Source organism: Rhineura floridana, chromosome 3 (assembly GCF_030035675.1).
Source record: "Rhineura floridana isolate rRhiFlo1 chromosome 3, rRhiFlo1.hap2, whole genome shotgun sequence".
Classification (NCBI taxonomy): Eukaryota; Metazoa; Chordata; class Lepidosauria; order Squamata; family Rhineuridae; genus Rhineura; species Rhineura floridana.
Genome location: NC_084482.1, coordinates 131,071,758 through 131,143,846, shown reverse-complemented (window position 1 = coordinate 131,143,846; position 72,089 = coordinate 131,071,758). Strand labels below are relative to the sequence as shown.

Sequence of the window (72,089 nt, the reverse complement as noted above, 5' to 3'; positions counted from 1 at the left end):
CCGAGCCTTTTGCTTTGGCGATTGCACGCTAGGTGCAGAGATAGTTAGGCTTTCCCTTCGAGTCTCTAAGACTGATCAAAAGGGCCGTGGCAGTATTATTTCATTGAGAGTTTGCCAGGTCCCTGAATTGTGCACAGTGGCTGCAGTGCGTTCATTTCTGTCAATGAGGCCAGTGGGCCAGCGTTACCTCTTTATACATGCAGATGGTTCTGCCCTGACTCAATTTCAATTTTGGGCCGTTGTTCGGCGGGCCTTGTTGGCCAGTGGTCGCGATGCTGGAGTCTATGGGCTGCATTCCTTTCGGATTGGGGCGGCTACGGCTGCCGCCCTCGTGGGCATGAGTGTTCAGGATATTCAGGCGATTGGAAGGTGGCGTTCTTCCACTTTCAAGTCTTATATCAGGTATTGATTCTGATGTTCTTTCTTTCTTAGGTGTGCTGGTCGTCCTGTGTGGCCACTCAATTTTATTTTGGGCCCATCGGAGAGCCTTCTCTACGCTTGCCGGGACACAGCTGCACTTTCCGCTAGAGCAACGGTTGGCTGGGAGGCTCAGAGGGGCATGCTTTGGGATGCGCTCATGCCTTTGGTGTGTCGCCTTATGGCATCGCTTAACCGGCCACATGTGTTGGTGGTTCATTTAGGGGAAAACGACATGGTGCAGCGACCAGGTATGGATCTGCTGCTTAGGATCACCTGGGATTTTAATGCTCTTATCCAGTCATTCCCGGACCTTGTTATAGTGTGGTCCGACATGCTGGTGCGATGTGTTTGGACGGGTGCACTGCACCCCAACAGGATCGACAGATCCGGAAAGTGGGTGAATAAGAAAGTTAGGAGTTTAGTTTTGTCATTGGGTGGGGCATATATTCCTCATGACAGAATCCGTTTTCATGCACCGCATCTGTTTCGAGATGATGGTGTCCATCTTTCGGATATTGGGTGTGATTTGCTATTGGAGGATTTTAGGTTGGGTTTGGGGGCTTTGTTTTCTTTGGGTTGAGGGGACCAAGCTTAAGCTGATCCCCTCTTGTGGCGTTGGATTCGGGCAGGTGAGGTAATTGGGGTTAAAAATGGAGGTGGATGAGGCATTTGGGTAAAGGGCACTCCCTGGTGAAACATCAAGGCGTAATGCCTGGTGTGGATCCGGGGGGTGTCCACGTGGGACCGGCTTGCGCATCATGGTGAACGCCTGTACTGTGGGGCCAGGATGCGGAGGTTGGAACCACAAACCTGACTCCGATTGCAAGGAGGGAGAAGTTTTCCCACATCCTTGTCTGGGGAGTTGCAGTACGATGTGACTGACTTGCCTCCTGGTTTGGAGGGTCTAGACCCTCATAGATAGGTTGAGCCTCACCTGCCCGAAGGATTTGAGATTATTGATTGGCGAATTGGAATTTGATTGATTATGTGTTATATTTTAATAAATATAACATTTCAACCATACATGTGTCACGAGTCTTCCTTGGTGTGTTGGCAATGGCTGTGTTTCAGTTTTCATATTGTTTTGGAAAGGGCAAATTTGATAGATTCAGCTTTAAATTAGAACTGAATAGAATTTCTCCCCCATTCCTACTCCGAAGTAAATGTCCGTAGGGTTGAAGCCTAAATGTTGCACAGGACTAAATTCATCCCATATGATGACCCTTAGTGGAATGTTAGGTTGAGATGCAGGAAGCATGAAAAAGAAGACATTACTTCTCATAATGAGATATTTTCTGATGATTTTCTGATAAGAGGGAGACCTCCACCTTCAGAAAACTAATATTTTGATGACGATTAATAGATCTGGAAGCAATTGAACTTGTTGGTAACCTAAGAGAAAACATGTGTTCTGGTTGATGGGGGAAGAGCATGGGGGAAACAGACAAGAGGCTAGGAATAAGGATTCCTCATTGGTTGCCTGACTATAGTTTGCAATACAACAAAAATCACCTCCTTAGCAACACAAAATCTGGGGTATCTCCTAATTCAAGTTAAGGAGTGCAAACCTGTTGAAGCCAGCCCCTCTGTAACATTGTGAAAGATGATGACAGCCCATCTACCTTCTTTTACAGAGGCAGTCCTCTTGTTATCCTAGTTGTCTAGCATCCTCTGCAGGATATTGTTTTCTTGCCTATTTTATAGGAGGAAAGGGGTCCAAGGATTATTGCAGGAGTAGGGCTGGGGTGCTACCCAGAAACTCAGGTAGCGCATCCTCTGGTTAGTATCCTAAGAGTTCATTTAAAAATTCTATGTTTCTAGCCCCCATAATTCTAAACGAAAAAAATATTTTTAAAAACTTGTTTGGTACTCACTACAAAGTAATGTTATGCTGCCACCTTTTATCTGTTGGGCCAATGACAGAAAAACTTCTAGATATGTTTGGCAACAAGGGAAGTGTTGAAGGGACTGTTCAAATGTACGTGGACCATGATCAAACTGGCAATCTTGGGCCAGGTTCATTTCTATATATCACATAAAGTATGAAAAAACTGTCTTTTGACAAAGTTAGTGATAAGAATGTGTGGATGGTTTCATTTGATTCATAATCTCCTGTAAGTGAAGAATATCCATCGTGCCCCTCACTCCTATGTGGCACATAGTTGTGATGACATCATCAAAATGGCCATAATCTTAAAAAAAAAACTCATAAAAAAGGAAAGAAAACCCTCATCTCAATATCTAATGGACTGATTTTATTGTGTACTGTAAACTCCTTGAAAGGTATTTACATAAGGTACAAAACATATTTTTATAACTTGTAATCAATTTTTTTGTTTTTAGGCAAAGATTTGAAAAATTTGGGTCACCAACACCATTTTGGGAGGTAAAGTAAATAGGAGTGTGCTCGATTGCTTACCACTAGCAAGTCACTAAAGGGAAAAGGCTCCAGAGATCATATCACAAACATACGTTGGATAATTGAACAGAGCAAGGAATTTCAGAAGAAAATCATGGTGTGCTTTATAGATTACAGCAAAGCCTTCGACTGTTTAGATCATGAAAAACTATGGAATGCTTTGAAAGAAACGAGGGTGCCACAGCATCTGATTGTCCTGATGCGCAACCTATACTCTGGACAAGAGGCTACTGTAAGGACAGAATATGGAGAAACCGATTGGTTCCCCATTGGAAAGGGTGTGAGACAGGGGTGTATTTTATCATCCACTTGTTTAATCTATACACAGAACATATCATACAGAAAGGGGGATTGGACCAAGATGAAGGAGGTGTGAAAATTGGAGGGAGAAATATCAATAATTTAAGATATGCAGTCGATACCATACTACTAGCAGAAACCAGTAATGATTTGAAACGAATGCTGAGGAAAGTTAGAGGAAAGCACAAAAGCAGGACTACAGCTGAACGTCAAAAAGACTAAAGTAATGACAACAGAAGGTTTATGTAACTTTAAAGTTGACAATGAGGACATTAAATTTGTCAAGGATTATCAATACATCAGCACAGTCATTAACCAAAATGGAGACAATAGTCAAGAAATCAGAAGAAGGCTATGACTGGGGAGGGCAGCTATGAGAGAACTAGAAAAGGTCCTCAAATGCAAAGATGTATCACTGAACACCAGAGTCAAGATAATTCAGACCATGGTATTCCCGCTCTCTATGTATGGATGTGAAAGTTGGACAGTGAAAAAAGCGAATAAGAGAAAAATCAACTCATTTGAAATGTGGTGTTGGAGGAGATCTTTGCACATACCATGGACTGCGAAAAAGACAAATAATTGAGTGTTAGAACAAATTAAACCAGAACTATCACTAGAAGCTAAAATGATGAAACTGAGGTTATCATACTTTGGACACATAATGAGAAGACATAATTCACTAGAAAGACAATAATGCTGGAAAAAACGGAAGGGAGTAAAAAAGAGGAAGGCCAAACAAGAGATGAATTGATTCCATAAAGGAAGCCACAGACCTCAACTTACAAGATCTGAACAGGGTGGTTCATGACAGATGCTCTTGGAGGTCACTGATTCATAGGATCGCCATAAGTCGTAATTGATTTGAAGGCACATAACAACAAAGCAAGTCACTGTCTATCACAGCCTAACCTACCACATAGGGTTGAGATAAACCCATACAAGCTATTCCTGATATGCTTGAAGATGAGTGTGATGCAAATGTGAGAAATAAAATAGTTCATTAAATGATTTACACATTCCCGCAACAAGTCTTTGAAATAAACAAAGTTGAGAGAGTGTGACTTGCCCCAGTTTACCTTATGAACTTTGTGACTGAAGAGAGTTTGAACCAGGGCCCTCCATCTACATACAACAGTTTATCAACCATAGCACACTGGCCTTCAGATGCAGCATTCAGGCTTCCAGCAGAATACAGCAGGGAATGTCGATGTGCCTTATATTCAAGAGGATGATGGAAGAAAGATGCTAGTTGCTGACTATTAGTCTACTTCAGATGACAGACTTGAAGAAATTAGGCTCTGAGGTGCTTTACTGGAAACAGGAGACAGGACAGGACCTGCCAAACAATTTGTTTGTGCTATTTCATACATGTTGTTTCAACAGTACTGTTGCTGGTTTCCAAGCTGGAATCATGTTAGATAGTTCCCAGTCCCACTTCACCACTTGCCAGTTCTGCTGCTGGTTCATTGGGTTGAGACTGGAAACTTAGACCCACTTCCTACATTACATTTTTCCTGCATGGAGATAATCTTAACCTGTGTGCATCCATGAAAACTGTGTACATCCACATAAATGGATGTGGAATTCCCTCCCTTTGAATATTAGGCAGGCTATCTTTTCGGCGTATTTTTAAAGACCTGGGCCCTGGGCTCCTGCTGGGAGGAAGGGCGGGATACGAATTAAATAAATAAATAAATAAATAAAAATACTTCACCTCATGTTGGAAGCCATTTAACAGCAAAATACACATTCAGCATTTTTATATGCAAGAATGTACAAGTTCTTGTGCATACATTTCCCTTTATGAATGAACCCAAATCTTCCAGATCTTTCATCATAATTATCAGCTGCAGAGATGCCTGATTTGCTTATATATGCAGACAGTGTTAGGCAAGAAGCTGGTATAGCACAGTGGGGAGGAGAGCCTGGCTGGGAGTCCAGAGTCTGTCAGTTCAAATCCCTGCTCGTGTCTCCTGGGTGTCAAGGGCCAGCTAAAGATCACCTGCACAGTGAGTGTCTCAGGGGTTACGTGCCCTGCCACCTGTGCAGCCATGACCAATCTGCATAGTCCCAAGGAGCCCAGTTGCCCCCCAGCTGGCAGTTGTGGACAAGGAAGGGGCTGGCTTGTGCAGCTGTGGCAAGGTGAGCAGGCCCTTGTCAGCTGGGGAGGAAAATGAGATGCCCCTTGACTGGTGCACTAGAAGGTCACACAGGCCAACTGCTTTGCGAGGTTAGTACTTAGGATTTGGCACTTATTGGGACTTTGGGTATGGGGAACGAGTAAAAGAGCCAGATGTGTCCAATGCATCAAGAACAACTACAGTTTATCATCTCCCTGCAACAAAACCAATGAAGCTTTGAAGTGGGGTTCTCAGAAAGGCCCTTGCTAATTTTCCTGGGTCTGTATCCCTTTGAGCTGGGATCACAGGAGCCTGCCAGAAGATAAGTGCACAGAAGGAAACTGGCAGGCACAGAAAGTCTTGCTTTTGGAGATACGGTTCCCACGGAGGTATTTATGAAGAGTGTGATAAGGCCCTGTAAGTGCAGTGGGGGCATAAGACTGCACTGGGGTGTAAACTGCCTGGACATGACCCAGAGCCAGGCTTTGTGAGTGCTGCTGCAGATAAGCAAAGCCTGACTATCTAAACCTGTCCCTGTCCCTGACACTATTCTTTTTTTTTTTACTTCGAGGCTTGAGATTGAGCAACAGTGTGCATTACAACAGATCAATCCCAAGGTACAAGCGGATTAGCCCTAAAGGAAGAATAATCACTAGGCCTACATATCACCCCATACCAGCAAGAAGTTAAAGGCTTTAGCTTTTTCCTACTTCTTAGTCCAGGGGTAGCCAACATGGTACCCTCCAGATGTTTGGACTACAGCTCCCACCATACCTAACCACTGGCCATGCTAGTTGGGGCTGATGGGAACTGTAGTCCAAAAAATCTGGAGGGAACCACTTTGCCTGCTGTTAATCAGCTTCAGGCCTACCCACTCATAGGTAACTATGGCTTTCTTTAATATTCTAGGAAACAGCACGAAAATACACATGTAGTTGATTTGTCAGTTCCAATGCAATTAGTCCATATTTTTATAATTTTACTGTTAATGCATCTCATCATTTATCATTAATTAGTTTATATATCTCACATAGGAGGAGCGCCTCCAGCATTATCACCGATGCCGCCCAACAAGATCAGCCTCAAAAGACCTTCTCTCCATCCCACCAGTTAAAACACCCAGACTGGTGAGGACTAGGGAGAGGGCTTTTTCAATTGTGGCCCCCACCCTGTGGAACTCCCTCCCAAATGATCTCCACCATGCCCCTTCTATAATGAGTTTCCACCGAGCTGGCTCTTTAGACAGGCTTTTGGGGTGGGCTAGGTTTTATTATTATTGCTTCAGATTTTTAATGTTTAATGTATTTGTACCTTTAATTTTGTACGTCGCCCAGAGTGGCTGGATAACCAGCCAGATGGGCGACTAATATATTTAATGATAATAAAAATTGCTTTAAGATATTTTCTAAGTTACTTTAAGTTGCTGTAATACCGATATTATCTTTGTTTTATTATCAGTCCATTATCTCATAATACCATTAAGTTCTGTGCATCAAAAAACTGGTGTATTTGTTTCAGTTACAAGTTTTGAATTTGTGGTTTAGAGGCATGGATTGTCTTTTCCTCCCTATTCCACTCGGTTGCTGCTGAGAAAAATGAAGCAGGACAGAGGGATCCAGGGAAGACTGATATCTAGGCCAGAAATTGAAATGTTATGCATACATTAGATCCACTGATAACAATTAGTAGCTGATTAACAGCTACCTGTCTTAGAAAGGCAATGGCTGTGGCAGACTGGTACTGCAGTGCAAACCATTCTAGCCAAAAATTAGCACCGGACATTACATGAAGGCAGGGCTGGCTCTACCATTAGGCAGAGTGAGGCAGCTGGCTCAGGCAGCTGATATGGGATGTCATGACAGGGCAGAAAAAGACTATTTAATTAATTATGATTGTACATTTACTGCCAAAGATTGGGAGAGATGCTTGTGATATTTTTTGCCTATGGTGCCAAAATAGCTTGATTGGCCTTGGGTCCAATACACCTTGATGTGGGGAGGGACACCATTTGATGTTGCCTCAGGCAGCAAAATGTCTTGAACCAGCCCTGCGTGAATGGCAGAAAGAAGATGAGCAGGTACTTCATACATCTTCTTTATGTTTCTAATGTAACACTTCATAACTCTCTGTAGCTCATATTTTGAGGAGTTACTGCATATTGTTAGGAGAAGGAGAGGCACCAATTGAAGACAGGACAGCCTTGGCTTTTGTGCGCACAGAAAACTAAGTGATCATGAGAATGTTAACTGGCATGCAGGTAAGTAACTATGTATGTTGCAAGATATTAAATCAAATCAGAGTTTCACATTTTAGAACCTGAACTTCAAATTCATATGCCTTATCCTTTCCCTGTGCAAACTCCACACACCAGCTACCAGAACCTTTCCAAAAATCTTGCTCCCAGCTCCTAACAATAGGCACCCCATACACTGGGACTCCTAGAGATTCCTAGAGATCCTATAGAGTGGCAATGCATCTTGGGAGATGACTTCATTAAGTCCTTCTGGGAATAACTGTAGCCAACTCATTGCAAGCTAATTAAACACACATTAGTCAGATAAAAGACAGTTGGAGCTTGCAAGGAGCCATGCCAGCTTCACTCTCACTTCCTCAGTTAAGCAGAAATGCAAATCCAAGAGAGCAGTAATTGGAGTCAGATGCTTTCATTAAGCAGCACACACTGACTCTATTGTCTGAGTGTATCTCCTCTGCAGGAGCACCACAATCCCTACTGTTAGATTTAATGGGATGCACTCTACAGGGGCAAGGAGTCAGTCAAACAGCAGATATGCTATTTCCCATATTCCATAGCAAGGATGTTATCATCCAAGATCCTGAAGATTGATGCCACTGGGCCATGGGCACACTGTGCAAAACAATGGCAGCAAATCCCAACCCCCTGAGAAATACATGAAAATGAACAGTTGTCATCGCTCCTTAATGATGCTCGACTTTTGTATGAATGAGAACCATTCATACTTGCTGCTTTTAGGGGTAAAGAAAACTTTGCATTCTCAAGATTTCTTATAAATGAAATGTCATAGAATTCTAACCTCAGATCAGCCTGTGTGTAAAATAATCCAGCCAATGGAAGCCATGACCCTTACTGTGGAGAAACCATGCACACCTCCATCTTCTTAAGCTACCCCGTAAGCTTAGCTACCTCTTCTCAAGCAGATTCTCTTCAACAATGTCTGCATGATTCTTTTTCTGGTAGGTCTTTGAGGGGCAGTTTATTCCAAAGAGCACCATGTTCAGATATTCACTAGGTGTTGTGAACAATGCTCTACTTAATGTGTGGTCATAAAGTACAACTGCTGTTTCTCAATGTAGAAAAGGAGATTTTAAACTGTTTCACTCTCTGTCCTGCCCAGAGCCGAAGGATTCAGACTGAGGCGAGGTGATGTCCGTCTTTCTTTGTATTAAAGTTATGGTTACATCCAAAGTGGTGCATTTCATTCACCTGTCTACTCTGACTCACTACTTTTCCAAACTAACCTAACTAAGCAGTCTCTGCAGCTTTTGGGGAAAGTTGACTCAGCATTTGTGCCTCGGAAGGCACCGACTTAAGTAGGGAAGGGTTTTGCGTGCAAGTGGAGGCTCTGCCTGAGTTCCACCTTTTGGAAGTCTCTCTTCTCATGCCTCCTCACACAGGGAGAGGGAGGGCGAGTCTCTGATGGCACATCGGGTGGGGGGCTTTGCTAGGTGACAGCGTGGGCTCTGGAAGCTGAAAGCTGTTTGGCTGGGAAGCATCTGAAGTTTCCGGCAGGGATTCCTGCGCAGCTGTGGATTGCGCGATCAGGGAGTCGCTTCCCAACTGCTCTGGCGTTGGACTCAAAAGAGGGACAGGAACTGCATCTATGGAAGTGCTGGGCAAGGGAGTTTGGGGTCTGCCAGAACCCTCCCTGCTAGTCTCCCTTCCTCCTGCTTCCCAAGGAACCTCATCCTCATCCGACTCCACTCCCTGATCTAGTTCCCCCTCTCTGGGGCACAACATCCTCTCTCACTTCAGAAATGTCCTAACATCCATAAGGAACCTGAGCCACCAGTTGTTGTTGTTCTTTGCTTTTATTGACACCAGTTGTTTACTTTTATTGAAACAAAGGCAACAAAATCATACAACAAGGGCCAACATTTACAAATTAAGATCTTCCAATATCATACACTGGAGGAAGAACAAAACAGAATACACATATCAAAGCATTCCAATTTGCAAGAGAAGCCACTGGAAAATATTGCTGGAGCTCATTGTCAGCATACATCCAGGAGTGTAGTGGCAAATTCAGAAGTGCAGGGTCCCTTCATGTTAATCACAGCCATGCCCCCTCCCCGCTTTTTTTGCTGTGAGGTCCCTGCTAATGCCTAGGAACCAATAAACATGAAAGAGAGCACTGACAAGGGTCTTCTCAGTGCTTGACTCACCACCTTTCACTCTGATTGACTCCAATCAGCAGGAAAGGGCAAGGAAGCATGTTAGAAGATTCTTCTCAGTGGCTGATGCACTCCTCTTTCCTGCTGATTGGCTTGCAGAATGCTGGAGACATAGGGACCTTGCTGGGACCCTGCTCCCAAAAAGAGTAAAGGGTCTAAGACCTTCCGAGATCCTGCACTACTACACCGCTGCATACACCGTAAAATGAGTGAGTCTTTGTCTTTTCTTGAACCAATTTCTTATAAGTATTTTTTTCCAAAATAGCAAGGTTACATTCTTATACCATATCGCCAAACCTGAGTCTCCAGTTCATAATTGTCTACTCGGCCCAACAGTATTGCTTTTGAAGAATCTTATCGCATGAAATGGACAACAAAGTCTGAACTTATACATACCATCCACATTCATTTACTTGAGGCAAATAAAAGGCTGATTCACACAGGCATATATGTCGCTCGATATTTCATGACTCACAAATGAACACGTGAACTGCCTCAGTTGAGAAGTATTGCGCTTGGAATCATGTCAGCCAAGTGACATGAAAGCTTTGTCTGTGGCACTTTCAACTGTGATGGCTGTGGGAGTAATCAAGTGAGTAATATGTATGTGTAAACTCTTGAGTTGTGCAAACTCTCAGGATGTGGGTATAGACTCTTGGGATGCATATGAGTGAACAAATCTGTTATCACACAAACCACTGTGAAAAGAGTGACATGGATAAGGCCACGTCTTCACAACAATCCTTCCTGAAGGTACTACAGATGGGCCAAGCAGGCAGATGAAAGAGTGGTGGTGGTGGTGGTGGTAGCAGCTGCTCATCAAAACAGAAAGGACAGCTGTGCGAGGCCCAAGTATGAGGATGGTGTTGAGATGGAGGGATAAGGGGAGCTGTTGGTTAGAAATGAGGCATGAGGTTTTAAGACTCCACTGCACTGGCAAAGGAGTGCAGCAGCAGTCACACCTCAACCTTGAATGGGGGGGGCAGGAGAAAGGGGGAGGCCACAGCTATGAAAGCAAAGTTTTGTTCTTCAGGAAGATGCCTCATTTACTCTCGCCATCTCAAGGCACAAGCAAAGAAAGGGGCACTTTCTGGTTATAGTGAAAGAGCTTCAACTCCTTCAAGGCAGGAAGTTGACTGACCATGTGCGGAGGCTCCCGCCCTTTCTATTAACATTCCTTACCCACCAATGGAGCCTAAAATTGCCAGCCAGTGACCCAGACACATCCCCACCAATGGCTTTATTGTTTCAGTCACGTTGAGCTTGCCCCAAATGCCTTTGCAGTCACGCACGCCTCGGATCAGATCTCTCTCACCCACATTCACTTGCTCCACATTCAATGGCTTTCCTCAGAGAAAGGAGATGGAAGCAAGAATGGCAGTGGAGAATTTTCTGCTCCACTGATAACCAGTGGCCAAAGTTTGAGCTAAGGGTTTTAAAGGGAAACAATTTTTGGAGTAAGGTATCAAAGAGGATTGGTGAAGCTCAGCCATAGGAATGAATCAAAAGCTGCAGCCTGCCTAAGAAAAGTAAAAATCAGTATCTGCAAGTCAGCTTTTGTCATTATTCAGGGAGTTAAATTACTTTTGTTTGTTTCTGAGTGGAATCTAACCTAGGATACTTGCAGCTGGACTTTCTCTAATCGGTATCTAATGTTCAGAAATGTCAGGGTCACGTGGGATAACCTCTTCTTCTTTCCCCTCTCCCCAATCAATGTTTTTGCCATCATCTAAGGATGAAAGAACTGAATACAGCTGAGCATTCTTCCAGAATGAAGTTGGGGCACTTGTATGGGAGATCAAGAAACTTGCTCTGCAGATGCCAACTGTTCAGCCTCTTTGTGAACAGCTGGAAAATTTTATTCTCCAAATTTGTCAGCCAGAAATCTAGTTTGGAGGGAATATATCTTTTTCATGCCAGGCCATTGATTTTTAACACTTAAGCTGCCACGGCAGTAATCCAACTAGAAGTTTACCTCAGAATACCAGATGCTGTGCACAAATAGCAGGAGACGGCCATTGTCATCATGCCCTGCTTACGAACTCCCAGAAGCTGTTGACCATGGAAAAACAAAATTCTTCAGTCTGATCCAGTGAGGCAATTATTATGTTCAATAAAAGGCAGTTTCCCTAATGGAAATGAAAGCTGCCACTTTCAGGAGCTTCCTTCCCCTGTACCCAGGTTCAGTCATCTCTTCCCCAAGAACCCTTTCTATAACTTCTACGGCTGTTTTTATTTCTTACCTTTATATCCCACTTTCCTCCAAGGAGGTCAAGGTGGTGCACATGGGTCTCCCTTTCCCTTTTTACCCTCACAACAAGCCTGTGAGATAGGTAAGGCTTAGAGACAGTGACTGGCTCAAGGTCACCCAGTGAGCTTCATGGCTGAGGGAGGATTCAAACGCTGGTCCCCCAGGTCATAGTCCAACACCCTAACCATTACACCACACTGGCTCTCATGCCCTACATTCCTTGGATGTTCAATATATATGGGGGCTCTAAGGTACCACTACTTTGGATAGGCCATTCCATTCTGTGCAAAGAAGCAAAAGCAAACACAAAGAATCTGAGTAGCATCAAAGGCCTAGTTTCATTCATTCTGATCCCTTTAAGCTCTGGATTTCACTGAAAGACCAGTTGGTGTTTTGCTTGGATCAGGGCCTAACATGACATCTGAACACAGCACTTAAAGCTCTTTAGGCAGGGGGTGCTAACACAAAATATATTTGGTTCTTTATTAGATTATCACGTTATAAAATCAGTGAATGTGATGATTACAGAACGGATCATCTGTTATTCCCACCTGAAACAAGTAATGCTATCACAGCTACACCTAAAACCAGATGCCCAACAACCTCTCATAGGCTGGGTTTCACACTTATCGTCTGCTGTTGTTTGACCCTATCTTTTAAAAGTTGCCCTTTTGTCTACTCTCACTGTTTGGAAACTCCTGTTTCCTTTGTTTTTACTGCAGGTTTTATTTTAAGGTCTCCTACTGTAGATCTCCCACTTGCAGGCTAAAGTGGTACAGTCCATTGTACAACTTCATGTACAGTCCAGCCTGAGTCAGGCTACTGGTCTATTTAATACACTACTCATATATCAAGGTCTCCTATCCCTGCTACAAGAGATCAACTGGAGATGTCAAAGATTGAACTGGGAACCTCTCAATGTAAAGAATGGCTGCCCTGGGCTCCTACTGCGAGGAAGTGTGGGATTTAAATCTAATAAATAAAAAATATATAACAGTAAGCTATAATATCTGCAATGCTCTCCTTATTCAGATGCAGGAGGTCCAGTCAGAAGGTGGATTCAGATTCAGTCATAAGGTGGACAGAGCAAAATGTAGCTGAACTGGGACACAGAGAAAGTAGGAAGGATATGGCCTCTAGAATCAACCAGATCACGTGTGGGGAACCTTTGGCTCTCTAGCTCAGTGGTTCTCAAACTTTTTTGGTTCGTGGCTCACTGTAAAACATATAAAAATTTCCTGGCGCACTTTGTGTACAAAATTAAAAATATATTAATATATTTTAAACTATGAATAAAAATAACTTAAACTACAGAAAACTATTACTTACCCTATACAAATGGGTTTCTTCTCATTTTTAAAATATACTTTCATAATATTTGAGGCACCCCTAGCCACCTCTTGGGGCGCACCAGTGTGCCTGGGCGCACCGTTTGAGAATCACTGCTCTAGATGTTGCTTAACTACAACTCCCATCACCTCCAGCAAGCATGGCCAATGGCCAGGGGTGATGGGGATTGTAGTTCAGCCATATCTGCAGGGCCAAAGGCTCCCCTCACCTGAACTAGGTAGCACTGCTGGACAATAGTAGCTATGATGCTAATGACTATCAAAATTTGGATGGAGACTGCTTGCATGCCTCACCACATATTTGAGAATTCTACCCACCTTTCCTACATGAGCTATCGGAGTCATCATTTACAAACTGCACAATACCTTATCTTTCAAGAGTCTCACGTACAGTAAAGATGTGACCTAATTTTAGCTCACCGAGAAATGAATTATAGTTGTTTAACTAGACAACCATTAACTACACAGCTAATGTAGTTGCCACCTCACAGCATGGAACCACTCTCGGTTATTTTTAGCTGGGAGATGTTAGCTTCCTAGTAGCTAAATTGTTATTCTTGGTGAATGCTCTTTTCACTGCTCAACAACTTTTTTGAGGTGAGGTCTACCTCATTACCACTGTTCTGAGGGATTTATTTGGGTAGTAATTCCAGAGGCAGGGCCCTGTGGCTTTGCCAACATCATCGGGCAGCCAGCTGGAGACCCTAACCCCCTCCTCACCCAAGGTATTCAAGTGCCCTAACTCAAAGAAAGCTATCCAAGCTGGTGTTTCAGCTTCCTGTTTTCACATTGGCAAATCTTTAGTAAGTATGATTGCATCCTTATCTATCCAGTTCCCAATAGCTTCCTTAACACAGGGTCATTCTGAAACTACTGAAGCAAAAAAGGTTCCTTTCCTACAGATAAAAAAAATAGTTTCTGAACAACCAACTTCAGTGCATTACCTGAATCAAAAAAAAAATTAATAGATTCCTTGTGAAGATGCCACCATCTCTATTCATGGGGTATCACTATTGTTAAAATATGTTTTTTAAAGGCCATTTTAAATCTGTCACTAAATTTAAATCTATCAAATTAATTGTTGCTTTTAGTCCTAGGAATTGCACCACTGATTCAGCTTCAAATTACAGCATTCTCCCACATTAATATTCTAAAATAGGTTTGCCAATGTGAAAACAGGAAGCTGAAACACTATACTTTCTTTGAGATAGAGCTACTCTAAGAACATAAGAAGAGCCTGCTGGATCAGGCCAGTGGCCCATCTAGTCCAGCATCCTGTTCTCACAGTGGCCAACCAGGTGCCTGGGGGAAGCCCGCAAGCAGGACCCGAGTGCAAGAACACTCTCCCTTCCTGAGGCTTCCGGCAACTGGTTTTCAGAAGCATGCTGCCTCTGACTAGGGTGGCAGAGCACAGCCATCATGGCTAGTAGCCATTGATAGCCCTACTCTAGATCCTCCAAGTCTCCCCTTTAGCCTCGTAAGGCCAAGCAATTATGGGGCAATTGGTCTAGTTCTTATCCGATTGCATCCTTGGCATAAGAAACAGAATAAAAGACCCTGTGCCATTTTAAAGGGTTAAGATGCATGACAACCTGACATCAAGAAATTGAACTGAACTATTGAGACATGTCCACCACTAATTCATCTCACCTCATTATGCCTGTCATCACAATTGCTCACTCATTGTCTTCTATCAAGTTGAGCAGGCTTGAGGGCCCAAGAGAGAGCCCCTGCCATGGGAGACGTGGATCTCATCTGTGAGGGGAGGGAAAGTTCAGACTCAAAGCACAATATTTTTGCATCTCATCTGATCTCAATTTTGATGGCTTCCTTTAAGTTACTCTGCTTGCTGTTGTGTTTTGAGTGGAGTGGAGACAGCAGGGCGGCAGAGTAAGGGGGCTTCTGCAAATATTTGCATGCAACCTCAACAGGCTGTTGTGGAAACAGCTTTCCCTCTTAATAGGGAAATCACGCTGTTCCCATATGATGTCCTTTTCCAAACATCTCATTGCACCATGTGGATGTTTGCACTGTGGTGTAAGAAGCACAAGTCAGAATTATGCCACTCCACACCTGGCTTGATTTCTATGATGGGAGGAAAGTGTCCAGTGTGACATACAAGCTTTGAGGCCCAGCTAGATCCAGGTCAAATCCCAGATGTGACTGGGCTTTGTCTATTCCAGGCAATTTTGATCCCACCTATGTTTCACATTTTTTAAACAATATTCCTCCTCCCCCCCCCAATATTATTGGGTAACTAAGCGTGCCCTGTCTACCTGTATGGTATATTACAAAGCAGATTCAGATCCATACAAGAACACCCTTACTGGGTCAGACCAGCAGTTTCCCTAATATATTATTGTTTATTTAGCCAGTACCAGATACATCAATCAAAGGAACTACAATGGAACACAGAGCAACAACACAAAAGTAGTCAGTTCCCTGTGGTTCACTCCCCAGCCTTCCCTAGCAGTCCCTAACATTCACCTTTGCTTTTTTGACAGCTGCAGCAAATTGAGCGGATGCTTTCCACAAGCTGACCAGTTATTCCAGGATCTTTCCCTTGGCTTTAAGACTGTTCAACTAATTTTGTTCTGATGTAAGCATAGCAAGAACAGATTATTTCACCAAATACTGACCAATATGTAATTTCCACTGTCAGTTTGTTACCCATTTTCTCTGTCTTACGAAATTTTTGCTGAAATTTTTTCTTATTTGCTTTAGAGTGGCCTACCCTGAAAGTTTTTGCCAGTTTCACTTCCACATCCGTTACCATGTTCATAAAACAGATGTTGCACAGCACAGAATGTTCAGTTGTGTACTTTTTACAGTGATACCAGAGATTTACACCTGCTTTTTGTAACCAATTCAACATTCTCTTTTATGTCATGAGTACATGTCATGAGTAATCCGAGGGCTACTTCATTCTGGCCCTCAGGACATGATAGAGTCATCGGTGGCCCGCTGTGAGGAGTTTGCTGGACACTTTCAAAATAAGATCTTCTGCATCCGTCGGGACTTAGACTCCCAGTTTATAGCAGTTGATCCTAATGAGGTGTCCGGAGCACAGTCCTGTCATGTTTTATTGGATGAGTTTCAGTTCGTTCAGCTCGAGGACGTGGACAAGGTGCTTGGACAGGTACGTGCAACCACTCCGGTACTGGATCCTTGCCCCTCTTGGCTAATAAAAACTAGCAGGGATGGAACAGCTAGTTGGGCCAGGGAGGTGATAAACGCCTCTTTACGAGAGGGAGTGGTTCCTGGCCGTCTGAAAGAGGCGGCAGTGAGACCACTTCTGAAAAAACCTTCCTTGGACCCAGATAATTTCAACAGCTACAGACCAGTAGCACATGTTCCATTCCTGGGCAAGATCTTGGAGCGAGTGGTCGCCGGCCAGCTCCAGGCACTGTTGGATGAAACCGATTATCTAGACCCATTTCAATCGGGTTTCAGGCCTGGTTTCGGCACGGAGACAGCCTTGGTCGCCCTGTATGATGACCTATGTCGGGAGAGGGACAGAGGGAGTGTAACTCTGTTGATTCTCCTTGATCTCTCAGCAGCTTTTGATACCATCGACCATGGTATCCTTCTGGAGAGGCTCGCAGAGTTGGGAGTTGGTGGTACTGCTTGGCAGTGGTTCCGCTCCTACTTGGCGGGTCGTCTCCAGAAGGTAGTGCTTGGGGAACATTGCTCGACACCGTGGGCTCTCCAATGTGGAGTACCGCAGGGGTCGGTTCTGTCTCCCATGCTTTTCAACATCTACATGAAGCCGTTGGGTGCGGTCATCAGGAGTTTTGGAGTGCGTTGTCATCAGTATGCTGATGACACACAACTCTACTTCTCCTTTTCATCCTCTTCAGGTGAGGCTGTCAATGTGCTGAACCGTTGCCTGGCCTTGATAATGGACTGGATGAGAGCTAACAGAGGCTCAATCCAGACAAGACTGAGATGCTGTTGGTACGTGGTTTCTCTGATCAGACGGTGGATATATACCCTGTCCTGGACGGGGTTACACTTCCCCTAAAGGAGCAGGTTCGTAGTCTGGGAGTTCTTTTAGATCCTTCCCTGTCACTGGAGGCTCAAGTAGCCTCGGTGGCACGGAATGCGTTCTACCATCTTCGGTTGGTAGCCCAGCTACGTCCCTATCTGAGCAGGGAGGACCTCACATCAGTGGTACATGCTCTGGTAACCTCACGATTGGATTACTGCAATGCGCTCTACGTAGGGCTGCCTCTGAAGACAGTTTGGAAGCTACAGCTTGTGCAAAACGTGGCTGCCAGATTGATAACGAGGACCAAGCGGTCCGAACACATAACACCTCTTCTGGCCCGCTTGCACTGGCTTCCAATTTGCTTCCGAGCCAGATTCAAAGTGCTGGTATTGACCTATAAAGTCTTATACGGCGCGGGACCACAATACCTGTTGGAACGCCTCTCCCAATAGGAACCTGCCCGTACACTGCGCTCGATATCAAAGGCCTTCCTCCGAGCCACAGAGAAGCTCGGAGGGTGGTAACAAGAACTAGGGCCTTCTCAGTGGTGGCCCCCGAACTGTGGAACAGTCTCGCCAATGAGGTGCACTTGGCGCCGACGCTGCTGTCTTTTCGGCGCCAGGTTAAAACCCTCCTCTTTTCTAGGGCTTTTAATTTAACTTAATTCAGTTTTAAAGTGTGTTGTAATTGTTTTTAGATCTTTCATTCTCTGTACTTTTGCTGTATGGTATTATTGGATTTTATTGTATATATTTGTATTGCTTGTTGTTCACCGCCCAGAGAGCTATGCTAGTGGGGCGGTATAAAAATTTAATTAATTAAATAAATAAATGACAATTGAACATTTTAATTTGTCCATTTGTGGGCTACGGCAGTCATTTCAAAGACATACTGCTATTTTATATTAAAAAAGACAAGCATAATGAAATTGATCCTCTAGCCCAGTTAGCGTATGCCTACCTGCATTAGTTTCACAAGGGAAAAGTGAGATAAATACCAGAGCCTCTGGCTTTCCCCCCATCACTTACGAATTTGCAGTGCACAGAAGAGCTTTATGGGTACTGAGCACATCCTTCCCTTCCCCTACCTCCTCAATTAAAAATAATACTAACCAGTTTAGCCATTTCCTAGTCATTCACAATTGCTGGATAAATGCAGTCTGCTTTTTGAAACGTGATCTACTCTAAAAACTATTTTCTTTGGGCATGTTGACCTCTGAGATTACTGAAATCAAACTGAAATAGATATAATAGCATCAGGTACCAGCCGAATGCTTGGGGATTTTCATCTCCCTTTCCCACATTTATTGCTGCAAGCATCACTATGCCAACAGTGCCCCGTAAAGTGCAAATCAGTCTTTACTGGAAGATTTTCAGGTACAATACACCATCTGGTGGAAAACAAAAGTTATGATCCAAACCAGTCCTGCTCAAAGTATATCATATTACATCAATAAAACTGAACACATTTTTGAGTTTTAAAAATTTAAATATGTTTTAATATCTGCATTATATTTTTCTTTCAACATCATGTTTGTATATTTCTGGCCTTTTGACAGTGAATACAATAAGCAAATTTAAAGTTTTCTAATATGTCCAAATCTGATGCCTGTATCTTCATTTGGCCAGCAAGCAAATTTAGAAAAAGTATGCCTATAGAGGAACAGTATGTGTTAAATCACCAAATCCTAACAAATAAGCTCACAGGTATAGTGGAAGATAGAACTCTTGGGATTAAATGATAGTGTTAATTATCTCCATGTTCATTCCTTATACATTTGTATTTTTTGTTGGGCTGCAGTACTTATCTTCTGAATGTGAACAGAAGATACCAAGATTTGCATCTCATGGTGGAAGCCATGAAGATTTGAGGTTTCTATCTGTGAAAAAGTATGTTTACTATGTGGTAGGGAGATATACACTTTGAGATGAAGCCACCAGGTTATTTATTTATTTATTAGTCGCCCATCTGGCTGGTTGTCCAGCCACTCTGGGCAATGCACAACATAAAAACATATAGTTCACATTAGAGCCTTAAAATTCCAACAGTAACACTAAAATCTAACCCACCCCAAAGGCCTGCCTGAAGAGCCAGGTTTTCAGGGTCCGGTGGAAGCTCATTATGGAGGGGGCATGGCGGATGTCATTTGGGAGGGAATTCCATAGAGTGGGTGCCACAATTGAAAAAGCCCTCTCCCTAGTTCTCACCAGTCTAGCTGTTTTAACTGGTGGGATGGAGAGGAGGTCTTTTGAGGCTGATCTTCTTGGGCAGCAACATTGATGATGCTGGAGGCGCTCTTTCAGATAGACTGGGCCGAAACCATACAGAGTTTTAAAGGTCAAAACCAACACCTTGAATTGGGCTCAGAAAGCAACTGGTAACCAGTGCAACTCCTTCAGCACTGGAGTAATGTGGTCTCGGCGGCGCCTACCCTTAATCAGGTGAGCCACCACATTCTGTACCAGTTGCAGCTCCCGGACCATTTTCAAGGGTAACCCCACGTACAGCGCATTACAGTAGTCTAGGCGAGAGGAGACCAGGGGATGTATCACCAATGGGAGCAGATGGTTTGGAAGGTAGGGGCGCAGCCTTCGTATCAAATGGAGTTGATACGCCGCCTAGCTCACAGCCGAGACCTGAGCCTCCATGGACAGCTGGGAGTCAAGAATGACCCCCAGGCTGCGGTCTTGGTCTTTCAGGGGCAGTTGTACCCCATTAAGCACCAAGTTAACATCCCCCAGCCTTCTCTTGTCTCCCACGAACAGCACCTCGGTTTTGTCAGGGTTCAGCTTCAGCTTATTCCTTCCCATCCAGCCACTCACCGACTCCAGGCAATTGGACAGGGTTTCCACAGCCAACCCCAGTGAAGACTTGAACGAGAGACAGAGCTGTGTGTCATCCGCATACTGATGATATTGCAGCCCACATCTCCTTATGATAGCTCCCAGCGGCTTTATATAGATGTTAAACAGCATCGGGGAGAGGGTGGAACCTCTTTAATGGCACTTGCACAGAGACTTACTGGTTGATTGTCCCTTTCAAGTTAAGGATTCTAAAAAATATATTCTATACTATATGCTGTACCTCCAAGTATTATATACCCTCCTTGCTAACCATGTACCTATGAAAGGGAGGAGGAATATAATGATGATCCATACGGGTCATGTATCACAGCCTCACTGGCAGCTCCTTCCCTTCCCCATCATAAGAAGCAGTTTCTCTCTAGCAGCATCTGCAATGCAGGGATCAGAACTGCACAATTCACATGATGACCAAAGGAGGGATCTCTTTCTTAAATTAGAACAGAAACACAATGCAGCAATGGCAGGCTGTACCTGTGCAGTGTTTGCTGATATGCAGTCTGTGCCATGAACTAAGACTTTCCATTGCACAAAGAAGCAGCGTTAACTTGTTAATACATGATATGGGATTTAGCACCTTGAATCCCAAAAGCAATACATCATTTGTGATTCAAGTAGCAAGCTGCTATTTGTTTTTGACTAAACTTACTTGAGACAAGAGGCACTATGTCCCATAAAGGGGCAACAGTGAAGATAGCAAATTGGGTTGAACAACAAAATGACTCTATGAACATCGGTTTGCTGATGCAGACATACACGTAGTTCCCAATCTCCAAAAGGAGACTCTTATCAGGACATTTCTATTATGTATCACTCATATTAATAGTTATTCATTAACTTCTCATATTGCTATTGTGTGTCACTCATAATGGTAGTCATTCAACTCTTTAACTGAAACATTCTACACTTTCAAATATGGGTGCCTAAGGCTGCAATCCTATGGGCAATTACCAGAGAGTAAGCAACACTGAACACAATGGGAGTTGCCTCCAAATAAGCACACATAGGATTGAGCTGTAAAATAAGCATTTTACTTTTTTTTTGCCCCAGACTTTTTAAAGTAGCCTGGTTTATAGGCCTATTCTGGCATTAGGACATTTTGGGTCACAAGACTTAAAATGAAGCCTATTTCTTCTTAGTACACTCCAGCAGATGATCTTTTATTTATATCAGGAGGTACATATGGCAAATTAAATTATCATGCTTTCCCAACTCTAATGCTCTAGCAATGTGCAGTCAATAGGGAGACAAAGGGGCAAGTTTTTCTCCTTCCTTAAGTACATGCCAATGTACAATGCTAGTGAGTGTAGTTTCTATGGAATTCCAGAAGAATCAAATATTAAAAATCATGTAATCTTGAGAATGTACTTACAGATGAAGGCTTTATATTGTAGCAATAGGTGAATAATCATCTTCCCAAACAAGGGAAATGCTTTGCTAAACACAGTGTCGTAACACAGTGTCATTTCCTTGTGGCATACTTCAGAGGGGAGGTGGAGATGGCTGCCCCACTGGCCAAATCTCTTTCATTCACCTCTTACCTGTATGGCATGTGTCAGTAGTGGTTTGTTAAGATAGCAGTTCAACAGAAAATTAAGGCAGCACGCTGCAGCCAGCACCTCTGCTGTTCCATTCCAAGAACTGAAAATTCATGAAGACTCCCCCCCTCCATCTCACTTTGGTGGGTGGGGAAGAGAGGCTCCCAGTAAGGCCAAACCTGGCTTTCCCTTCATCCTTGGTTCAGAATCATCATTTTCCAGAGGAGGATCTCATATGACAAAGCACCAGTGCCATCATGCTATGCTCTTCTACAAGTGAGGCACAGAGACAAAATGTGATTTGCCTAACACCTTGTATCATATGATAATAAAGCTGAAATTTTTGAGCTTTTCTATGGTGGCTGGACTCCCACAGAAAATCTGAAACTATTCTTTTGAGAACCAGACGTGTCATAACCAAGAAAGCCAGCAAAACAGCCAGGTGTCAAGCAACAGCATTCCCCCAAAAGAGAAGGATCGACAGGGGAGCTCAATTATTCTTGCAGGTTAGGGGACTTCTGCTTCTCCAGTTGCTTTGCCCTTGGGTTTGGTACATGGAGAAGGGATCCCCCCCCGCATGATAATCACAGGACAGAAGGGAGAGGCACTGGAGTAATGGGGGCTGAGGACAAAAGGAGCCAATGACAGGGGAACAATAATTTGCTATGCATCCAAAGAAGCCTCAGCAGTGAGAACCTCAGTCTTACAAACCTGGTGCTTGAGGATTATCCTTTTCACCTCAAAATGGATAGGTGTTAATGATAAAGAGTAGGAGCTCTGGACCTGCTGCAGGAACTGTGCAAACAAGGATCCTGACTAGAAGTGCTTTGGTATAGAGCAGAGGACCAGTCCCTGACAACTACAGAGCTGTACTTTGTATGTGCTGGTGTCAAGTGTTGGTTTCTGCTTCCAGCTTGCTTTGGCCTCTTGTATACTACTCAGGGATGCTGGAACTCCGCAGTCTGTCTTGCGTGTGATCTCAGCAAGCCACCAGCCCCCAAGTCAAAACATCTAAAGCCTACGTTCCCCTCTAGCAGGGGCCCATCTCAAAATAGGAAGCAATGCAGTTTTTTAGCTAGTCTCACTCCCACCCCAGGTTTCAGACTGCTGCCTTCTGCTCAGACCACCTCAGGCCTCTGCTTGTAGAGGAGGGACACTGGCCAGTGCAGGGATGAGGTGGGCATAGATCTCAATCCCACAAAGGAAGATCTGCTCATTCAGGAATTCATTGTGGTCATGCAACAGCACAGGGGTGCGGTTCATGGGGGAGAAGCCAATAGCAGGGTGTCCGGCCTGCAACATAGTGGGAGAAGAAGGAGACAGCAAAACTTCAGCCAGAGTACCAGAAGAGAAGAAATCAAGTGACAAGATAAATACATAGAGGAAATCCCCTTGTACTCACCGCTCTGATATACCGGCTGTCTGTGGCAGCAGGGAAGATCTCACATTTCAGCTTCATGTTCCTGAGAAGACAGAGATACTATGACAGGGGAGCTCCCATTGTTGAGCTAGCCTTTTCTTTCTCCTACCATGGAGCTCCAAGCTGTTTGAAGGCAGAATTCAGATGGTGAGCATTTTTAAAATGGGGCAAAGGGTGCCTCAGAAGATACAAAGGGGGAGATGCTGGGAAGGGTGTGGGTTATTGAGCCATTCTCCTGTTCTCTATACAGATCCTAAGGGGAGTCTTTTTTTCTGAATGCCTGAATGTTAGATTCCCAAAAAATGATGTTGTGTTTACAGTTCCCTCTGTGTCTAGCAGGTGGAAACACCCACCAACCTCAACAGGGGTCCTGAAAAGGAAAGGAAAAAAAGGGTGAGTGTAAGAATGAGGAAATATGGCATCTTACTCACATGTCCCTGCAGGTGCCACTGAACGCCTTCCACCAGGGGTCAGATTCCTCTGTGGAGGTCACCGACTGATCCGTGTATTTCTAGCCCAAAGAAAAGGGTAGACAGTGAAACTTGGAGGAGGCAACAGGGCACCTACAGTGCAGGAGTCTGTGGCAAGGGCTTGGCAGCAGCAGCAGCAGCAGCAGGAGTGCAAGAGGTTTATGGACACATGGTAGAATAGGAGAGCAGCCGTATTTAGAGAGAAAGAAGCCCCAAGGGTGGGGGGGGGAGAAAGAGAGGCAGCAGCAGCACAAAAGGCCAGAGCCACAAGCAGAAATTGAGCTATGTTCCTAGATTTAAGGGACAGGAACAGGCTGCTGGACTGTTCCCTCATCTCTGCAGTTACCTGGTGGAACTCATAGGTAACACCTTCCCCAGCTGCCCGGCACCAGGCTGAGAGCTGTTCCTCAAATGCCTGTAAAGCAGAAACAAACCAACATAAAATATTATTTATTTCATTTATGAATTGCTTCCTATGAAACATCCTGAAGAGTTCTAACAATAAAAACAATTTCAAATCAAATACAGATAACAGACTGGGATAAAAAAACCCCTCAATTTATTAAAATAGGAAAGTCTTCAATAGGCGCCAAAAAGGCAACAGAGACAGCGCCAGTCTGATCTGTATGTAACGGGAAAGTTCCAAAGGGTAAGTACTGCCACACTAAAGGCAATGTACATTGTATGAAACAAATGACGTACAGTACCTTTACATACATATATGAAGGCAGTATACATTGTACGGAATGGGCCTCCTGATGAGATGGCATCTGCAAAAGGTCCTCTCCTTTTGGGTATATTAGCAGTGACATAAACTTAGCCTGTCCAGAATTATTCTTGGCCACAATTCTGATTTCCATTTATCTATAAGTCTACAATCCTCCAGATTTATCCCAGAATCATCTGCACTTCTTCCTATCACAGTTAACCAGAATTCTTCCCCCACAAATAATAATAAAAATAATCAAGTGCTCTGTAAACAGTAAGCTTAATCACTGATCCAAGGATCCATGCTGGCTAAGAACCATACTAAATCTCGGAAGCATCCCTCAGCTCTTTCCTGAATTGCCTCCCTCGTCTCTTGCAGGCTTTGGAGGAGTGTCCTGCAACTGGAGTTGATCCTTCAGTGCAAGGAGGAAAAGTAGAATGGGAGAATCATCGGAGGTAAGTTACAGGCAAAGAAATCACCACTTCAATTCTCCTAATCATAACCATTAAGGGTTGCAAGATATCTTCAGATCAGCTGTAACTAATGCAAGAAAAAATATTTTTAATGTTTTACAGTATTTTGTAGAATGTTTTCACCAGTTTTTAATATAAGAAGTCTGGGAACAAGAGCTCTAGGTGATACAATCCGCAGTAGGAAGAATCAGCATACACTCCAGCCATTTTCTGGTAAGCATATTCTGGGCAATATCCCATAGAATGAAAATTGGCCACCATTCCCTTTCTCTCAATGGCTGGATTCTGTACCTTTAAATCCACTGTGGGTGGGATGCGGATGTCAAAGGCAGCAGACAGCTCAGAAGGGACCACGTTGAAGGAGATGCCCCCATTCAACATGGTCAGGTTGAGGGAGGTGACGTCACCTAAAGTAAGGTGCTTCTCTGATTTCAACCTGTTGGAAAGAAAGGACAAAGACTTTCACCCCACCTCTTTGAAACTCTGGACTAAATTACTTCTTAAGTCTCAGACAGTGAAAAACCAGCTGGCTTAAGACCACTGTTCCAACTATATGTAGGAACAATAGGCATTTTCAATAGTCAGAGCAGCTAATATCCCACCTACAAAATGTGGAGTGCACATCCCTTTCTCATACTATAACTTACAAATGGGCTTGGACACATACACACACCCCACTTGATCACTCTGTATTGTTCCCAAGAGTGAAGGATGAATGCTGCAAAGCTGGGATGGGGGACGTAGTCCAACAACTTTTGGAGAACCACAACTCTTTTTGTCCCTAACCACTGGCCATGCTGACTAGGGCTGATGGAAGCTGTAGCCCAACAACTTATGGGGAGCCAAGGTCCCTCATTCCTGCAATAACAAATCCTTGCCCTTGCCAAACAGTGATCTTGCTCATGAACTACAGCCACTCTGACTATAACAAGCCATGGACCACTGTGGTCCATTGAATAACACTAGAATTGGTCCTAAGCAAGGATTTGTGTCTCACTTCTATGGACAAGCTAAAACTTAAAGCCCTTTGCACATTAAAAATGGTAGGAAGATAAATAGCAGATAATAAACAGTAACAATTCATAAATAATGCAGCTAATAATAAAACATAAAAGCTCTTCGTTAACATGGTAATACTTTGGGATATGAACCAGGGCCCTGCAGGCATAGCTCATTCATTTAATCGCTAAGACAAAGGGCTCCTAGTTCCATTTTACAACAGACAAAACCAAGGAAGTCAATGGGCCCAGTGTCATGTAAAGGTTCAATGGCAGTCACAGGAAGAAAAAGCCAGACTCTAGGGAATCTGCCATTAGTCTCATGACCATTTGTGATTAAAGAATGGGGAAGTAAGTAGTGGGACATCTCATTTTATCTAATGTAGCATGCTGCTACCTATGAAGGACTATACCACAATCAACTGGTTCACTTCTCAGTTGCCAGAGCACTTTCCCCCTTGCTGTGCTTCTGTTGACAAACACAATCCCTCTTATGGAATATGTTTGTCAGCAGAAGCACAAGAGGAAGCGCTTTGGTAACTTGGAAATGAACCGGTTCATTATTATTATTTATTCAATTTATATCCTTCCCTTCCTCCTGAAGGAGCCCAGGGCGACAAAGACATCAACAAAACAATTTTAACTCCGCCATCTAAAATCAGTTGAACACATTCTAAAAATATTTACAGTTAAAAACATCCTTTTGTCCAGTGATCTCTGGATTGCGGCATAGACTTTCATATTGTGATGTAGTCTCTCTTTTATTTACTCATTCTATGAGTAAATAAACGTGAGCCATAGAGGTCAGGCAAGGCCCTTTTCCCAACTCTGACAGGGTTCCCATAGGGGCCTTTTTTCTCACCTTTGGTTTTCACGCTCTCTGAACTCTAGAAATGATGTGATCACTCTGTGCTATGGGCAAGAAAGCAGAAAAGTAAATGCAGTGACATAGAAACATAAATACATAGTCTATCCTAGCGAGCAAATGTTTTTAAGATGTTCCAATAGCTGGATGACATCAGGCCAAAAGGAAATGGACACTTTACCCACATATCCCCCAGTCAATGCTTCTACATCCCTCCCTTTATTTATTTGGCATATTTATGCCCTGCCTACAAACTAGAATTCTCAAAGGCACCTTACAATATATATCTGAAATACAATAAAATAGACAAGAGTGATTAAGGTGGGGCAAAGGTGTATATAAGTTGTCCTCTGGCTCTTAGAAGCGTCAGTTGCCATTCTGCTGCTCAGTTTCCTCACCTGGAAAAGGCCAGAGCTTCTTCACTGGACTTCTGATGTCTTCAGTCATGGTGCTCTGGCTCTTTAGTGCCCCCTACTGACTATATGTCTTTCAGCAAGTCTTGACAGGATGGTATTGGAATGGAGATTGTAATTTACAGCCAGTACTGTGGCTTGTGCAAAGAATGGTCTATGAAAATAGCTTTCACATCAACTCAGATGGTTCAAGGGATTGCTTTTAGATCTCAGCAGTTGACTCTTTCTTGATGCCAAATGTAAGCAGCCTCACCTTTCACTCCACCTTGCCTCTAATCCTAATTTCTTACCAACTTTTCAGCAGCTGTGTTCTCAATGAATCTGGATCCATGTCCTGGGTTCCCTTCTACCTTCACTTTAATCCCTGCAGGTATTCAGGGGAGGCAAAGAACATGAAACACAAGGAAAGTAGAGAGAGTAATACCTTGACAGCCATCTACTACAATAAATGAGAGCCACATTCACATATCTTTTAGAGGAAGTATGCCACAATCCAAAGGATCAACATGCACAAAGAAGAGAGGAAGCATTCAGTAACTAGAATGTTGTTCAGTTTTTTTACAGTCCCGGCTGCTGAAGAAACAAACTGCTTTTACAACTGAATAGCAGGCTTGCTTCTTCAGCAATGGGTACTGCTGCAGAAAAAGCACACACAAAACTACAGCTGCATACATCGTTTGTACCCATATTGCATTCACCTTTTCTATACATATAAGAGAAAATATTGTATTCAACCCTAAGAGCCCCATATACAACACAGTGAATGCAAACAAACAAAACCTAAATAGCATGCAAATGCTTACATTGTAAAATGCAATGCCATGTATCAACATTATGCTGAATATTCAAAGAATCCTGCCCTCATCCTCAGCTGAACAAACCAAAAGGTACTCAGTCTCTTACAAACTGAGTAAGAAGGGTGGAGTAGACACCTCTGTGCTAGTTTCCATACAACATGGATCCAAGTCAGAGTAGGTACAAGAACATTTTATCTGCAAGTCGTAACAGGTCCTCACTGTTCAGAAATGCTCTGTTAGATGACACTGAGTGGATGTGCTGGGTGGTGGAAAAGTAAGGGGTTTTGTTTTTCTAAAAATACCATCATGGAACAGACTCTATACGGGCTTTGGCCTGTATTCAGTCAGATAAATTTTTCCTTCAACATCACTCTAGTTGTTGTCCCGTCTGTTTTACTGCCTCCAGAAATAGATGAACAATGAAGACTTCCCTATCTATCTATCTATCTATCTATCTATCTATCTATCTATCTATCTATCTATCTATCTATCTATCTATCTATCTATCTATCTATCTATCTATCTATCTATCTATCTATCTATCTATCTATGCCCACCCATTTGCAGGCATCTTACTAACAGGCAACAGGGATGGACTACAGCAGCGCAGGAATAAAGTGAGGAAGAATAAAGGAGCCTGCAGTAAGGGTACAGATGAGACACTAGACGATGGTAGTAGTCCATAGAGAGGAAGGCAGGAAGAAAAAGCAGGGATGAAGGGGAGGGTATGTGAGGTAAAGCCAGCTGGGAAGGGAAATAATGACAGTAAGCTGTAGTACACCAGGTTTATGACAGTATTTCAACAAATGGTGGATATTCTGTTACTAGGTAAGTATCCCTGCTCCCTTTTACAGATATACAACAACAAATTGTGGCAATCATATCTATATTATCTGTCAACACTCACTGATGTATTTCTGAGTTTTCAGATAATTCATGAAATTAATTATGTCAACACTTGCATGTGAATGCTGTCTTTCACCAAAGCTCAGACAATTGTAAAACTGTAAAATTATCTAATTCACAAGTTACAAGCTGTTACTGAAAATTCCAAGGTACAAAACCACTCAAACAAGATGTGACTGAGGTCTAAAATTCCAAGTCCATTCCAGTGATGTAACTGTGAATACAAATAACAGCTGCAGCTAAGAATTATGAAGTTCCAAGCCAATTCCAATTGAATGCTCAATATCTGCTCTGGCTCCTCCCTAAAGCCCCACAGTTTTAAGAAGGGTTACATGTATTACTATTTTACAATAAAGACACATGTCAACAATTCTTACTTTTTAAAAGATATATCTCTCAAGATCTGTAATGAAAATGCAAGCAAACATCATGTAAGCTCAGAGATGGGTCACAGAGAGGAAAATGCAAACACACATGCAGATGGGATCCCACATTATACTCACACCATGGGCATTTTTCGCCATAGAATACAGTGAAAGTATCTGTTGGGTTTGCCAATCCTGGAGGGAGAGAGAGAATGGAAGAAGCAAATAACAAATTTAGCTGGAAGACACAGCAGGCTTTCAGCAGCACCTTTTGATAAGGAAGCATACCACCAGCAAAGCGGCTGTGCATTCATTAATCTCATGCAGGTGAGATTATCATTATCCTTGTACCAGCAAAACAAAGGATCTTCACCAAGACTGCACAGATGGCTCTTCTTGGACAGCAAGTGTGTAGCCCAACAGAATCTCTCTCTCTCAGGCAATCACAAGTGCTGAGAAAGTAGTCCAGGTAATCACGAAGGATAATATCAACAAGGGGAAAGGCAAAACAAACAGACTGGTTGTATCATACATTCAAGTCCAAAATGGCTTCCTCAGTACCATGGCAATGGATTCTCACCTTCATCCAAGGCAAAGCCAATGTTAAGTGTTGCAAATTCAGGTCGCTTCACAAACATTTCCATCCCCTTGTGGCCCCCGATCTCTTCATCTGCAGGGGGGGGGGGAAGGAATTAAGTGGTGTTGCAAAACAAACCCCTTTACTTTTGTTCTCCAGCCAACCACATCTGTATATTTGAGAGTGGAAAGGAACCAATAGTCTATTACAACTCAGAGTTCGCATAGGAACCTATAGATTTTGTTCATGGCAATTCAGTTCACAATGGTGACCCACCTTGGCAAAGACACAACACACAGATGCTGTTCTCCAAGATCTATGATGTACAACCTGTTTGCCGCTGTCTAGCAGGAACCACTCAGTCTGCTCTCAAAAGGTCCAGGAAAACTGCAGCCTAGTCTAATTCTGAAAAGGCTGCAGGAACATCAGGTATCAGTATCCTGATTAATTGGGCTTCAATAGAGGTCCAGAAGAAATGTGCAATAGGAGAAACTGTGCTTGGATTCCCTTTGATGTCTTTTTATATACTTAAAAGCTCCTACACTCTTTCCTCAATTTAAACCCTTCTGAAGTGGCTATATGTTGCAGAGAAGGGAGAAAAAGAGGAAGCCACACTGCAGTTAATAGTAGCAGTTTGCTGAGTGTGATAGGGAGCAATTTAAGTCAAGGAAAGAGTGTAAGGGAAAGAGTTACCTGCCACCACCAGTTGCATGGCCTTAATCCAAATTAGGAAGCACTACAACTGTTTTAACCAAAGAAATGACATCAGGAGAGGAGAACACAGATCTTCCATTTACATCTAAGTTGGCCCAGCCTCTTGGTTGTGTGTTTAGAACCTCTGCAGATGCCCTTTAGTGTTCCAGGGATGGTACTGGAACAGGAGGGGCTGCGAATTCCAGGATCTATGAGCAAAGACAACCTCTTTCTGACCAGAGCATTTAGTCCAACATCCTTTTCTCACAGTGGCCAACCAGATGTTGATGGGAAGCCCACAAGCAGGACGTGAGCACAACAGCACTCTCCCCACCTGTGACTCCCAGCAACCGGTATTCTGAGGCACACTGCCTCTGACAGTGGAGGTTGAATACAGGCATCCTGGCTAGTAGCTATTGGTGTTCTTACCCTCCAGGGCTGCTGCTGCTACTAACTAGTATAAAATTCTGGTCCCACTCCCTCCACTCCTACTCTGTAGCGGCTCTTGAACAGACAGACACCAAAGCAGAAAACAAGGGCAGTCTGCGTGTATGAAAGAGAGAAACTCGTTATCAAAAGGGGATTGAGGACAGTAACTATAGTGAGAATTTGTGTGGCAGGGATTAGAAGGCTAGATGGATTTGTCTGGTATAATTGACCAGCTGAACAGGGTATGAAGGGACATCAGCCACAACTATTGCTGCTGACTTATGGGAGGAGAATTTGAGGACGGAGAAAGAGTGGCATTTCACAGCTTGGTCAAAGGGGATGAATGAAATGGGGAGGGAGGAGACAATATTAGGGACAGGAAGCATTTGTAAAAATGGGAAAGAATTGAGCTTTTAAATCAGAATAATTTTCCCTCAATATAAAGTGTAATTTTTCCATTTATTGATCTACTTTATTTCCTTAAGTCGTTTAACTACTAAACTGTGAGCCCTTTGGGGACATACATATGTGCTTTTAGCTATCACCAAAACCAATGCAGAGAAAGCAACCTGCAGAAGATTTATGCTGAAAATATTTAAAGTACTTAGGCAGCTTCTATTGGTTTCCTTAAGAGAGCTCAGCTTGCAGGAAATGTGCCTGTGGAAAGAGTATCTCCCCAGTCCTAACTGGATCACCCAATCACCTCTTGATCCTCTTGATCTGAGCCAATGCTAGGACATAATCAGTTTCACTGTGTATCCTGTAACTCACCTGGGACAAAGCTCATATGAACAGTTCGTGGAAACTGTCTCCCTTCGGCCTTCAGTCTCCGGATGGCCTCTATGTACCTGAAAAGAAAAGGGCCTGGTTTAGTGGCTGATGGTATCGTGGGAGGACCCAGAAATGCTCAGCCTATACTCAGTCAGGATTGATTGATTGTGTTTATTTCGGTCATAGACCAGCATGTAAAATACAATATGAAAATACAAAAGGAGTAGAAAGAAGAAATCCAGCTAGACAGTTACCTTTTAAAACCAGATTAAAATACTTAAACGAATTCATTTTAAAACCAGTATTGTATCTAAGGTTAGTTATGCATTTATCAAATTACTTCTACAGTGTATGGCAGCAGCACAAAAGCTAGCTACCTTTGCTGATATTTGCGGAGTATGATCAGATAGCAAAAAATCCACATAAAAAGCCTCGTCCCTACCAGGTATGTTTCGTAGGATGGGAGTAAGTAAATCTGAGCGGAGATCACAATAGAATATACAATGAAGCAGAACATGGCCCACTGACTCAACTGCCCCTTGGTCACAGGGACAGAACCGCTCAGCATATGGAATTTTTTAAACCTACCATCCAGGAGTGCCGAAGGTAAAATATTGAACTTGGCAAGCGTGAATGCTTTCCTAAACTTCAGGATGGTCAGGGTAGCTAGATAGCGAGCGGGGGCAAATGGTCTTGAGTTAAACCTAAGATCAGGATAAAGTGCAGCCTGTGCTAGATGGTTTTGAAAATCTGAGTCTAAGATTCGTTCGGAAATAGTTGGTTTTGCTCTCGAGTAACCAAGAGTGAGAATAGATGAAGTGGAAAAGCCTAGGCTCAGTAACTTCTTGTTTAATGACCGCATCCATTTGGACTGAAAAGCACCAGACAACGTGAGTGGAGCCAAGCCCACAGGAGCAAACATCATTTTTAACCAGAAGTTTATTCTGGACGTCCAAATACGAGTTTCTAACTTGGTTAGCCCGGCTTCCAAACGCACAATGGAATTGGGTACACATCCCGGTATGCCAAGAATAGCTCGCAGAAATTTGATTTGGTCAGATTCTAAAGGAGTACAGTTGTCATAGGCACATATCTGTGATCCATAAAGCAGCTGAGCAATAACTTTAGTTGCAAAGATCTGAATTGCTGAAGGAACATGTTGACCCCCTTTAGTGTAAAAGAAAAAAAGAAGTGCCTTCGTACTTTTCTGGGCATCTACGATGGTGCTCTTTACTTGGAGTCGCCATGCTCCAGACGATTGTAATATTATCCCGAGGTATTTAAAGGAAGCCACCTGATCTGTTGGATGCCCATTTATCTGCCAACGATGCTTGACCCTTTTTCGAGAGAAGACTAAGACCTTGGATTTATCATAATTAATTGTCAAGAGCTCTTCCCTACAAAAGCAGGCAAGAGCAGTTAATAAACGTCTTAGTCCAATACATGTAAGAGATAAAAGGACTACATCGTCGGTATACAGGAGTATGGAGAGGGGCCTCTGGGACAACCTGGGCTGGTGAGAACAGGCCGGGGTCAAACTTTCAACCAAAGAGTTGATGTAGAAATTAAACAAGGTAGGGGCTAAAATGCACCCTTGCTTAAGTCCCCTAAAGGTGGGAATGGGGTTAGATAACTGGCTGGCACTATTACATCTTATTCGGATGAAGGTATTATCATGTAAAGAGAGTATGAGTGACAAAAGATGCCTGTCAATGCTAGAGGACTCAAGCTTCGCCCATAGTCTGTCTCTGCGTATCAAATCGTACGCTGATTTGAAGTCGATAAAAGCCGAGTAAAGGGCTCCCCGAGGCTTAGCCATATATTTTTTGGCCAGATGTTGGAGAACTAGCCCATGGTCCATAGTGGAACGTTCCGCTCTAAAACTGGCCTGCTCCTCAGCTAGGATAAGATCTTGCTCTAGCCATGTTGGAGTTTCTCAAGTAAATGGCGGGCGTACAGCTTACTGTCAGTCAGGATTGTGCATGGGAAGAAACTGTCAAAAAGACAACATATTTGATTTAAATGGAAGAGGTGTATGTGTTGGGGGTGGAGAATGATTAGAAGAGGCTACCGCAGCTAGCTGAAGCCTGGATCAGAGTCCCCTCACTCCTAAGACACGCCTTGCAGGGCACAGCAGGACAAGGACGACGGCTTATATTAACTCTTAAAGAGAATGGCTGAAAAGATCATACAAATATTTCCTGCTTGCAGGATTTAACAACCACACATTATTCAGGCAGCAATTGTATGTATCAGGAGTCTGCTTATGCCACTTTACTTTTTGGGCACTGAACCCATTACCATTTTATGCAAGGCACGGGTATATGTATTCACTGGCTAATTAGGATTAAATCATTGACTTCTACACTCACTGCAGATTTATGCAGAATGTAACTAAAACGAGTGCTCTGCAGAACTGTGATAGGATGGGACAATCTTCTCAGCCATGTCTCGTTCCCATCATACTCCAAGGTAAAATTGGTGAAACAGCCCTCTTGATTAACATATGCATGCTATACTGCATAACATGGAAGTGAAAAGGCTATTGAATGGACTTACTGGATGGAAACACATTTCATATCTTGGGCTCCACGTGCATAGATATTTCCCTCAGCATCCTTGAAGGCTGAAAAGGGGTCATAGCGCCAATATTCCTGTAGGAAGGAAAGCAGCACAGAGCAACTCAGGAAGACGGGAATGGTGGAAGACATGAGACGTTCGCAAATATGGCACCCTGACTACTATAGCACAGGAAAAGGCTACATATTTTGAATGCAGATTTCTGTCACATCTTGGATCCCTCAAGTCCTTTTGGGAAAGATTCTCAAATGTTATTTCTAGCTCTCAAATGGTATCTTGGGGCCAAATCACTTCTGTTACAGAGGCAATCAGAAACATTTCCCTGATGTTATAGAAAGAGCAGTGATACCTAAAGTGATGCGGGGGTACCGATTCAGTCTAGACTGAGTTAGATGAGAGTAAAACAGATTTTAGAAACTACTTTACACTGAAGGTTGAGCAACACTTACTGTTCTGCTGGTTCCAGTGCGTCTCCACCTCTTTTCTGAAAACGGGGGAACGCAATGCTGGTCAAACCCCACCCCTTTTTACTGTAAAACCTGGTGGGATCAGCTTGTGTGTGTGGTTTTTTATTAGCTTCAAAGAGATTTTGCAATGGATCGGCAGATCAACCCATTTCTCCTCCAGATGTGGCCAGTGAAAATGCTTTGCTGTAGGTGACTAGGGTGCCCACAGCCTGGGTCAGGCCATCTAGCTTGGTATTATTGATTGATAGCAGCTCTCCAGGGTTTCAGACAGGGGTCATTTCTAGTCCTTTCTGGAAATGCCACTGATTGAAGTTTTTTGCATACAAAGCATGTGCTCTATCGCTAAGCTATGGTCCTGCCTCAGTCTTCTCAGCCTAACTTAAGAGTAAGCAAACATCTGCAAGAAAGTCATCCTGACACCATCTAAGTCATCTAAGAAAACAAATGAGGAAATGCTCATTGCTTTTCATCCAGAGGTATCTCATTGGCTAGTAATGTCAGATAATATTTTTTTAAAAAAAGGACAGCAATTTAGGTATTTCATTTGTGGATAAAGAATTCTTGGAATCAGAGTTCTACTGTGTGATTTGGTAACATTTTGAAACTAGGGATGACCTTTCAGAGCAGTCATTTTGCAAACTTTCACTGGCTACTACATTTAACTGTTCTAAGGAATATGCTCTCCACTCTATTAATGGTGATACCTTTGTAAATATCAACCCTGCTTGGACATTCTGTGCACCAAATTGTAGTAAATGACTTAGCTAACAAATATGTAATAGGCATTAAATAATTTTATGAGATACAGTAAGGCCCCACTTTTCGGCGTTCCGCTAATACGGTGCCAGCGGGGTGATCAGATGGAGGGGGTCTGGAGCTCCCCGCGCTCCAGCTGATCTAGCCGGAGATCAGCTGTAGAGCGCTACAGCTGATCTCCTCCTCTTCTAGTGTGCTCAGACTCCTGCGCTTGAGCTGATCGCGCTGGAGGAGGGGAAGATCAGCTGTAGTAGTGCGCTACAGCTGATCTCCTCCTCCTCAGGGTGATCAGACTCCCGCACTCCAGCTGATCATGCAGGAGGAGGGGAAGATGGAGGGGAAGATCAGCTGTAGTGCGCTACAGCTGATCTTCTCCTCCAGTGTGATCAGCGGGTTAGGTTCCAGACCCCCGCACTACAGCTGATCCGCTTTTCGGCGGTTTTCACTTTTCGGCGGGGGTCTGGAACCTAACCTGCCGTATGAGTGGGGCCCTACTGTAATTAAAACAGTATGGCATTCTTAAGCTATGTTCTGGGCATAATTTTCAGTGTTTTTGTCATTCAAGACCTTATGGCACTACACTCTTCCAAGACAGATTTCCACAATATTACATGTTTGGTAGCAGACTCCTTATATTCATTTTTGGACACAGTATGTCCAAATAGGTAAATTTTTCAGAAGGTTTCTCCAAAACGTAGGCTGACCCATGCTGCACAATTGTATGTGACCTTGACAATGACATTCAAGGTCCTTTTTGAAGGTGGCATCCATCCACATCTTCTTTGTTATCCTATGTACAATTGATGGGTTAATACAATTGTATTAACATGCTGATGCCAATACAAGTAAAAATGACATCATGGTTAGCTAACTATTACAGAAACCTTCTAAAGGCTTACAATTCTTTATTTTCCTCTGTAGGTGGCACTCTGCTGGTATAAAGCAGGGGACTACAATTAACTAAACTTGTAGGGTTTCCACTGAGTTTCAATTATAGTGCTCAGTCAAAGTTATCCTGCATCTCATTCCTCACCTGTTTTTATTCCCAAAGAGTGTGCGAACTCCATTGTTTGTGCTACTAATCACCCAGGAAGACACAGTCATTAATGATATATATAAATGAAAATGCATCACATCAATATGGGCATTATAACCTGCATCTTCTGTAGATTCAAAACAAAGAAGCTAATGTGGAGGATTATCTGGTGGGCTATAACACAGCCATCTATCTTCTTGGAGCAATGTTTCCAGGCTGTTATAAAGCATTCTGAAGGACACATTCGTACACCAACACCCTTTCCCAGAAAAAACATCACAGGCAGCAGCAAGATGTAAAAGCCTGAATCCAAGGTGTCCCCTCCTTACCTCAAATACTGGTACCACGTCTGTATGGGAATTCAGCAAGATGGAGCGGAGCTGTGGGTTTGTGCCTTTCCAGGTCAGGATGGTGATCACACGGCCAGGGCAGACCTGCAACAGAACATTAAAGCAGTTGGGGATTGCTCAGCCTATCTCTGGAGCTGTATGGAATACTTGGAAACTTGTTTTTCTAAAAGAAATACAGTGAGATAGCAAGAAGGGCTGATGGGTTATGAGAGAAAAGAAGCCCTATTCTGGCTCAAACTCTTTCCCCTATTTGTAGCTAAGACTTCATAGTCATTTTTGAGTTTGAGTTTTATTTATTTTTTCTTCTCAAATTGGCAAGAGAATGATTCCATTAACAAGAAACCAAGGGACAGCAAATGTACTGGAGTCTTAAGGTGGTGCTGTGCAAATTCAGGCTTCATCAATGGCTACGTGCTTGGTCACTTGTGGGAAAATAAGTACTTTAAGGTGACCAGTTAGGAAAACTGCTTCAACAACTCACATGTAGGGCAAATGGGTGTGTGGGTGGGGGGAACTTTATGGAATGAGTAGTTTCCATGGACTTGTTTGCAAGGGTGAAGATGGGACATACAGCATTGCAGGTAGAATCAAAATGAACCTCAGAATATAAGCAAGCATATAGTCTTCTTACTGCCAAATCAGGCAGTTCCAAACTGCTTCCAGAGATCCAGGTTCACCCTTGCAGCTCCCCAAGTTTGATTTTCAAGGACATAAAAATGCAGTAATTTCCAACCCAGAGAGATCCCACAGGTCACTAGACTGAGTCCATAACAGTTACAAGACCTTTGGAAAAGCCAAAAATAAGTCTATCATGATAAATACTGAAATAAATTCCAGTTCTTGAAATGACCTATTTATAAGGGGCATTTTAACAATTTGGAGAAAATTGGTCTTCATCTGTACACAGGAATAGAGAAAGTTACCTTTCTTGCACAATTCAGTTCTTTTTCCTCCTAACAAAAACAAATTCATTTTTGCATGACATTCATTGTTAACAGTGATCAGTCTAAATACAGCACATAATGCTGGAAAGGTCAGGATGGATCTGTTCAGGAACAGACTGAGAAGCTGGTAAAAACAGATTAATGGGATAGCCAGCTCTCCAAGGGATTAGAGGCTGCAAGAGGGTTGTGACAAATTATAAACAACCGATATACACTAGCATTATCAGAACTCATCCAACAGCATGGCTTCAATCAAAAGGTTGACTGAGAGTAAACCTGAAGCCACTTCCCCCACCCCCACCACTTTGAACCATATAGACCAAGAGAACATAATGAATAAAAAAATGGAACCATTTATTACATTTCTATCCCACCCTTCAGGTCAGGCCAGCGTACATGATTCCTCTCCCCCTCCCCTGCCACTTTATCCTCACAAACAGGTAAAGTAGGTTAAGCTGAGAATGTGCACCTGGCTCAACATCACTAAAGCTAAACCTAATTCAGCCGTCAATGCTGTGGCAAAGTAAACAAAAACAAAAATGAAAGTGAACTTCATACATTCATAAAATTTTTGAACTTGAAGGCACCTTTGATGTCCTATTTTGATTTTTTTTAAAAAAAATAGTAACTTGCAGATTGGTGGGGAAATTGATTTGAGCAAACTGATTGTGCGCACACACGCAAGTGAGTGATCTTATATCCATGTCTAGATGTAGCTATAAGTGGAGCACAGTTTGACCTATCTGGTTAAACAGTGGAGGCTTTGCCACACCAGTGGGAATAATAACTGTATTCTGCCAATTATAAGATCAGTATTATTTAATTATTTTCAGTAGTCACATAACCACTCTCCACAAAAGCTTTTTTCAAAGGTACTATTTGTTACATACTGTGGGAAAGTTTTCATGTGTACTGACACATTGTTGCCAACAAGCAGATAGCTCACATGAGAAGTATTCTACAGAACACAATGCATAATTACCAGTCAACCAGGATCCTGTCCCAGACCCCAGGAGATCTCTTTGGAGGAAGATGCTTGGGGTCCTGTGGAGAACTGCTACCACTGAAGAACTGGAGAAACTTGTAGTAGTTCAAAGGCAGTCTGAAGAGTTCTCTCTCAGGAATTCCTCTCTGCCCCCCCCAAGAACCCCTTTGACCCCATCCTAAATCCAGCCTTGATTCTCCCCCTCAGGCACGCAGGCAACAGCAGTCCTAACAGGAAGTCTAGAGTCGCCAGAAGGGTGCCCGTTTAGCTGTCAAATAGTTCTCTTGCCAGGGTAGAAAGATTGACTTGGGAGGAAGGCCTGCTCAGGAGGAGGGAGAAGACCCAGCTACACATGATGACCCAGCAGAGGACCAGGTGGAGGAGGAGCTGCCAATGACTATGTAAGTCTCTCAGTCTCCTCTGGAACTTTGCAGGGCTCTCTTTTAAAGTCATTAATCTGCAGCTCTTACTCTGGCTCCAGTTTCCGTACCAGGTGCAGGTCATGGACACCAATATTGTTATAACACAAAAAACATTATCACCAGAGAGAGTTTACATGATTAACACCATAGGCAGCGTTCTCTTACTAAGGGTATTGACTGATTAATGCCAACTCAGGCCCTAACTGTGGAATATTCTTTTGAGAAGTGTTAAAGAGCACATTTCTGAGGTCACAAGGAAATATTAGGTTGCAGACATAATGCAGTGATTCCAAATTTTTGAACCCAAATTATGATCTTGATCTCACCCATGACTAATAGGAGCCTTGTGGATGTTTTGCCCATGTGAATGTCACCTTCTTATTCCAGACACTTAAGCAGATGACACTGTAAACACTAACACAATTCAAGAAAGTAAAGTAATGCCCATCTTGTAGGGTTATAGAATAAGCAGATGGAACAGAACTAAAAAGGCATGTACTGTTGCAATATCCAATTTGACAACCTCTGTGCTACAATAATTCTTTCTGCATTATAGGTTTAAAGTTTTATTTCTGCCTCTCATTTTGTTAATTAATTATGAGTATTGATGTTCCATTGTATTTACATTTGGTATGAATAGTTTTATTCATGCCCATTGTACACCACTTTGGAACCTGTCTCGATGAAGGGAGGTCTAGAAATATTTCAGGTAAGTACATAGAACATTGTCCTTGGAAGCCACTAACCATTGACTTTAGCACAAAACCCTCCTGTGTGACAGATTACTGACACCTCTCCTTCCCAAGTCATAAGCATTGAGAGACTATGCAACAATCAGTCTGGCATACATGATCAGACATCCTGATGGAACCCAGATCAGGGACAATGATGTCATGATTTACCTCCACTTTCTGACACTGTAGGCCAAGTTCTGAGGCTATTCTCTCTAAGAATTTCACTGCTGTGTCTGGAAAGAAGGAGAACCACTATTAAAATCACATGTCAACACAACACATCATTTCAACCTCCTTTCAATCAATAATATTTATTTTATTTATGTACTAACTAAAAACATTTCTTTATCGCCCTTAAACCAGATATTAACAATGTGGTGTACAATATAAGAAGCAATCCATTAAAACACACTAAACATCATTAGCATAGCCTCTACAACACCTCCCAAGCCCCCCTTGTCCATTACAAACAGTAGAACATTGGCCCAGATGTGAACAACAAATGAGCGTAACACATTGGACAAGGTTGTAAAAGAAATTATTTTTGGGAAAGCATCTTGCATACATAAACTGGCCCTTTTTGCATATCTCTACAGCATATACCAAAGGTCACTTGCTTGACTCCTCTGTTTTACATAAGGTATAGTATTTCTCTGTCTTAAGTATTTTCTGCTGAGCATTTTTAATAACAGGCATTTATGTAGAAATATACACACAGCAATTTGCCCAAAGCCATCTGCTCAACATAAGAATAGAAGAGCCTGCTGGATCAGACCAATGGCCCATCTTGTCCAGCATCTTGTTCTCACAGTGGCCAACTAGATGCCCATAGGAAGCTTGTAAGCAGGACCCGAGCGCAAGAGCACTCTTTTCCTCTGTGGTTTCCAGCAACTGGTATTTGGAAGCACACAGCCTCCGAGTATGGAGGCACAGCATAGCCATCATGGCTAGTAGCTACTGATAGCCTTATCCTCCATTGAGCCATACAGGGATTCCCAAGTCCATCCAGCACTCTGTCAGCTGGAATATAACTGTTCTAACCTTTCTTATCCAAAATGCTGCACCCCAGTTTCTCTTTCTGATAACATGCCAACTAGATCATGAAGTATTAAAACAGATTCCTCCCTCATAATGGGGGAGGGGTATGTGTCAAATCTATAACATTCTATGAACTATAAGGAATATTTCATAAACTTTTAGGATGTCATTCCAGCATTTGCTTATAATGAGGACTCCATAAATCCACTCACCAGGGTGCCAGTGGCAAGTTTGCAACTCTGAACTTGGCACAAGGGGAGACCTCAGGGGAGATGGCACTGGCGTTGGGCAAGGGGGAAAGCAACAAGAGGGACTTGCCCCATTTCATTTCTTCTCTGAAGCCCAGTGTGATGTGGGAGAAAAGGGCCTGCTCTTCTGCTATTGCTTGATGTATATTGCTCTGAGGATTAGTTGGACATATTATCATTTAATCTGGACTTATCACTGCTGTTAATTCCTGTGCTTCTTTTTTTCCACGCATTGCAAAGTTTACTTACATCTATTTTTTCCTTGCATAGCCACCTGTGTGATATGGGTCATCCAGTACATGATGAGAAGCTAAAACATTCTAGAGATTGTAAGTTTGCATGGAGCAGCACTGCCTTATTTTCCTTGTATGGGAAATCATAAACTCCGTTTCTGCAAGGACTATGGGGTCATCTGTATAATAGTGACTGTGTCCTGAGAGAGTTAAATCTTTTGCAAAGCTAGCCCTCCTTTTGGGAGCCACTCTCTGTTTCAGAACCTTTTATGTGGGCCTCCTTTACCCAGTAGGGCAAAACAAAAGTGCAGGGAAGCAAACAGGAAGCAGACATTATTAAGTGCCCTTTGATGCATTCTTCTCCCAGCAGGGCCCCTCTAGCAAAACAGGACAAAAAATATACAACAAATCTTTTCTCCCTGCAATTCTTCGCGCTGGAGTTTTCTGGCAAAATCCTCCTATAGCCTCTCTCCTTGGACACAGGGAACAGTTCACACAGTTTCATTCTGCCTAGCTCAGAGGTCTCAGAAGAAAGCAGCACAGACAGTCCCATAAGAACCACATGGTTTCATCAGGTATTGCTCTCTCCATGAATCCAGGTCAAGACTTTCTCCATGGAGGCCTTTTTTGTAAGCAACACTCTAACTGCTTTTGCAAACTGAGTGAAAAATGTACATAAACTATTTATGGCCCACTCCACGTTTCTTTTTCACACTAACATACACAAGTCATACATCCCAGTCTGAAGATGTTTTTAGTCTTCATAAGTGAAAAAAATCTGCTGCATATCTCATACAGCCAAACAGTATTCTAACATTTTATTCTAAGTATTTTCCACCATGATCTTCAGCTGAAAAAGGCTGCTAAATCGGCTTACAATTATCAATAATAAGATGGTCCCTATCCTCAGGTTTACAATTTAAAATACATTAAAAAATAGAAAAGGAACTGGGAGGGATGGGGAAAAGGGCAAAAAAGGAGCAGGGTGTGACCAAGTCTAATGCTATCAAGTGAGGACAGTGGGCCAGTTCAGTCCCTCACTGCAACCCCACATTGTTGGGATTTCTATGGGTTACCACCAAGGAAAATCCTGCCACCGGAACTTCCGTGAACAGGGAGCTCTGCACCAGGTGGAGACCAGATTAGCTGTTTTGAGCTGGGCAGAGGAGTACCTCTGCCCCATACATGTACACACAAACACTGCAATATGACAGATCAGGGGCATTAAGTGATTTTTGGAAGGGGGGAATTAAGCTGTTTTGCTTTAATATGAAATAAGTTGATATGAGTCAAATGTAGATAGTAATTCAGTGCATGTCTGCAATAAAATCAATTCATATACCTTTATTGTATCAAGCTAAAGATTTCTCAGAATAACTTGGCAATACCAGATTTATTTAGAGATTATTCACAGAACTATCCAGATACACAACTAGTGGCAGTATGAACAAATGACTGAGAGTTGTATTCATCACAGCACCAAGGCTAAGGTTCTGTCAGCACAAGGATTTCTCCTTGCTTGATGGAATGATCTCCCCCTCTCCTCCCCTTGCATGCCCCCTAAATCTGTTTTGGGGTTTTCCCCAGCCCTCCAAAGCAGATTTGGGGATGATACAGGACGCTCACGGAGGAGGATAGAGGGGGAATCTCTTGCACTAGTGCAAAAAGTTAATTGAATACTGCCCTGAGTGAGGTTGCCCCAAACCCATGACATCCACATGTGCACACTCAGCTATGACTGGGATTTGGCTTTCAGTGTGCTTTGAAATATAGCTTTATTTCATATCCAGTGTATGCTAAAAGTTGAAACCTATGCATGGTGGCAGGTGCATAAAGCCAATAGCAGGGGGTCACCACACAGAGCTTTTTAAAGAACTTTCCAATGGCTATCATGCAGCACGTGTACACATGAGTACACTCTCACATGATGTCTTTTCAATTAAAATACATAACCTTACTGCTCATATGACTTTTGACTCTAGCTCAAAAGGCCAATGTAATGCTATTCAAATGCATCAACCAAACTAGGACTGCAGTCTTCAAGCCATTTATTCCAGAGTAGTCCAACTGGTTTCAATGGCCTTACTTTAAACTACATGATTTGGGAACAGGAACCTAGGTTACAAGGTGACTTAGCAAGGGTAAACTTGCCAACTTATCGTTGAGTCCACTAAGGACAAGAGTCCACATGACTGCAACTCAGTTTTTGCCTGAACAAAATGGATGGGAGCCAATGTATACTATAAACAAAAATTCTCTTCCACCTTAACTCACTTGAGTGCTCAATGAATACAGATTTGCTCCTGTTGCCATGAAAACAAGGCTTAAATCCCCTCACTTTGTGACTCATTAATACTTCAGGATAACAGAGGGGCACTACTTGTTTGAAGTAAGCTCTGGAACGTGGACTTCACTCAGTACTAAAGTCCAAAAAGCAGCAAAATGTTTCTTGGATAAGCAATAATGTCTGCTGCTTCACACTATGAATAGCAGTGGGTGTCAAAGATTACCATTACACCTTCCCAAAGTATTTTCTTAGTTAACAGCATATGGAACACATTATTTGTTTCAAATGGCAACAGCCCTGGGGAGAACAATGCCCCAGAGTGGTCACAGACAGAATGCCAGTGCTAGAAACTGAAAAAAGCGTATTAAGGGATTTGTCCACCAGACACTTGTACAGCTGAAGGAACAGAAAGGGATACTGTACCAGATCTCTCTCTGTGGCATAACTGACCCCCACAATCTACATTGGGGTGGGGAACCTGTGGTAAACCAGATGTTGCTGGATTTCTAGTTCCCATCATCCCTGACCGCTGGGGCTGATGTGAGCTGGAGTCCAGCAACACCTGAAGGCTCACAGGTTCCTCACCCCTGATCTACATGATGCTCATCTGCACTAGGAAGGTGCAATAGCTGGGAAGGTTAAGGCCAGTGGAGCATTGTATGTGGGTTGGGAATGTGACATGAAGTCTCAAAGCATAGATTGAATTGTGTAAGTAACAGAAGCTTTACACACACACACACACTGCAGCTTCAGTATTCCCCTGCATACGGTGAAACATTCCATTCTGGATTAGCAGGTTTCTTTTGTTCCTTTGCCTAGTGAGGAACATATTTCTTTCAGTTACAGAAGCCTCATTTGCTGGGGTATTTAAACCTCTCCCCCCTAGAGCCAGAAAAACATGCAACTACCTCTGCAGGTCCACTGGAGCTTTTGATATGCATTTTCCAACAGTAGCTTCCCAAACTTTTCTCTGAAAAGTTTCAAAAGTAATTTGTCATACAGCATGATGATTTGCTATTCAAAGCGGGAAAGGGCAAAATTCCCGCTTGGCATGCTCAAGCCCTTGTGTTCTCCTAAAATGGTTCTCTGAATTTTGGCAGGAGGCTATAATCCAACAAATAGAGAAACATGCTTAAGTCATTTGACTAATAATTCAATCTTATATGTACCTACTCTGAAATAAACTCCACTAGGTTCAATGGGACTCACACTGCTGTTATTGGAATATTAATAGATAAAATTATATATACATATATACAAAAATGGGACTCACTCCAGAGAAATGAGTGTAGGACTACAGCCTTCAGCATGTTTAACTGTATTGAAATGTAGTCCTACTGTTTGTGTTTGTGTCCTCCCAATCAGTTTTGGCTTCTCTATTTTCCTAATGTTGAGAAAATCCCAGTCATCTTAGTACTTCAAAATGGTAAGGAAGTTTGGGCATGTAGTCCACAGGAAATTTTTACTGGTGGAGACCAAAGCTAAGTTCTCGCTGAGAGAGTAAACCCATGTCTCTGGGATGAATCACTTCAGAATGCAGATGGTGGGGGCTCACATGGCTGAATGTTTCATCATACAAAAAGACCCCTGCATGTAGAAAACTAGTTGTCAGGGGAAAGGACTCTAGCGTAACCTTCTTCCTTACATACTAGCCTTCTATGAGCAGCAAATCAAACCCCATGAAAATGTCAGATAACACATATTAACATGTCCTGTAAGATACTCTGCATGAAAGGATTTTTGCAGAATGTACTGCACTGTATTATTATAACATTGTTGTCTATTACCATTTTTGCTTGCCATATATTGGCCCGGATATTTTAATTAACAATTTAATAAAAATGTCCAAAAATGTCCCTTCTCAGTTTTTATTTTAAAATAAGGCTAAAATGCTGTTCTGAGCTTCCCAAAGAAACAGTGGCTTAGAAATGTACCAGTCAGTGCTTGTCATGCTCTGATGGGATGCTGTTTGCAAAAAGAAAGCAATTAAACACAATATATGGTGAGAAGAGATTTGCCCCCTACACTCCATGACAGGCTTTAAGTGCTGAGTGACAATGGAAGCCATGCCTAAATGTAAATGTACTGCCTTCAAGTCGATTCGACTTATGGCAACCCTACGAATAGGGTTTTCATGGTAAGTGGTATTCAGAGGGGGTTTACCATTGCTTCCCTCTGAGGCTGAGAGGCAGTGGCTGGCCCAAGGTCACCCAGTGAGCTTCATGGCCATGTGTGGATTCAAACCCTGGTCTCCCAGGTCGTAGTCCAACACCTTAACCACTACACCACACTGGCTCTCACAGAAAGCCATGCTTATCAACGTGAAAATAAAGCTATAGTGTATGAAACAATGGGTAGTGCTGATGCATACTTCTAAGTTGTACTCAGGATACTTCAGATGGAACAAAAAGCACAGATGAACACAGGATTATGCAAATATACCCAGAGATGCCTATTGCAACTGGATGGGTTTTCCTTTTTTAAACTGTGCCGTATATGACAAATGTGTTCAACACATCACAGCTAGAACATGCGAGGCAGAGCCATTTCAAATGAACTCTAAAAATCAGTTTGTTTTGTTTGCTCCGGCAAATAATGCAAGAACATTGCCTCCAGCTGCTAAAGGAACCGGCCTCCAGATGGAGTCCCACTGGTTGCTGATTGATGTTTCTGCAAAGTGACAACAGTCAAGTAGACTGCAGCTGAACTTTGCCTTTCTGAAAAAACTAGCCTCCTTACCATAATCAGGCTCTGGCTGGAGAGTTTTGATTCTCAGATATTCCCGGAAGAGAGTGACCGATGGGTCTTCTTTGGGGTCCTTCTCCCCTAGCCTTTTAGGGTCTTTCTCTGGCAGCATGTTAGCCTTCTGGACACAGGATATTAGAGTCCTACAGGAAATAGGAAAGTGGTAGACAGGACGTTTAGATACACACAGAGAAAAAAATGCCATTCTCCCTTATATGCTGTTCAAAGTAGAATTTTGTTGCTACAGGTACTAACTTGTATAAACACATAATTCCTACTGTGCATTCTCTTGCTTTCCTCAGGCCATAGCAACAGAAGGAAATTACCTGCTGCCAGAAACACTTGATTGGTGATTTCAAACCTGTTCTAGAAAAGATTAGCTGCCCAAATTGTAATGGTTCAAACACATCCATCCAGAACTATGAAAGCTGAGCTCAGCACTAGAGGAAAATTGTCATAATGCCCAAGCAAAAGGATCCTGATCAAGACTTTCTTTCAGCTCCATCACACCTAATATTATGAAGGTCACAAAATTTAATTTAGAAATGAGCATGGCTTTGTGCAGTTTCCACAACAGCGGCTTCTGGGTACTGTTTCTAGTATAGAGCTGTAGAAGGCAACTAGTGCCGGAAACAAGAAATGGCCACAACTGTAAGAGTACCTGGTAATGTGTTCACTTAACTATATGGAAGCTTTTAGGCAGACACCTTGGCAAAAGGTGGCTGAGCATTGGAAACACAAAAGGCTACAAAACTGACTTACAAGTTGGAAGCAGAGCTGCCGCCTCCCCCTCCCCCCCGCCCCTGTCAATTAATAAATGCATTCAACACAGAAATTCAAAAGGTCTAGTCTTGCCCTGTTGGGGTAGGGAAAGTTGCATCGATCTCATTATTGCCTGTCAGGCACTATAAAAGGCACAACTTGCATATCAACATGTAGCTGATCTTGTTCCAGACAGATGGGTTCAAGACCCCTGCTGAGGGAACCCTATGACATAAAGCTCCAGAACCCGGGCTCTCCTATAGCAAGGTAACAATGCTATAGGATACTGAAGAATCAATACTGTCCTTTTCAGACATCACTGGAGTGGAAGGAAAGTGGGTAAAACTGGCAGCATTTAAGAGAGGCACACAAAAATGTCTAGTGATTATGTGTTAAGGAAACTGGTGGGCATAAAGTGGGCGAGGGAGCACTAAGCTCGCTACAGTAAGGTATGGGAAGTATAGTTTGGGGGATTTTTAAAAAAGAAACGTGGCAAGAAAGACTGCAGATGCTTCCACCTGGCAGTTTATTGTGAAGGAGGTGCTAGTCATGTACGCAAGTTAACATCCATATGTGGTAGCTCTCATCAAAATACCATACCATCGCCACACCCCATTTAATAAAAATGTACAATTTTTGTGGTTTTTTTCCCCTTTTTGGATTTTCCACAAACCGGGTAAATCCAGATTAAACAGGAAAATAATATGGGATGGCATTTTGACAAGGACAACAATACGTGGACACTGCAAAAAATTTGAATGCATGAGCAGCACAGACTTCACAAAAAACCTCTGTGTACCACAAGAGCTGGCTTATAACACCACATTATCTACCTGCTGTGGTAAGAATTATCTGCTTGCAACCAGGCATACTTGTGCATACATGAACAGGGAGGTTAGTAAAAGTTTGTTATAGCTTCTAACTTTTGTGGACTTTTTTTTCACAGCTAGACAAAGTTAAACAGGCATAGGAGGGAGAACAATAGGTTATCCAGGGAGCAAGGATTGAGAGAGATTTTTTTAGAAAATAAACAGAGATGCATTTGGCAATGGAGATGCAAAGCGAAGTTTGGGAGCGTTTGCCACGCACTGAAAGCATTTGATGGGATGGTTAGTGTTGGAAAAATACTGCGGTTTAAATAAAAAAAAAAAGAATTTGAGAAAATAGAAAAACAGTAAAGGGCAAGGAAAATGCGTTTATGGAAGCAGGCAGGACGGGGGGGAAGCCACGCAAAGGAGGCTGGACTAGGAAGCTGTAGTCGGTTCAGAAGCGGTTCTAAAGAGGAGGGACAACCTATAGCGGAGATGAACGTGGAAAATAAGGTGCGTTTACGGAGTGAGCGGGCAGGAGTGCTGGAGCCCGCGGTGCTAAGCGGCTCCTCACTCACGAGCTATGGTGGAAGAGTCCCATATGCAGGGTCAGAGCGGCGCAGCCCCCTCTCGCGCAGCTTACCAGGCGGCTCCTGCCCTGGCCCAACTGCTAAGTAAACAAGTAGTTCAGCAGACACCTCAAGAGGCAGCGGTAGGCTGGCCTCCCCCTCCCCCCTGCAGGCAGAAGGGCCAGCGACGGTGCCAGGCGCTGTCGCTGCGTCCGAGCCGGCAAGGGGGTCCTTCCCGGGCAGGGCCCCCTCACTCGTGCCGTGGCCAGCGCTTCTCCTCACCCACCTCTCCGGTCGTCGCAGAAGCTACTGCCAGCTTGCAGCTCTCCTCCTCTTCCCTGGCTCTGCTGTACTATCGGAAGAGGAGGAGGGCTGAGCGCGGGGACAGTCCTGCCTCCAGCCCGCCCGCCGCCCTCAAGCAGGGCCAATCCCACAGGCAGCTTGCAGCCCTGCGCCTGTCCCAAGCCGGCGAGGGGCCTCTTGCTCTCACGCTGCACGTGGTCGGGGGCAAAGCTGAGAGCGCGCGCAGCGGGGTTTTGGCTTCGAAAATAGGCAGAAAGTGCCGCGATGCAAGACTTCCTGGGAGTCGGGCGGAGAGAGCGGGGGGAGGGCGGAGGGAGAGAGAGTCAAGTGCCCGCTGTGTACCTTTGCAGCGGGATTCTGCTCGTCTTTCAGCACCAAGTTCCGCGGTTTAACTCCCTGGTGACACCCCTTCCCGTCGCCCGGCCCAAATGAATAAATCCTGGCTGCCACCCTCACAGTAAAAGCCCGATCTTAAAAGGTAGGCTTGGACAAGTCAAGAACCCTTCCACGGGGAGTTCTTCCTCCCCACTCAGAAGCCCTAGTTCCTCTTAACTAGTGGTTAACAGGTTGCGCTGAACTAGAAATGTCCAGTTCAAATGTCAGCCCAGCTATGAACTGAAACACTGAAGCGGCCTCAGGCAAGCTACTATCCCAGTTAATTTTTAAGAACATGGTGGGATTCCTAACATTTAGCATTTGTATTGTGCTTTCAAACATTTCCTAATACCATTGTGTAATCTTTACAGCAAGCCTGTAAGGTTTACAACAAGCCTGTAAGGCGTGGAACCAATTACCTAGAGAAGTAGTGGGCTCTCTGACACTGGAGGCATTCAAGAGGCAGCTGGACAGCCATCCGTCAGGAATGATTTGATTTGGATTCCTGCATTGAGCAGGGGGTTGGACTTGATGGCCCTATAGGCCCCTTCCAACTCTACTATTCTATGATTATAAGTAGGAGCATTTTCAATATGTAAATATAAATAAAACTTTTTGCAGAGGAAAGAAAGTTACTTACTACCATGCTATACTCTGGGATTTTCCTCATTATCGCTTTCATAAAACTTCATTCAGACTGAAGGCTCCTAGATTGCACCCTTGAAGAAGGAGAAGGGCTATCTGATTAGGTCCATATTAGTATGTCTTTTGTTGAGAAAAGTTTTACATCTTGCTACTAAGGCTGCAGTGCTATGCCCGCTTTTCTGGTCTGTTAAGGTCAGCGAGACTTAACTTCCGTAGAAACAGTTACAGCAAATCACTTTTTTGCTCATTAATCATCTCTTAATGTTCAGATTCCCCCTTTAGGATGCACACCTTAACGTGGTGAGGGGGTTTGAGAGGGTTGAAGAAGCTGAGAGCAATGCCGTCAGGAGTCTAGACCAAGAGGCTAGACTCTTAGCAGGGGCACCCAAGGCGGAATGGTCAAAGCTGAGACACCAGACTAAGATGCATCCAAACTCAGAGGAAGACAGTGGTAAACCACCTCTGAATGAGCGAGTGATATCAATGAGATTAAACGGGAAACCTATTAACATAACCATCATCCAAGTCTACGCTCCAACATCAAACGCATAAGAAGAATTGGAGAGATTTTACGCAGAAGTACAGGAAGAAATTGATCACACACCAAAACAAGATATGATGATAATCATGGGGGACTGGAATGCAAAAGTAGGGAACAGAGAAGAACTAGGAATTGTGGGGAAATGGGGCTTAGGAGACAGAAATGAAGCAGGAGACTTATTGAATTCTGTGAAGCCAATAATTTGTTTCTTACCAACACATTTTTTGAACAACCAAAATGGTGACTGTACACATGGACATCACCAGATGGTCAATATAGGAATTAAATTGATTATATAATTGGCAACAGAAGATGGAGAAGTTCCATAATTCTGCAAAATCAAGACCAGGAGCAGACTGTGGTACAGATCATGAACTGGTCGTATCGAAAATCAGAGTAAAGCTAAAGAAGAAGAACAAAGCAATCATAATGCCAAAATACAATTTAAATAACATCCCAGAAGAATATAAAGATCAAATAAGGAACAGATCTGAGGCTTTAAACTTAGTTGACAGAGAACCAGAAGAACTATGGAGTGAAGTCAGAGACATTATCAGGGAAGAATGCAAAATTACAATACCTCTAGTTAAAAAGAGAGAAAGACCTCAAAGGATGACTGAAGAAACTCTTAAAATGGTTAAAGAGAGATGGAAAGCAAAAGCAAAAGGAGATAGAAACACGGTCAGAACCCTAAATGCAACTATGCAACTATACGTACCGACAAAGAAAACTATTACAATAGTTATTGTCTAGAAATAGAAGAGGACAACAAAAAGGGAAGAGCAAGAGCCCTATTCCAAAAGATTAGAGAAATGAAAAGGAAATTTAAACCACGAGTAGGGATGCTGAACAATCAACGGGAACACACTGACTGACTGACAGATGAAATAAAAGGAAGATGGAAGCAATACACTGAAGAACTCTACAAAAGAGATGCCAGGATGACAGATTCATTCACGGAGGAACCATATGATGAAGAACCAGAAATTTTAGAATGTGAGGTCAAAGCTGCTCTTAAAATACTTGGAAGAAACAAATCACCAGGAACAGATGGTATACCAACAGTTGCTACAAGCTACTGAGACTGAATCTGTCCAAATTTTGACAAAATTTTGTCAAGAAATATGGAAAACTAAACAATGGCCCACAGACTGGAAGTGTTTAATATATATCCCAAAGGGATCCCAGAGAATGCAGTAGTTATCAAACTATTGCCTTAATATCCCATGCAAGTAAAGTAATGCTCAAGATTCTACAACAAAGGCTCTTACCATATATGGAGCGAGAAATGCCAGACATCCAAGCTGGATTTAGAAGAAGCACCAGAGATCATACCTCAAACATACGTTGGATAATGGAATGAAGCAAGGAATTTCAGAAGAAAATCACCCTGTGCTTTGTAGACTACAGCAAAGCCTTTGACTGTGTAGATCATGAAAAACTATGGCATGCTTTAAAAGAAATGGGGGTGCCACAGCATCTGATTGTCCTGATGCGCAAACTATACTTTGGACAAGAGGCTACTGTAAGGACAGAACATGGAGAAACCGAATGGTTCCCAATAGAAAAGGGTGTGAGACAGGGGTGTATTTTATCACCCTATTTGTTTAATCTATAAGCAGAACATATAATACGGAAAGCGGAATTGGACCAAGATGAAAGAGGTATGAAAATTGGAGGGAGAAATATCAATAATTTAAGATATGCAGATGATACCATACTACTAGCAGAAACCAGTAATGATTTGAAACGAATGCTGATGAAAGTTAAAGAGGAAAGCACAAAAGCAGGACTACAGCTGAACGTCAAAAAGACTAAAGTAATGACCAGGGTTGTGGAGTTGGAGTTGTGGAGTCAAGAGTCGGAAGCAATTTTGGGCGGAGTCGGAGTTGGTAGAAATGTACTGACTCCGACTTTACAATAAAATTAATATATTAATATTAATTTATTAATATTAATACATTTACATTTGCCATTTATGAAGGTGTCGGAGTCGGACAGTAGAAAAATAGAGGAGTCGGAGTCGTAGGTTTGACATACTGACTCCACAGCCCTGGTAATGACAACAGAAGATTTATGTAACTTTAAAGGTGACAATGAGGACATTGAACTTGTCAAGGATTATCAATACCTTGGCACAGTCCTCATCCAAAATGGAGACAATAGTCAAGAAATGGGAAGAAGGCTAGGACTGGGGAGGGCAGCTATGAGAGAACTAGAAAAGGTCCGCAAATGCAAAGATGTATCACTGAACACCACAGTCAGGATCATTCAGACCATGGTATTCCTGATCTCTATGTATGGATGTGAAAGTTGGACAGTGAAAAAAGCCGATAAGAGAAAAATCAACTCATTTTAAATGCGATGTTGGAGGAGAGCTTTGCAGATACCATGGACTGTGAAAAAGACAAATAATTGGGTGTTAGAACAAATTAAACCAGAACTCCACTAGAAGCTAAAATGATGAAACTGAGGTTATCATACTTTGGACACAAAATGAGAAGACATGATTCACTAGAAAAGACAATAATGCTGGGGAAAACAGAAGGGAGTAGAAAAAGAGGAAGACCAAACAAGAGATGGATTGATTCCATAAAGGAAGCCACAGACCTGAACTTAACAAGATCTGAACAGGGTGGTTCATGACAGATGCTCTTGCAGGTCATAGGGTCACCGTAAGTCGTAATCGACTTGAAGGCACATAACATCAAAGTTTTTACAGTATGGAACCTTTTGAGATGTGATTCCTTATGACACTTAAAAACCTCTCTCCTAAATTATTTCTAAATTGAACTTTATGTAGCAGATCGGTATCCACAAAGTGACCAAGCTGTCTCTGATAGTCACATCTTCCTTTTACAATTACACCAGTCTGCAAGTCCTCCAGTACTCTCTGTTCTTTCCCTCCATGCTTCCTACCATAGAGATACTCAGTGGGAAGGGGGATGAATGTGCTTACACTCTGATTCCCCTAAAGTAAAGTCCCACTTTCCTGTCCCCACACAAGTGCACTAAAGACACAAAAGCAAACATGCATACACATACAGGTCCAAAGGGAACACACACTGCATCCCTTCATATCTCACTTCCTACCTGATTGTTCTGCCTACCTGTTGTCAGGACGGTAAGAGGTAAGGTGGCCCATGTTTCCAGATTTAGAAGGCAATGCCAGCATACTAACCCCAACTTTTACCAGGGGTTAAGTCTGGCAATAGAAACCTATCCCTAGAAAACTAAGCTCCATCCCATTAAAAAAAAAATGTCAGCGTTTGCCTCCAGCAGCAAGAACTAAGCACTCAGAACTTCTGATAAGTACTACTGGCCGACTGATTTATTATAAATCAGATTTATCTAAATAAAATGAGATAAGCCTTTTTATTTCTGATTATGGTAGTGGCATGTTACAAGCGGGGACAGACTAGCAGACCTTCCCCCTCAAAGGAACCCTCTTAGAGTTGGAAGAGATCGCAGGTAACCTAGTCCAACTCTCTGTCCAAGGCAGAACCCACCCCTTCATCAGGTGTTTTCTTCAGTTTGTAAACTAATCCCCCAAAAGCAGTTAATTGTATTGTCTATGTCCATATAGAATAATTAACATTCATGAGCTAGGAGAAGTGCAAATAACAGACAGCATTATTTCTGGCTTTTTATAAACTTGTTCAGTGATGTTTGATTTGAATAGATCTTTAAATGAATGTGGTGCAGCCAAAGTTCTCTGGTGGCATTATAACAATACCGCACCCTCCTCTCTATTACCTAAGTTCTCAGGCAGCTTTCCAAACTCCATGTTGTTGTATTTCCCAGAACCTCTTGAGGTCACTGTCCTCACTCAGTACTCAGCACTAGCTGCACCATGCCCTGAATTTTAAGTGTCATCCCACACTTACTGTGAGCAAGCCTGAGTGCTTTGCGCTGAAGAGAGTCATATTCACACAGCACACAGCTTTAAATTCCATATGGGGAGTCTGAGCAGGCCTCTTAGGGTTCCATTTCAAAGATAATCCTTTGGAAGTGTGCAGGTTCCTGCAATTCTCATTCATTTCAAAGTGTTCAGCATATAGTACTTGAAACACCAAGTAGAACAAAGAATATGTAGCAAATCCAGGGTCTGACAAGTATCACAGATTCATATAGCATGAGCTTTTTAGCACTAGATGCAACACGAATGGCACTTGAAAAGCAAGAATGAACAAAGTTAGCTTTTTACCTGTTGATTAAGAAATATCTTCTTTACATCACCTATCCAATGCAACACATCTGAGATGGCATTGGAAGCTACCAGTGTAGAAAAGGCAGGTGTTTCCCATAGAGTGAAAATGGTGATCAGTTTGCTCTTAGCTAGTCATTTTTTGGATTTGATAGTCAGGTTATATGCAATATGACACTATGTCTTTCATTCTTCTGAGGGTCACTTCTCTACCTCCCCCATTTTATTTCTAGGTTTTTTTAAATCTTCTGTCAGATACTACTGTGACAAGAAATAAACACCTAAAATGTTAAATACCTTACTCAGTGCTTATATTGTAAGCACAATTGCTCCATTCAGGATCCAGTACAACACCATCATTCCTACTTATGGTCCCCGCATCCTTGTGCAGTGAGTCCAATTTCATTGTGTACATTCCACTATAGTAAACCAGTGTACAAGCTCCTAGTTTGTTCTTTAAGTACTTGCTAATGTTATTTTCTAATTTAGTGAAGTTACTTGCTGAACTAGTTAGAGCAATGCCCTTGAGGAGGGAGTGCTAATAGAGAGCAGAGTAATATAACAAGTATAGATGTTTTATTCAGGCATTTGAAGTAAAGAGCCATCTTTTTCCTAGCTTTTGTTGTTTGCCAAAATGACTAAAGCATTAGTTGGGTATGTTAATCATGAAGAGAAAATGGACTCATGCCCATTTGCAGTCATTGGTGTCTCTCCATATTATGGGGCCTGGTATCCCAATTTATGAAAGTAATTATTAAAAGTTAGCTATAGATGTCACTGCAAAGTTCCAGTATGTTTCTTTGGAAGCTAACTAGCATCAATGTTAGTATATGCAAACCATCCACAGAGTGAAGACACTTCAGCCCTCAATTTGATGACCGTTCCAGTCTAGTACAATATTGCATATGCCAGAGCTTGGAAAAGTTACTTTTTTTGAACTACAACTCCCATCAGCCCAATCCAGTGGCCATGCTGGCTGGGGCTGATGGGAGTTGTAGTTCAAAAAAGTAACTTTTCCAAGCTCTGATATGCCCAACCCATAACATGAGTGCTCCTACTTCAGGGTTCTTGACAGCCAGGAATAGGATCTTGTAACACTATTGAGGCCTCACAGAGGACAAGCCACCTCCTTCCTCTAGGAAGGTTTGTTGTTGCCCTTTCTAGGGGTGCAGTTCACATAGGATACTTGCTCATGAGAAGATCCGGGGGGGGGGGAGAAGGTAGGCTGCAGTATCTTCCATCCAGGTGATCTACCATGATGAAGGGCTGCTGTGGGCATAATGGCTGAAAATAACTCCGTTTCAAGCAGGATGTTGGAGCTTTCTCTGCCAACAGCTCCACTTCTGAGTGAGCATCCTTGCCTGGAAATATCTGAATTTTAGCTCTTATATGATTTCTGGCCAACAACAGCTCAAATAGGAGCAATGGCTTAAAGCTTGAGTGTGGAAAAAGAATTACTCTCAAACCCCTAACCACAGACAGACACTGTGGGCATGATTACTCCTGAAACTTTTATATATACCAGTTGACCAGTCATGGATTCTCATGAAGAATCCCAGGAACTTTATCACTGGTATTTTTACAGTGCCCTTAATCATATTTTCCAGGACTGTTTACAAGAAACCCATAAAAATGTAAATCTGAACAATGCACAAGAGAGTAAAAGGCCACAGGATCACAAAAGCAGCTTCAAACAGTCAGCAAGATTAAAACTGCATCTAAGAAGTGTGGGAGAATTGCCTGGTGCTATAAAGACAAGGTAGGTGCCAGGGCCGGTCTAGGGAGAGCATCCCACATGTGGGGTGTCACCATCAGGGGTGTTGCTATGTATGTGAAGGACTAAGGGCCAGGCCCACAACACACATTTCATATTCCAGTGTATTATGTTTTGGGCCAGGTAAGATGGAGGGAGGCTGCAATCTCACCAGCACTGTGCTTTGCAGTACAGCCAACTCTCCTATAAGCAAAGTACTTTTAAAATTAAATTTAAAAAGGGAGAAAGGGGGAGGAGGTTTAGAGCTCACCAAAGAACATCTGGGGCTTGGGTCCCCCCCCTCCATACCACCACAGAGAAGGCTGTCTCTCTGTAATAGCCACCCACCTCATCTCAGAATGGGAGACGAATTTGCAGGAGGCTCTCTGTTGAAGAACTTGATGTACTAATAGGTACATACAGAGACAGGAAGTCCTTCAAGGATCCCCGTCAGTGAAGGTTTTTAAAAGCCAAAACTAGCACTTTGAATTGAGTCTGGCAATAGATTGGCTTTCCCTCCTCCTCCTCTTTGAGAAGCAGCATCATATCCCTGGAGAATACAAACAGGAGATGCCACTGCTCCCTGCAGAGCAGAAAGGATGGAATGCCTTCTTTTAGGTAAAGGAAAGGTGCCTTGGTTTGTTGAAACAACTAAGAACATTTAACTTGACTTGCCTGCATACTGAAACCTTCCTTAGGGGCTTAGTTAAATCATTAGAAGGGCTTTGCACAACAATAAGGAAATACTAGAGTTTCAGTACATTACCAGAGTCATACTATACTCTGGTGGGAAGATCTGGAAACCTTGCTGGCTGGATTTGAGTGGAACCTCTTGAGACTTGGGATTTTATCCGAATCAAAACATTCCAGAGAACAGGGATTTCAAGGCATTGGAAAGTGATTGTATATATAGGATCAAGTGATACACTATTAACGATTCAAGAGAACTCTGCTTCACGTTTTATGGTGTTTGAAGCAGTAAAGCATGAAGCAGACACATATGTTATGGCAACAAGCTGGAAATGGCCACAGTTCACATCCACTACATGTTGACAAATACATGCCACCATTGACAAATGATTTTACACATCAAACATTGTCACATAAAGTCTAAATCAAGCCTTAAATCTACCATATTACGTTTGATCCATATTTTGCACAACTAGCATTCCACATTCCTAAGCGAAATTGGAATTGGCTTGATAACCCAGGTGGAAAAGGAGGCTATTTTTAAAACGGATCATAAATATGCAGGAAAGAAAATAAAATTGTGGACTTTGTATCCTCTGCACAGATACCTATTGCCTAACTAGCTCTTTAATAATTATCTTCAGCATCTGAGCCATTTCAACTCCCTTTAGACTTTGTGACCCTTTGGATCTTGGCATTCTTTCCTGTTCTAAGTTATCTCTAAGATTAAGAGCTAAGGTGCAGAAGGAGATTTTCTTCCATGTCATCCTGTAAATAAGAAGACTCCCCCCCGCCCCCCCCCGAGATGTCAGGTAATAATCCAGTTCACTGATAGTAAAGGAGAATTTCACCATTCCCTAAAGAGCACAACACTTCCAGTGCTGCAGGGAAGCAAATCCAATCCTCATATGCAGCACATTTTCTCAATCAGTGTCTCTTTTCAAGTTTGAGTGCTTGGACCACAACCAGAAATAGTCACCCATAAAAGGTGAGCAGGAGTCAGCTGGAAACACCTGAAGGTGCCATATCAATGAGAGACCCCCAGGATAGATTATTAACTCTTCAACAGCTAGGATAAGATAAAGACTGTGCAACTCCAGCACATAGACCTGAAAGTTAGCAAGTGCTCTCTCTGTAGTTTCCCTACTTGACTGGGGCTGAGCAACAGAAATTTGTTTTTGTAGCAACACCCCTACCAGACAGTTCTATCCTTTGATCTATAAACAATAGCTACTTACTACTTTGTATTGTACCTTTCAAACTGCTCACAATTGCACTATTGCAAGTCATCCACAAAGCTCCCACACCCCACTCAGGATCAGTGTTCTACTCAGAAATGTCTGAAAATATCACAACTTGTTCAGGTAAGAGACTTTGCTGCGACTTAACAAGCATCTAACTTGGTTTAAACTCAAAGCTGATCGTTTTATCTCATTCATCTCAACAGTTAAAAAAATCAACTTGAACAATTCAGTATACAAAGGAATTTAGAAGGCGATCATCTGAACATATATAGAGGGGAAATTATTAACACTGAGGGCAAGATTACAACACTAAAGGAAGGGTGTGGGATGGGCTTTAACAGGAAAGTGAACTTTTATTAGAGTGAAGGGGATGGGTGGGATGACATAGTAGCTGTATTGTAGTATCCCAAATATGCCCAGGAGGCATATCAGGCTTTTATTTTGTGAGGCAACTTAAAGCCAAAGGTAGTTGCTCCTTTGTAAATAGGTGGTTTGAAGTCTCTGGCAACAATCAGGTTTCCTAGTCTATAATATGGAAAAGCCTTCAGAGGTTGAGCATCCTCCGACTTGGAGTGGGATGGGGCATGTTATCAGTTAAGATAAGAAGAGAGGACACTCACTCCAACACACAGGAATGTCTGTAGGGGAAATGTCCACCTTATATGACAACTGGCAAATAAGTGCTCACGCTTTGCTTGCTAGGCAAGGTCTCCCTATTCCACCCAAGCTCTGTCTAGCATGTGCAAACACACACACACACCAAGATCTGTACAAATGATTTATTGACCCTTAACATTTTTGCAGCACTCAAAAAAACCCCCTAAACACGTGATGACACCAAGCAGAAGCTATCAGCTCCTACCTTAACATATGGACTATATTCCCCTGAAAACCTAATAGCATCATTTTCTCTATATCCCACCCCCGTCTCCTCTTTCTTGGGTGAGGATCCATGTAACACTTACTAACAAAACAAAATCGGCCACATCCAGCCACCTTGTTACAGCTGGGTTCCCAAAGTATCACAAACTGTTACCAAAAGGGAAAGGGAAAAAAGACACTTAAAAAAACCAATAATTTTCCTATGTCCCTCAAAGGCCTCTTGGCCAATTCCAAAAATTAGTGCCTGCCATGGTTTTTTCCTGTTCAGATCTTCCAAACAAGGACGAACACACTCATAGTCTTACTGGGGTGCTATAATTCAGTCTCCTTCAATTGATGGACAAGCTTGAGAAGATTCCTTCCAAAACAGTGGGGAGAAGTAAAGCAACAAACCCATGGAAAGCATTCAATCCTTAAAACAGGAGCATACACACCAGTAAAAGTAGTCAGCTGGTGATAGAGAAGTGTGGCCGCAACATAACATGGGGGGCTTGTGCTCCTGAAACAAGAAACGAGCTGAAGAGGCATCAGGTGAGCAGGAGGGATTGGTTCTTAAAAATGGGGCAAATGCTGACAGCAATATCAAGTTCTCCAGGCGCCATCACAACAAATATCTTGAAAATGGTGTCATCCTACTCCATATACCCTTGATCCAATATTTCTGCCAGACTGCAGAATTCAGACAGTCAAGCCTGGAGCAGTTGTAACAAGAGGAGTCCCACAAGCAAGTAGGGAGAAGCAATCCCCTGGCAACAGTCAGTAAACCCTACAGCCCTTTAAACATGGAGGAACAGATTCAAACACACAGCAACTCAGTGATGTGGCAGAGATTTAGTCTTGGTTCTTTCCCAGGAAGAGGATGAAAGGGCATGGTAGATAGAGTACCACAGTCACTTCAGCTCACTGAGGAAGTTCAAGAGTGCTTTGTGGAACTCCTGAGGCTTATCAAGATAACAGGCATGGCCAGCTCCAGGCAGCATGACAACTCTGGATTTTGGGATCTGTTGAAGGCTCTGAAGAGACTGAGTGCCCAGGCCAGTATCACGCTCTCCGTAGATTATCAATGTTGGTGTCTAGAGAGATCAAAACATCAACACACTAGTAATGTTCCAAGGGGTTCTAATGTTGCAAGTCAGCATGGGAAGCACAATCCCCAGCCCCCCTGCACTGCTGCTGAATAACTGCCATTTTTTCTGTGGAGCCTATGGGCAGTTTTTCAAGACCCCTGCTGAAAATGTATGTGTAACATTTCTGGGTTTCCTTTCCACCCGAAGGAAGTGCTCAAGATGGTATACGAAACCACGCATAAATCAGAACATTGAAAAAGAACAGATTAAAGACTACAGTAAGACTATACACCGCCATATACATGTTTTAGCTGATGGCGAAAAGGATAAAGGGGGCCATCATTTTGGTAGGGAGTTCCAGAGAGTGGGATCGATCTGTAGAGATCCTGCCACCCCTCCCTCTTGATTCTTACATTGGAGAAGGCAGTCCACCAAACAGAGTCTAATACAATATCAGGATATAATCTGGCACATATGGGAAATAACTGAGAATGGACAGCCACAAGCATTTGGTGTACTACTGCCCTACATGGCCAACTACATACCTGGCTATATACATAATAATAATAATAATATTTAATTTGTTTGTCGCCTATCTGGCAATTAGCCACTCTAGGCAACGTACATTAAAATGAGATAAAATACAAAAATTACAAATGCAATCACATAATAACAATAAATAAAATATTGGACAGTCATCGATACATATAAAAACAGTTATATTAGCAGCATACGATAGATGACAAAATCATGGAGATTTACCCGTCCCAAGGACCTCATAGGCCTGTTGGAATAGCCACGTCTTCAGGGCCTTGCGGAATACCTCTAGGGAAGGAGCATGTCGAAGGTCACATGGGAGGGAGTTCCAAAGAGTGGGGGCCACCACAGAAAAGGCTCTCTCCCTAGTACCCACCAACCTAACTGTTTTGGTTGGCGGGATTGAGAGAAGGCCTTGTGTGGCTGATCTAGTTGGGCGGCATAGTTGGTGGCGGTGGAGGCGCTCTTTCAGGTAAGCAGGGCCGAAACCGTTTAGGGTTTTAAAGGTTAATACCAACACCTTCTGGACTCTAATACAATGGCCAAGTGATTGGCCTGCACAACAGGTCACTAGCTTCTTTCTTTTAGGGGTTATGAAAGCAGAGAAATTGCTGTACGTGGCATCTCTCATCTTTACTTCAGTTTTGCCAAGCTCCACATCACCTTTCTAATTCTGCATTTCAACATACACAAAGTGCATCTGTATCTTGGGACTATGTCCCATGATGCAACAAGTGTGCCTGTTGCCAAGAAGCAGAGAAAGAAGTCTACCTGGAGACATTCAGGCAGAAAGGAATGCTAGGAACCAAGTATCTCCAGAAGGAATACATGATTACAAACTTATATGATTGCATGCTCATGTAAGGAGCACCTTGTTTTGCAAATGGCTTTATTGTAACAGACTTTGAACATGTATGACATGTACAGTACAAAACAAAGATGGAACAAATGCAGTGCCCTCCAGAAATTGCAGAATACATCAAGAGTGGTTGGTTGGCGATCACTCATGACCGAGTAAGATTGTCTTCCAAGGTAATTTGTTTGGAAGACGCCTGTGCGTGAATTTGTTTTATGTGGGGAGATCGGCGCACGGCGATCAACACACAATCTTGACAGAAAAAGGCTTTGATACAATGGCATGGGATACCACGACGATTGGAAGTCTTTTATCTGCTGCAGCCTTCATCCGCCTTCACAGCTGTTGTAACGTACACATTGTTATCCTCCGCCTGTTCTGCTGTTGAGGACTTTCTTGGATCATTCTTTGTCTGGTTCCTCTCCCTTGACCTTACCGCCATGGGTGACCCTGCTGGGAGTACATGACTCCCGACGGCATCGCTCACAGGATTCATTGGAACACGCAAGCCCACTCACCACTGCAAGGTGACGATCCAGTGAGGGGTACATCAAGAGTAATGGGAGGTGTGATCTGCAATACCTGGAGGGCACCACATTGGCTATCCCTAGCTATAAGTAGTAGTTAAACTAGTGCGATTAAGAGAAGAATGCTGAAATCCTGTGTGCCTTCTCTGCAGAAGTACGGAACCCAGAATTAGGCAAATAAAACAAGGGTGCATGCAGAAATTGCCCTCTTTCTTTAACTAGGGGTTTATACACCTGAAGAAGTTATACTGGGGCAACAAAGGGCACAGACAGAATGGATGATAAGAAAAGCATGGAGAATGTAGCTATTCAGAAATAGAGATAGAGACAGATGATAGAAGCCTTGAAGTTGTGCAAAGTTACTGAACACTGGGAAGTTGTGTCATTTTCCTCGAGTTTCTGATCCTTCATTCAATACACCATTTTTTTTCCTCAAGTGGAAAAGGCCTAAACCTTGCTTTTAAAAAATGAAGGTCAACTTTCCTGGGATGCCAAATAGTAGATTCTGTACCTGCTGTGTGTTTGGATTATATGTAGGTTCCCTTCATGGCATCAGAGAGTTGCACTTGTGAATAAGGACTGGCCCTGCTCTTATTTTTTCCACTTCCACTTAAGCCAGTAGAATCATATGCTAAACTTGTTCCTATGATATCCCTAACAAATGAACTCTAGATAGTATTAGAACTTCTGGGAGGAAGGGGAGCATATAAAATGAATAAATAAATAAATTTGACTCCAATGATACACTGCTCTATATCTCTTACTTTGACCTGTTGGTACTGCTGAGTAGTGAAGTCCTTAGTGCCCACAGGTGCAATGGGCACAAAGCCCATCAGCTGTTCCCCACTGGCCAGGAGGAATGGAATGGAATAGCGGCCACTCATGGATGAGCTTATCAAAACAGGTTTCTGAAGTCCCAACTCCTTCAGGACTTGCTGCAGAAATGCAACACGACCTTGTGATGTCTCAACAGCATTGGAGCTTGGTGAGTTCCCATAGCCTGTTGAGAAGCATAAGGAATTGGGGTAATTAGGTTGCACCCACAGACAACAAAGAACATGCACTGGTGGAGAATCATTAAAGGGATTCCAGCAACTAATGTTACCCACTGGTCCCCATGTCCCAAAGTAAAGGAAACCATGCCTTGCACAAGCTAGGAATCATCAGAAAAGGTATTGAAAATAAAACTGCTGATATTATAATGCCATTGTATAAATCTATGGTGCAGCTGCATTTGGTGTACTGTGTACAGTTCTGGTCATCTCACCTCAAAAAGGATATTGCAGAGTTAGAAAAGGTTCAGAAAAGGGCAACCAGAATGATCAAGGGGATGGAGTGACTCTCCTATAAGGAAAGGTTGAAGCATTTGGGGCTTTGTAGTATAGCAAAAGAGATCCTCTGTGGCGCAGAGTGGTAAGCAGCGGTAACGCAGCCGAAGCTCTGCTCACGGCTGGAGTTCAATTCCAACGAAAGGAGGAAGTCGAATCTCCAGTAAAAGGGGTCGAGGTCCACTCAGCCTTCCATCCATCCGTGGTCGGTAAAATAAGTACCCGGCATATGCTGGGGGGTAAAGAAAGGCCGGGGAAGAAACTGGCAAACCCACCCCATATATACAGTCTGCCTAGTAAACGTCGCAAGACGTCACCCTAAGAGTCGGAAACGACTCGCACTACAAGTGCGGGCACACCTTTACCTTTAGTATAGCAAAAAGGCAAGTCAGAGACAACATGATAGAAGTGTATAAAATTATGCATGGCATGGAGAAAGTGGATAGGGAAGTTTTTCTCCCTCTCACATAACACTAGAACTCATGGACATCCAATGAAACTGAATGTTAGAAAATTCAGGAGAGACAAAAGAAAGTACTTCTTCACGCAGCGCACAGTTAAACGATGGAATTCGCTCCCATCACAAGAGGCAGTGATGGCCACCAACTTGGATGGCTTTAAAAGAGGATTAGCCAAATTCATGGAGGATAAGGCTATCAATGGCTACTAGCCATGATGGCTGTGCTTTGCCACCATAGTCAGAGGCAGTATGTTTCTGAAAACCAATTGCTAGAAGCCACAGGAGGGGACAGTACTCTTTTACTCAGGTCCTGCCTGCAGGCTTCCCATGGTTGGCACTGTGAGAATAGGATGCTGGAGTAGATGGGCCACTGGCCTGATCCAGCAAGCTCTTCTTTTGTGCTTAAGCTCATGCCATTCTGCTCTCTTTGACCATAACAACACAAATCCAGGCTCTTTCTCCAAAGAAAAAATAGGGTAGTCCAGAGCTTGGAAAAGTTACTTTTTTGAACTACAACTCCCATCAGCCCAATCCAGTGGCCATGCTGGCTGGGGCTGATGGGAGTTGTAGTTTAAAAAAGTAACTTTTCCAAGCTCTGGTAGTCCTACTCTTTCCAGTTGTGTGGTTGATCAGGGCCTTAAGGAAGATGGCAGAACTAGAGTTCATTGTCTTTGTCAATAGTGGCTTCTCTGTTATATAGTGGCTAAGAGGATGAACAATAAGCCAGGCACCTCCCATTTCAGATCTCACATCAACCAGGAATATTTAAGGTGGCCTGAGGCAAGTTACATCCTCTCAGTATTACAGGGGTAATATTACTGAGTTACCTTACAATGCTATTGTAAGAATTATCAAGTTAATTTGATTTGTACTCTCCAAAATGCAGTATACAAATGCCAAATATTATTGTTCTTTGGGGGGGGGGGAAGCACACCAGTTTGCGTGTGTGTCATTCCAGCAGGGCTGAGTTTAGCTCCTACAGAACAAAGACTCAAGGGAGCTGACAGTGCAGCAGTCATAACTTTCAAGGAAAAATAACTACATGGCTTTGCTTCTATTCCAACTCACTTTCAGCCTGAATGTACTAACAGTTTCCTCTTCCTTGCAAGGAGACACAGCAATCTGTCTCAAACGTATACAACTAGGCACTAGGGTGCCTTTTAACTCTTAAGCCACTGATTACCTCTAATTAGCTGCCACCTTGTTCTGTAATACAAGCCAAACTTTTATAGGCTAGTTCCACCACATCTCCAAGGCAATGAGTAACTATGACAAAGAATCCCAGAGCAGGGACTTGGCATTGTCCTCTAGTGAACAGCGTTGCCTGAAAGAGGAATATATCCAACAAAGATGAGTAGCGTTGTGCTCCCTTGTGCCACCGGTGACAGGCGTCAAAGAACACAGCACTCTGGAATAAACCACTTAGAGTCCTGGCTGGCAACTGAAAACCTAAGGGCTTCTGATATCCAGTCACCAGCTTCCAAGGGTGCCTTACTTCAGCGTTCTTCAACCATAGGACCCTAGATGTTGTTGCACTACAACTCCCATCATCCCTGATAATTGGCTAAGCTGGCTGGGGAAGACTGGAACTGTAGTCCAACAACATCTGAGGACTCAAGAAAATTGCCTTACTTTATTAAGCACTTCAGTCCCTTTCTCCCCAACTTGAATGATTAACAGGGATTTGGCAGATCCTTCGCTTCTGGTGGCATTTGTGCCGTGGTGAAGGCGTTAAAGAATATAAAGAGCCTGACACTGATTTTATGCCTTCTACGTTTAATTTTACCTTTGTAGTCCCTTTAGTACCACCCCCTATGTATATGTACATGGGTGTGTGTGTGTGTGTGTATTGTATTTTATATATTTTAACTGTATTTTATGTATTTTAATTTATTTTAATGTTTTTGTGATTTTACTGTTTATAATTTTATTATGTACATGTTTGATTTTGTTTTTGTAAGCCACCCTGAGTGCCCTATTATAGGGTAGAAGGGCGGGATAGAAATATTCAAAATGAATAAATAAATAAATTTTGCCAGTGGCCTAGTTGTATGGGAGTAATTCAGAGAGCAGAGCCAACACTGCTGGTCCTTACTCACAGTCAACTAAATTAGCTGTCAATGAAAAAATCTGATACCCACCATTTTATGTAGTTATTCCTGACAGTTGAGCTACATGAGCACATAAAGCTGAAAGTGAAATGTCAACACAGACAAGTTTGCAGCCTATTCTTACCAGGCAAGTCAATGGCAATTGCACGATATCCACTGTCAGAGAGCAAAGCCAGTGTTCCCAACTCTTCCCATTTCTTGGAAGTGAAGGACTGACCGTGCAGGAGGATCACTGCCAACCTGGTAAGGAAAACACAGTATCTATGTTCTTTGCAAACAAACAAACAGAAACACAGAAAGAGTGCTAGCCTGGATCAGGGGTGGGAGCAGTATAGATTTACTGAAGGGGAGGGGAGATGTGAACTCCAATGCTTATGAGGGGCACACAGCCTAGAAGAAAAGGTAAACAAGAAAGAAAAAGAGCTCACAAAGTGAATACGGTACAGGATTGTAGCAAAGGGTGGAGTAGGTTTGGTGACCTTTGCCAGATATTTCTCACGTAGTTTTTAAAAGGATATACTGCTGCAGTGGTACAGTTTGCAGCACTCAGGTTCTCAAAATTAAAATAAGTGGTGCTGGCATTGACAACAAGCATGTGGATTGTTACTAGTGATGTCACAAGCACTTGTCAGTAAGGACTCACTGCACTCAGGCAACCAAAAAAAAAACAACCTGCACAGGAGTCCCAACTGCAACCAATTGTTAACTGGGGCAAAACAATAATTTCTTCAGTGATGAAATATTATGCTTTACAGCTGGGAAAATGAGATTTCTTAACAAATGAGTTAGCTGAGAAAAAGATATTTGGACCTTCTGCAACAACTGGGTAGCAGTTGCATAACTAAGCTACTACCTAAAAAGTCTAAAAGGTTAGTGCAACAAATGTAGGAGAAAAATTCCAGCATCAGGAAGACTCAGTAGCACACCTATTGCTATGTCGAACTTTTCTGCACTTTGCTGGAAAGAAAAAAGATAGATAAGGCAGACTGATAGACAGACAGACAGATAGAACGGTAGTGGCAAATTCAGACGTGCAGGGACCTTTCATAACAGCCACAGCCATGTCCCCTTCTAATATTGTACAACCTTCTAATTATACAGCCATGAGACTGGCTGTATACTATAGCCAGCATGGATTTTTCGCATTCTGCAGTGTTAAATTGGAAATACCCCCCATGCCATTCTGATGCTTTCCAAAAGCTCATTTCAAAACAAAACCTGACAAAACATCTAGTCCTGAACTCAGAAATGCTTGCTTAACAACCCTCTAAATTTTCATGGCAATACACAAAACAGTCAGAGAGAATCGAGAGTTCACAATGTAAAAAGAGAGAAGAAAACCAGACCCGTTGGACTTTTTTCTGTCAGAGTTCTCATAATTGGTTGAAAAAATCAGCCATTTTTTACAGAGTACCTGTAATCCTATTACTGATCTTGCCCCATTCTCTGACCCTCATCTTCTGCAGTTTCAATGTTAAAAAAATGCCTGGCTGGCTTTTAAGAAATTTAGCATTGGATTCAATGATAAGCCCAGGCATGCCCAGTAAGAACCAAATGTCAGTGTTCTATAAGCCAGACTCACAGCTGCTTGGCTTGACTAATTAGGGGGACACACCCACACCCAGACCTTTATTTCACTTTAGACAATCATGGCTTCCCTCAAGGAATCCTGGAAAGTGTATTTTGTGAAGGGTGCTGAGAGGAGACTCCTATTCCCAACAGAGCTCTAGTGGCCAGAGTGGTTTAACAGTCAGCCACTCTGACTGAAGCTCTGTGAGGGGAATAGGGTGTCTCCTAGCAACTCTCAGCACCCTTCACTAACTACACTTCCCAAGATTCTTTGGGAGCAGCCATGACTGTCTAAAGTGGAATAAAGGTAGATCTGTGGAACAGCTGACCCAGAGGCAAGGTCTAGATCTGGACACTTAGTAATCCGTAATAGTAATTGACATATAGTAATTGACATGATACAATTGATACAATACATGGGTGGCAAGGTAACTGAAAAAATCAAAATGTATTTGTTCTCCTATGTGCTGAAAGATCATTTTTAGCAACCACCAGGATAGTTTTAATTCAAAGATGCTTTAGATAACAGCCACCCTGGTTTAGTGGACCAAGTATTTGGATTCCAAATAATTTGAAAGTGAATGCAATAGCAAGCCTACATGTGTTGAGCTGTTGGGTCAAAGGAATAACAATTTGCCAACATTTGTTTTATCTTTGATAACCTTTTAGTGCTCTGATTACTGAATAAAGACTCACTAGCACCGCAAGCCAAATTGATGCTGCTGCTGCAAACTGTCAGTATAGACAGGACTATAACGGAGTTTGAGGTGTGAAGGGCCATTTTATCTTGTCAGAGCTCAAGAGGGCAACTTACCTTTCAACAAAGGAAGCCCCATCTTTTTGTACCTGTACAGCTTCTCTAAAGAAAACAGAGGGGTTTTGCAAGACTGTTCCTGTCAAGATAGTGACGTTGCCAGTGCTTTGACCCTGCTTCATCTCTTCCTCCATAGCCCGTGGCTTTGGGATGTCTACTGAAGATGTAAATCTCTCATGTTGGATTGCAGGAAGCAACAGGTAGAGGACAAAGGTGACGAGGACTCCCAGAATCAGCAGCCCCAGCCTGTTGCGGATCAAAGTCATAGTCATCCTTTCTGAAAGAGTTAGAGAGAGAAAGAGAGAGAGAGAGAAAGAGAGAGAGAAAGAGAGAGAGAACCACTAGGATGAGAGAACTTGAGCAGGGGCTGCCATGGTAGGCAAATGAGGCCAGTGGATTCCATGAACCAACACAAACTGCAAGGGGCAAGGGCACAAGGAAAATTAAGCAGGCTGTGTCCAGAGTATCCTCTCTGTATGGCATGTGGCCTTCTCTGCAACATCATGCAGAGTTGGTTTCTGGGTTGATCTGACCTGGGCGATCTGCCTTGATATGAGTTCACTGTAGGAAACACATCTCCCCCAAACCTCTTCTGCAATGACTATAGCTTATTCTGTTATCACAGAGACCTAACCCTTTTGCTGAAAACCCAAGACATCTGGTTCTTCTTCCTCAATGTTAGCTATTTCAACCTTGTCCTTGTATCAGTGGTATCCTCCAAGTCTTTAGGATACCTAGTGATGCTGGAGAAGGGTGGGTGTCACATTACCTGGGTGGCTCAGGAACAATGTCATACTGAAGTGCTACTAATGCTTCAGCCGCCTTCTACATATCTTCAGTACAGCCTACTTAAAACAAAGGAAGAGACCTGCTGGCTCCTGCTACCCACAGTGACTAACTAGATGTCACTGGGAAGCCCACAATCAGGGCATGAGTGCAATGATACTCTCTCACTGTTTGCCCAAGCACCTGGCATTCAGAAACACTGTGCCTCTGGTTTTATCAGGCAGAGAAAAAGGCTGGGCTGGCAAGGTTGGGCACCTGCAAGGCCAACATCTTTTCAGTGGGCCCATGCCAAGAGCTCTGCACCCCTACTGCTGCTCCTTCTGTTCACCTTTGCCACCTACTTGCCTGCCTACCCTTTCTCTCTAAAACCACAGGGGGCAAGCAATGGCAACAGGAAGCAGCAGTTGCCACTGCAGATTGATCTTTTTCCATTTAATATTTATACCTAATCTTGCCGTTGTCAATAAGTGAACCACCATATCAGTATTCTCTGTTAATGCAACATATTTAACATAGTGTAGCAAGGAGCCTTTATTATTTGTGGAGGCTCTCTACGCAGTCTGAAACCCTGATTGTCCAGGCTTCTAAATCATGCAAGAAGCCTCCACAAGTAAAGGAGGCTCCCCACTTCAGACCTTCACCATCACACTTGTGGAGAACACTCAGCTGTGTGCAAATTGCACACTGAAGGAGGAGGGGCTTTGCAGTGCACCCATGTTCCTCTTCATATTTATTTTCACACAAAAAGACTGAACTCCTAGATAAGACTACGCTGTGACATAACTGGCATTTGTAACAGCTGCTTTCATCTCCACTGCATAGCACCACAGAGTAGGAAGGGCTAAAATGTAGCTCTTCAGATGTTACTGAACTACAGTTCCCATCAGACCCAGCCAGCATGGTGAACAGTCAGGTATGATGGTAGCCCAACATCTGGAAGGCCACACACTAGCCAACCCTGCCATAGTTTGAGCCATGCAGGGTCAGATAGAAGAAGAGAACAAGAGTAAGATGTCCAGAGCAGAGTCTTAGCATTTTCTAGGACTATGATGGTGTGCCCAGACACAAGTCAGATGGTATCTCTATGGCAGACATTGGGACTGGCCTAGCACAGGACTCACTATTCCCCTTGACAACTAGTAGCCGATGCTCATCAGCAGGCTACAACACAGGTAAAGGCTGTTTTTTTTCAGAGAGAGTAACACCCACTTCTGCATATCAAATAGAGGTAAAGGAATAATCACACTGTGAATCAACCCTCACATACACTATCCCAAGACACTGTCCCCATTGAATAAAGGCTTTCTGTGATGGTAAACCTGAACTATTCCTCCCTCCTTTATATTTATTACTAACCACTGCCCTTTATTAAAGAAACAAAAAAAGAACAGCGATATCCAAAACCAACTTCACACCGGTATGAAAATTGTAAGAAAAAAGGGCCACAATTTCCTGCTTCAGATTTCAATTTATCCTTCAAGATATATCCTTATTTTTTTTTCTCCTTTCACCAGCTACCTTGTTGGATTTTATCCAGCAGCTGGGCCGCAGATATGCTGTCCTTGAAGATGTACGTTTTCCCTTGGTGCACCACCTTTAACTTTGCAGGGCACAATATGTAAGCCCGAGCTCCTGCCTTCAGAAACTGTTGCTTGAGTGCAATGAAATGCTTCTGCCTGGCATACGTGGCTGGGCTGAGATCAGGAAAGAAGGATACCTTGTGTCCGTGGAACTTAGCTGTCTGGGAAGCCCAGGATGCCTTCAATATGCCCTCCCGATGCCGTAAATCAGAGAGAGTTATTAGCACTGTGCTGCTACCACCCTCCTGAGCATTCTTTGCTGGGAGACGGTATGCACTTTCGATGCAGATGGGAACCTCTTTCCCATTTAAACCCAAGGCAGCTGGCATCAGATTTTCTAGGAACGGGATGAGGTTGCCATCTCTGACAGCTGTTGGGACGCCAGTGACCCTCAAGTTCCGAGCTCGCACTTTGTTCTCTAGGCTCTCCAGCCTGCGGTCAGCCCCCAGGTGCCCCACTGCTAGCTCCCTCATTAGAGTGGAGTGTTTGACTACACAGCTTTGTGTGGACACCACTTTTGCTTCCAGTGCTTCTAACCGGTGATCTGTCTCTTCCAGGCGCTTCTCCAGTTTGGCCAGTCCAGTCGAGAGAAAAGTCAGGGCTCGCCGGAAAGTATCATGTTCAGAAATGATCTGCTCCAACAGCTCTTGTATTGAATTTGCCACAGACGGAGAGAGGTGCACACCATGGATCCTTCCACGGTCTGTCAGAAGCATTGTGCTGCTGTCTTTTGGATGCCTCTGAGCCTCAGCCATTAGCTAATTCCGTCTTAGGAAAGAGGAAACATTAGCAGAAGCAGAGACCATTCCTGCTGGGACAAGCTCACAGCTTCCCACTGCTTTTGCCTGCTTAAGTGTTGCAAGACACACCCTTGTTTATAAGCCTTTTTTAAACTCCAACTGCATACACACCTTTCCTTTTCTCCCTCCTCCAACTGTTTCAGTGACCTAAAAAGAAACCTAAGAAGGGCACTTTTGATAGGAAAACCCTTACTGGACACTTTGTAGATTGCACATTGATGCAAGAGTGAGTTATAGCATTCACTGATACATGCCTACATCTGTCTGCCAGACTCCCACATGTCGTACCCAGCAAACCAGTCTCTCGTTCAGCTCCAGCCACAGGTGGTCATAGATAACACTGCCAGGAAACCCCAAAAGGTCACCTCCTATCCCAAACCCTAGTCCCCTCTTTCTGCAAACTCCTTCAGAGGTCAAATAAGCTTTCTTCGAAGGCAGAGACACCAATTCTGCTTTTCTGTATTTTCACTGGTCCACGAC

At 43.1% G+C, this 72,089-nt stretch overlaps 2 protein-coding genes across 3 annotated transcripts; both read right to left on the bottom strand.

Annotated features, from left to right (window-relative positions):
* Positions 1 to 21,477: 21,477 nt before the first annotated feature.
* ACY1 (aminoacylase 1) lies at positions 21,478 to 48,992 on the bottom strand. 2 transcript variants are annotated; one of them, XM_061617923.1, is made up of 15 exons: positions 48,821 to 48,992; positions 46,389 to 46,537; positions 40,012 to 40,076; positions 36,738 to 36,842; positions 34,129 to 34,223; positions 31,570 to 31,646; positions 29,680 to 29,769; positions 29,238 to 29,294; positions 27,322 to 27,395; positions 26,616 to 26,665; positions 25,047 to 25,191; positions 23,920 to 23,988; positions 23,535 to 23,614; positions 23,086 to 23,146; positions 21,478 to 22,976 (listed from the first exon to the last, which is right to left on the bottom strand). In XM_061617923.1, the coding sequence occupies exons 2-15, from the start codon at positions 46,504 to 46,506 to the stop codon at positions 22,812 to 22,814; spliced, it is 1,251 nt and encodes a 416-aa protein (XP_061473907.1). In that variant the 5' UTR covers positions 46,507 to 46,537; positions 48,821 to 48,992; the 3' UTR covers positions 21,478 to 22,811. The 2 variants fall into 2 exon arrangements, with proteins under 2 accessions (XP_061473907.1, XP_061473908.1); XM_061617924.1 differs by lacking the exon at positions 48,821 to 48,992 and adding an exon at positions 48,609 to 48,796.
* Positions 48,993 to 59,056: 10,064 nt separating this feature from the next.
* LOC133380521 (uncharacterized) lies at positions 59,057 to 71,833 on the bottom strand. Its single transcript, XM_061617922.1, has 5 exons — positions 70,748 to 71,833; positions 68,444 to 68,720; positions 66,185 to 66,300; positions 62,926 to 63,161; positions 59,057 to 60,247 (listed from the first exon to the last, which is right to left on the bottom strand). Exons 1-5 carry the CDS (start codon positions 71,562 to 71,564, stop codon positions 60,065 to 60,067), a joined length of 1,629 nt encoding a protein of 542 aa, XP_061473906.1. The 5' UTR covers positions 71,565 to 71,833; the 3' UTR covers positions 59,057 to 60,064.
* Between the last annotated feature and the right edge of the window lie 256 nt (positions 71,834 to 72,089).

What these genes read in the sequence shown, in the direction of transcription:
- ACY1 (XM_061617923.1), bottom strand. Translation starts at nt 46,506, where the DNA reads ATGCTGCCAGAGAAAGACCCTAAAAGGCTAGGGGAGAAGGACCCCAAA. An exon ending in TCATATGAGCTTTGTCCCAG is followed by an intron (nt 29,770 to 31,569) that starts GTGAGTTACAGG and finishes CCCCCCCTGCAG; the next exon opens with ATGAAGAGATCGGGGGCCAC. An exon ending in TGGCTTTGCCTTGGATGAAG is followed by an intron (nt 29,295 to 29,679) that starts GTGAGAATCCAT and finishes CTCTCCCTCCAG; the next exon opens with GATTGGCAAACCCAACAGAT.
- LOC133380521 (XM_061617922.1), bottom strand. Translation starts at nt 71,564, where the DNA reads ATGGCTGAGGCTCAGAGGCATCCAAAAGACAGCAGCACAATGCTTCTG. An exon ending in GGGGCTTCCTTTGTTGAAAG is followed by an intron (nt 66,301 to 68,443) that starts GTAAGTTGCCCT and finishes TTTCCTTACCAG; the next exon opens with GTTGGCAGTGATCCTCCTGC. An exon ending in AGCAGTACCAACAGGTCAAA is followed by an intron (nt 60,248 to 62,925) that starts GTAAGAGATATA and finishes TGATCTCTCTAG; the next exon opens with ACACCAACATTGATAATCTA.